The sequence below is a fragment of the Rhyacophila brunnea genome, unplaced genomic scaffold (genome assembly GCF_057557595.1).
Source record: "Rhyacophila brunnea isolate RB1 unplaced genomic scaffold, BYU_Rbru_1.0 scaffold_23, whole genome shotgun sequence".
Lineage (NCBI taxonomy): Eukaryota > Metazoa > Arthropoda > Insecta > Trichoptera > Rhyacophilidae > Rhyacophila > Rhyacophila brunnea.
Window position 1 is genome coordinate 2,009,405 of NW_028232893.1, and position 55,290 is coordinate 2,064,694.

The following is a 55,290-nucleotide window of genomic DNA, read 5'->3' on the forward strand; positions in this document are numbered from 1 at the left end:
TATTTTTACCAGTGATTCGCAAGTTTTGAAAGTTGTCAGGTGTATTTTTAAAAATGTACTTATCTGAAACAGTGGACTATTGTTGTCTATTGACAGTAACGTCCCGTGGGGGTAGGCAGATTGAGCGTCGCTTGGGGGCGGCAGTTACCCGTAGGGCGGCAAATCGAGGAGAATCGTTATGTATATATATAAATAGCCACCTAAACTAAGTAATGACGGAAATATCTTTCCATTAAAAAGTTCATCTCACTGGTTGGAAACAAAAGGTACCTATTAATTACTATAAAAGTTGTAATAGGACTATAATGTTTTGTGGGGTTCGCGATGTCTAGTTTACTTCCGTTTTCGTTGGAGGTCACGTCCTTGGTGAACAACAATGCCACGTGCAGATTTGAATTATAGGTAGTTACATAATTACTCAATTTTGTGTAAAATGTTTGTTAGTCACTCGCGAGTTTTGGAAGTTGTCAGGCGTCTTTTTAAATGTATCTGAAACCGTGGACTCGGAATACCTATTGTATATTGAAGCAGGGATGGCATTTAGTTGTATACATCTTGTTAGTAATTTATTCATAAAACACATTTCTTAGATATTGGAGTCATGAAAGGATGATAAAAATATTGTACTTATAAAAAAATGTGGCGGCATTTTCGCGCTGCCTAGGGGCGGCATTGACGTGTTTATTGAAGTAGAGATGGCATTTAAATTAGATTTTTTGGTATATATTTTGTTAGTAATGTATCCATACAACACATTTCTTAAATATTGGAGTCATGAAAGTAATAGTATGATTAAAAATACTGTATAAAAATGGGGTGGCATTTTGGCGCTGCCTAGGGGCGGCATTTTGTCTAGGGACGTCGCTGTGCAACACACACTATCGCACGTCTATAATGTGTGTTTCTTTTTTGTAGGAAACCCACACATTCAAAACCCTGCTTCAAAATCGAATGTATTTAGGTACCTATAACCTATCTGAATTCTATTTTGTTAATCTGTTATGTGGTCTGTTCATACACGTTTAGTTACTAAATTACTCGCCACTCGATTAAAAATACTAGCATAATGAGAACCAGGCATAAACGCTTCCAAAAACTTTCTTTGTCGCACGCACACAGTGACGTCCCGTGGGGGTAGGCAGATTGAGCGTCGCTTGGGGGCGGCAGTTACTCGAAAGGCGGCAAATCGAGGAAAATCATTTGGAATATAATATAGAAATAGCTTTCTAAGCTTAGTAATAACGAAAATATCTTTCCATTAAAAAATTTAGCTCACTGGTTTTGTGGGGTTCGCGATATCTAGTTTACTTCCGTTGCTCTTCGACGTCCTTTGTGACCAGAAACGACACGTGCAGATTTGCGAATAATTAGTCTGATATTTTGTTAGTAATGTATCCATACAACACATTTCTGAGATATTGGACTCATGATAGGATGATAAAAATAATGTAAGTATAAAAAATAAGGCGGCATTTTGGCGCTGCCTAGGGGCGGCAGTTTATCTAGGGACGTCACTGCACGCACATGCCGGTTTGGTTCAGGCCTTTGTACTAGGTATAGTTTATTTAATTGTTTCTAAGAGCCCTGATATATTGATAACATGTAAATTATATGTAAAACATTTCACCGTGGCACAGTTCGCCGTGAGCTTTCAATCGGAAAGAGATTAACGTATGGCGTATACAATACGGTGTCCAATTTTATTAGATTCAATATGAAAATTAATTCAATATTCATGGCTGATTTTGGCAAAATTAATAAATTCGAAAATTAAAACTTAATGTAACCTAATCTAACCTAACAAATAATCCAGTATATTGACTGTTTTCAAAACTTATTTGCCGCTGGCTTCCTGTACATAAAGGGAAACCGACAAGAACCGTGTTTTATTTAGACATGAATTTTATCTCAGTACTATACGACCCAAAGAGGTTGGACTATCTTTAATATACAACCATATATTTCCGATACAAAATTTCACGGTGAAGTGTGATACGGCGAACTGCATACGTACAAGTTTCCGGACACGATTACATTATCTTCTAATGAACCGGCCCTGTTGGACAGTTTTCTATATCTTTTTCCTGTATGTTTGTAAAAATGTCATTCTGTGAACGTCTTGATTTAATAGTGCATATAATATTTTATAATCTTCTTAATACCTAATTAATAATATGAGGTGATGATTATTTGTATAAAATCCATCTTGAAAACCCACATTGCATTCGTGTTAACAATTAATTTATTAATTTATGTGTTAATTACAGTATGAATAATCAATAATTATTACTTGTGGCAACAATACTTAATATGACAAAAACATACATAGGTAATATCACAAAGCAATGCAATGAATGTTATTTTATCTGACGTACTTACTATAGATCATGGTTTCCCAAACTATGGGTCGCGACCCACCAGTGGGTCGCGAGCGAATATTGAGTGGGCCCTCGCCACTGTATACAAGTGTGGTAAAACCAAGTGCAGCTTAAGATAAACGTGTACTGTCTGAAATGTCCAGTCATTTATCACTGTTAATAAATAACTTTGACGACTATTTTGGGGAAGAGATGAAAAAGTTTGATACGTTGCGTTGGATTTGTAACCCATTTCAAGACGACTTACCAACTAGTATGTCAACAAAAGCAAGTGAAGAACTCATTGATTTATCAGAAGATACGTCACTGAAAAATAGTTTCAATCGCAAACAGTTAACGAAATTCTGGCTCTCAGTTGCTGATAATTATCCTTGCCTGTTCGATGAAGCTATGAAAGTCCTCCTCCTCTTTACTACCTCATATCTATGTGAGGTCGGATTTTCGGCTATGGTTAACATTAAAACTAAATACCGAAATAAATTGGATATATCAAACTCACTGCGATTAAAAGTAACTAAAGTTGAAGTTGATGCTAAAACTGTAATGAAGAAAAATAAGAAACAAATACCTACATCCTTCTCATTGAAATAAATTGAAATAAAACCTTGCAGGTGTAGGTATTTAAGTAATATTTTTTTTATTTAAGTTGTGTTTCTTATTTCAAGAGTCTTTCATTCATATTGGTAACACTTATAAAAAATATTTTTTTTATTTCAATTAGAACAAATAAGACAGCATTAAGTAGTTCCACGACTCGCCACTAGGGAATCTGAGCATTACCAATATTTTATGCCCTCTTTTCTCTAAGACAGCTAAGAGGTGGGTCCCAAGATTGGAAATTTTTGTTAGATGGGTCGGAGCCCAGTCAACTTTGGGAACCACTGCTATAGATAGATTATAACATTATGTGTTTATTAATTATTTAGTTTTTTAGACTAGAATTCAACTCAATGCGTAACGTTTGGGACTCTATATTCAATGAGATTAGATTAATTTTGAATATTTTGGACATGTGATGCGTATTGAAAAATATCACCGTCTGCTGACAGCGGCTCCGTCCGGGAACTCCAGATTCGATCCGGTGAGGACACTATATTTATGTGATCTTCTCAAAGCCTGGGTGTTTGTTTTTGTTCCATTTCTATTACTAAATTTAATATACTACTGTTTCACTACTACACTACTTTTACTACTACTTTTCATTCAAATTCATGAATTCTAGAATGAAAACCTACCTAACCTAACAAATAATCCGGTATATCGGCTATTTTCAAAAATTGTTTGCTGCTGGCTTCATGTAAAGTGTAAACCGACAAAACTATGTTTTATTTAGACATTAATTTTATCTCAGTACCTACTATAAGACGCAAAGTTGGATCAGAGAGATTGGGTTGGACGGTTTTTAATATACGGCCATATTTCCGATTCCCATTTCACGGTGAAGTGTGATACGGCGAACTGCATACGTGAAAGATTCCGGATACGATTTTAAATTGAATAATATGGTTCATCCATCGATATAACATCATTGATTCACACAAACAAAAACAAAAAGAATTTTTGGCCGCCCTATAAATTCGGCCGACATTGTACAATGTAAAATTTGCACGTATGGCCGAGGCGGGCCTGCCTTATTTATAGGTTTATCTTCGATTACAAATAGGAATAGGATTCATCTACATACAATCATACAATTACAATAATAAATAAATACAATCGATTTAATTAATACGTGCCTTTTGAATTATGATTAGTTATTAACTTTACTGACATCGATTTAAATTTTAAATTTACAATATCGCCTATATCATTTTTTATATGCCTATGGAAATAATATTGATAATCATGGCTTCCACAAGGAGGGGCTGACAGGGCTGTAGCCCGAGGGCCCGGAATCAAGGCTATAACGAGTATAACGGAATCAAGAATCGGCCTATAACGTCGAGAGTCCCAGGTTCGAATCCTGGGCCTGGCAAGTACACATATTGTTTTTAAATCTGTGTATAGGTCAGAGTATGGACCTAATAGGTTGAGCAAATGGCTGATATCATTGCCGACTCAAGTAGAAAGCCGATACATTCACAACGGCTGGTCCTACTTTTTCCGCCCCTCCCGTTGTTGTATATTATTATGACGTATGAACTGTCATTGCCTGTCATTGTTCTATAGAGTGCTCATGATGACGTGTCTGTCGTGTTCACACAGAGAATGGTTTGATTTGAATAGATAAGTTACATGACAAATAATACACTAGCATTAGCACACCTTCTAAAAATGTAATGCATAGATCAATGCTACATATTTTTTGGAAATCGATGTTACCACCCTCTGACTTTGACAGTGCTGATGAATAACAAGAACCAATGTGTATTATTTATTAATAATACTGATAGTTAATATATTTGATTTGAGATTTTTTTATAATTCAATTTGAAACGAGAAAGGGCGAATCAATATGTCAAGCAATCTGGGATCAGATTTTGACAGCTGAAAAGTGGACCACTCGTTGCTTGTGCAAAAACTTGCTCAGGCTTTATTAATCTAAAGATGACGGTGCTGATATCCATTTCTCGTAAAAACAACATCTGTGAATACAAACCTCTACTCTATGGAGGCCCATATGATCTTATTAGGATCGGACATGGTCGGGGGAACCTCTTTGGGTTGTATAGTACTGAGATAAAATTCATGTTATCATTCATCACAATATAAAAGATGGTTCTTGTCAGTTTACACTGTTTACAGGAAGCCAGCGGCAAACAAATTTTGAAAATAGCCGATATACTGGATTATTTGTTAGGTTAGGTTAGGTTTTCATTCTTGAATTCGTGAATTTTGCCAAAATCGGCAATGAAAATGCTCCACGAATAACGCGTATTTTTTTCATCTCGGTGCTATAAAAATGACCGTACCTTATGGTATACGGTCATTTATTTCCGATAAGAAAGCTCACAGCGAACTGTGTTACGGTGAAATGTAATACGTACAATTTACATGTAACCATATACGTATGCTCCGTATCAGCCGGAAAACAAAGTTACAATAGTGAAATGTCGAGAATGAAAAATATGTAAGTACTTATTTATTTAAGAATACAAAACATTGTGGACATAACAAATCTAAATTCAAGACGTACCTACACAATATGATATTTACATTATAAGTCAAACATTACCCTCACAAGAGAGAAGAGAATATAGAAAAAAAATCAAAACTTACTTAAGTAGGTACAATTTAATACAGAAAAATATAATTTTTGAGAAAGGAAAAAAATACAATTGTGTATAGAAAAATACAGTTTCAAAAACAAAATGCAAAGTACATCATTGAAAATGTCTGCCTTTAGGGAGCGCATTTACTAATCTTGCACCTCTCGCTAGTGGTGCCTGATAGGCTTGACACGAGGAAACGGTCACCAATCCAGAATAAATCATGGCTGCGACCACGTAGGTAACTGACAGGCGGATGTAAATTCAAATTCATTAGGACACCAAGATTGGAAACCATCCCTTGCGATAACAGGCAAAAATGTTTCAAGAGAAGAAGAGACCTACGAGATTCAAGAGAGTGAAAAGTAAGCACGCCTTGTAGAAAGGCAGTCGGAAAATAATCATTTGACGAATTATCGAAAGGGAAATAGTTAAATGTCTTAAAAATAAAGACATCGAAGAAATTTCTTCTGGACGCGTTCTAAAATAACCTATAATATTAAAAGAAGCTCTCGCGGAATATGAGTTCAAAACACTGCAATAAATTCTCGATGATTTGGCGCCAATAGAAAACATAATAATATAATAAAGACCCTTTTCTAAACTTACCATTTCTACAGCGTAACCACTTTATAAAACCCACAAAACTATTATATTATTTCTTCACAAATAATATAATACACATTCAAATTTATGTTGAGCCAATGTGCACTGCTTTTCTCAACGAAAATGCACTAATTATCTACACAATATCACAACAACTGGAATAGGACAGGTCAATTAATGTGATAACACGATCATTAGTAGGGGAAACGTTTCACAACAAATCATATATACATTCTAGGTACCTAGTTAGTTGTCATTTAAATATTATGATTCTAGTATTAATTTTGGCTGTAACCTGTAACTATTATCAGCTAAAGTAACTAGATGATATTTTACTTGACCAAAAGAATATGAATGGTATAATATAACGATATGTGTTAGACAAGAATGGTAACATGAAAAGTATTTCCAAGATCGGACTGCATAATATGAATAAATAATATAGAGTGCTTCAGAAATAGTGTTATGATTATATTTGTTTATGATAAACGAATGCCCTTCGAGCCCTTTGATAGATTTAATTATTTACGAGCGGCTTAAGCGCCGGTTTATAAAGTCGTGGGTCCCAGGTTCGAATCCTGGGTCTAGCAAATACACATATTGTTTTTCAATTCGTGTTTGGAGTCAGAGTATGGACCTAATAGTTTAGCAAGTGGCCAACATCAATTTCTCGTAAAAACAAAAATCTGTTGACTCATTTAGTGCTAACACCGCGACTGGCGCGTTTGGAGCAGTTGGCCATTAGATATAATTAACGTGTTATTTAAATGTGGTGATTAAAAGGTCAGCAGTGATTGTGTTTAACACAACAAACCTCCATAAACCCTGTGGCGGCCCATATCATTTTATTAGAATCGGACATGGTCAAAAAATTTATTATAGAAAGTATGTGTTTTATCTCCTCAGTTATTCTATAGTTAGGTATATATGTTATGGAGAACATATGCAGACAGACCTAGACATGGCCCCACAAGGGGGGGGGGGCTAACAGGGCTCTAGCCTAGAGGCCCGGGCATAGAAGGGGCCCGGCGTGGCGGGTCGACTAACTAAGTGAGATTAACACACCTCACAAATTTACTCTAATAGTTACAAAAAAAAAAGTCGCTTATTAAATATTTTAAATATGTGGTTGTGCGTTGAATTTGAAAATATTATGATATGATGATTTCATTAAATGACAATTCCCGTGTAGAATTTGTGAAATGCGACTGTAGAGCATCACGCTACCCTTAACATTAATGATAGGAAGGTGGGCACGCCAAAGACCCTGGCCTAGAGGCCCGTTTCAGGATGTGGGGGCCATATACCTAGATCATTGACAAGGTGGAATAACAAGAAAATAAACCCTGTTACCCCTGTGCGGCATTATACATACTTTATTCATCTTATTAATTCCGTAGCGGTACCCTTGCTTTATCTATGTTCATGTCCAAACAGTACACAATCTTGTACTGCATGTGGGTTCACCATCGTGTTGCAACGGTTGACTGCTCTGTCTCTTATTCGCAAGAGAAAATGTAAAATAGTTAAATCCAATCCATAGACTCGAATCCGGGTCCGACGTTTAGTGACGTACCTAGATAAAATGCCGCCCCTAGACAGCGCCAAAATGCCGCTCCATTTTTTTATACAGCATTTTTTACCATCCTTTCATGACTCCAATACCTAAGAAAATATGTGTTGTATACAATAATATATAAAATACCACTTTAAATGCCATCTACACTTCAATAGACAGTATTGCGAGTCCACGGTTTCAGATACATTTAAAAATAAACCTGACAACTATCAAAACTCGCGAGTGACCGGCAAAAATATTTGGATAATTTAATTAGGTAAGTATGTACCTACTTATAATTAAAATATAATTCGCAAATCTGCACGTGTCATTGCAGATCATCAAGGACGTGACGTCCAAGGACAACGGAAGTAAACTAGACATCGCGAACCCGACAAAAAATTACAGTCCTGTTAAACCTTCTATGTCAATTAATACATTTTATTTCCAAGCAGTGAGCTGAATTTTTGAGTGGAAAGATATTTCCATTATTACCTATTTCTATATACCGAATGATTCTCCTCGATTTGCCGCCCCCAAGCAACGCTCAATCTGCCTACCCCCATGGGACGTCACTGCCGACGTTGAGTAACGCATAGCTGCTCTGCGCTACAGCAGACAACTTATTTTAATCATAATATAAAGTGTAGTTCTTTCTAAGCCACCTTGCACAACAACGTCATTAGACGGGTCACTACGGCATTCTGACTCTGGGTAGGTACCTACATACCTAGTCTTGATCGTAGTCTATCATCTTGAAGAAAATAGTGGATTTTCCAGTAGGTATCTAGCATACGTGTGTAGCATTTGCGTACATTTTTTTCAATGCAACTTCTCTTGGAGGTCAACTCAAATCAAATTAAATAAACTGTCGTAACTGCTTGTTACTAATAATTAATATTTTCTCACTTTATGTTGCCAGTAACTTCTTCTTTCTATATTATTTCCGTTATCGGACATCGGCGATGATTTTGGCTTTTTTCGATGTCTTTATTTTAAGATATTGTTGTCTAATAATAAAACGCAATATTTTTGTGGTACTTATTCCACTTTTAATCAATAAATTAGGACCGGCTTGGACTCAGCGCTCGAAATGAAAAAGTTTACGAACCGGAGCGCTCGAAAATTTTCTGAGAATATTAACATGGTTATCAAATTTTATGGGTATTTTATAAACATAAATGTGCTAGATTTTTTGTTATATGGCATATCTAGCTCATACTGTCAAAATATTTTAACCACGAGACGGAGCGATAACTTTACAGATTCCACGAACCGGAACGGCGCTCCGGTGCGCTCCGAGCCCTGGGTTTGGTCCGCCTCAGAGGGACATTTTCAACTGAATACATTTTTTTTTATTTAAAAACAATATTTATCAAACAAAATCCAAAGCGACAGAAATAATATAACAATAGGTACATAAGGTTATATTATTTCTGTCGCTTTGGATTTTGTTTGATAAATATTGTTTTTAAATAAAAAAAAATGTATTCAGTTGAAAATGTCCCTCTAAGGCGGATGAAACCGGTCCTAATTTATTGATTAAAAGTGGAATAAGTACTACGAAAAATGCGTCTTATTAAATTAAACAACAATACAATGTAGTTCCACCATGAATTGACAGTTAACAAAATAAAAGAAATTTATTTAAGACATAATATAACTATTTTCCTTTCGATAATATTCGTCAAATGATTATTTTCCGACTGCCTTTCAGCAAGGCATGCTTACTTTTCACTCTCTTGAATCTCGCCAGTCTCTTCTGCTCTTGAAACACTTTTGCATGTTATCGTGAGGGATGGTTTCCAATCCTGGTGTCCTAATAAATTTGAATTTACGTGCACCTGTCAATTACCTACGTGGTCGCAGCCATGATTTATTCTGGATCGGAACCGTTTCCTCGTGTCAGGCCTATCAGGCACCATTAGCGAGGGGTGCAAGACTAGTCAATGCGCTACCCAAAAACGTAGATATTTTCGGTAACGTGCTATGTATTTTGTATTCGAAATTTTATTTTTCTGTACTTATAAAATTGTACTTAAGCATGTTCTTTATTATTATTATTTTATATATTCTCTTCTTCTCTCTTGTAAGGGTAATATTTGTTATAATGTAAATATCATGTTGTGCACGTCTTGAATTTAATTTAGTCCACAATGTTTTGTTTTCGAAAATAAATAAATAAATCTTTTCCTCGTCTGTCGCTGCTCTAAACAGGGACAGTGCTGAGCTCAAACCAGTTTAAAATCTTTAAACCAGGACGCTTTTCTTCTTCCAGGATCTCGTCTACCGGAAATCTTCCATTACATGATAAGATGCAGCAGTAAATTTAAATCTCTCGTGTCCAAAGAAGTAATATGCGATTTCCGGGTCCACACCCAAACCCTCCCCCCGCGCGTGCGCGCCTGATGGTGCACATGACTTAGTCACCAACTCCGAATCTTAGTTGATTGAGCTGTAGGTAGGTACCGGTAGCGAAGGGTGGAAGTAGGCTACGTAGGGATACATAGTACACACTAAACTTTGTCAGTCAAAAATATCTGTTTTCATTCAACTAATACTATAATGCATCGATTTCCAAGCTGGGAGGCGCGAAAAAATTCACACAATTAATTAATTTAGCCACAGGTTTGCAAATGCATAGTTTATAAAACGGCCGCTACTTATAAACTACATACAAAAACAATCCTATAAATTTATAGTATAATGTGTAGATAGTGTTTGTTAGTTTTTAAAATTCAATTAAACCCTGCGTAATTGAAGCCATAGTAGATAATAGTTAAAAAATATCTAAATATTGTCCATTAAACCATACATAATTTTAGATATTTTATAGATAGAAGAATACTTTCTTTTATTTTGTTAACTGTCAATTCATGGTGGAACTGCATTGTATTGTTGTTTTTATTTAATAAAAACAACAGTAAGAAGAATACTTCTTATCGATTATGGTTTGATTTAGGGAGGGCTTAACGAATTAAAAAAAAACTAACCAATACCACCTGTAATATGTATTCTTAATTTAACGAAAATAGATAAGTATGACTGAAAAGGTGTGCATTATTTTTGTCGGATCGCCCATAGCAAACCAAAACGATTATGGTTTGATTTTGGCAGAATTTAATCGAATTTTAAAAACTCACCAGTACCTACCATCTGTAAATTGTATTCTTAGTTCAATGAATACAAATAAGTACAGCGACGTCCTGTGGGGGTAGGCAGATTGAGCGTCGCTTGGGGGCGGCAAATCGAGGAGAATCATTTGGTATATATGGAAATAACTACTAACTTAATAACAAAAATATCTTTCCTTTAAAAAATTCAGCTCACTGGTTAGAAACAAAACGTATTAATTAACATAAAAGGTTTAACATGACTGTATTTTTTGTCGGGTTCGCGATGTCTAGTTTACTTCCGTTGCCCTTCGACGTCCTTGGTGACCAAAAATGACATGAGCACGGATGATAAAAAATATTGTATAAAAAATGGGGCAGTATAATGCCCCTGCCCAGGGGCGGCATTTTCGCTTGGGACGTCACTGAATAAGTATGACTAACAATGTTTAGTGTGCACCAATAGCTCACTGAAAAATAATTAATATTGTTTGGGATAGTCTACCTCTGTTGGATTGAATCAATTTACTGAGAACATTACTTATTAATTTATAAACCGTCGTAAATGCATTATAATATAGTTAAGTTTAACATTGCGGTTTAGGCAGGTATGTAAATTATCGAGAAATCAATAATAATGATTCCCTTCCCATAAACTATGAGGGTATTCTTCTGGTTATTTTGATGACTCCTTTTGTTAATAATATAAGTAGGTGGGTACCTATTAATTGTCAGGGCCTTTCAGAGAAAACTGAGGCCCCCGAGCGACTGGTATTTTTGAGGCCCCCAACCTTTTAAAAATGAAAACTATAATATCGTCACTGCTCTGGCAGAAGACACTAATTCGAAAAAATGACATATTGAGCTAGTTATACAAAAATGTTCCCTATTTCAAACTTTACCGTCTGGAAACCTTCTTAATAAATAAACAGTCTTTATTTTAAAGTCATCCTTTTTACGATTACTTAATAAACTCACATGATAGACCATTTCAAACATTTAAAAAACTTTAAAGTCAAATTACTCAAAACTAGTATTCTCCAGTTAGTGTGTTCTGCCAGAACAGAGACGATATTATGCAAGGTAACCGGACAAAACAGAACAGCCAGGGGAAAAATGAAACATTAATTTTTGTGTAATCTAATTAGGTTAGGTTAGGTTAGGTCATTATTTCGTCGTACCTAGTCACCCAATCATTTTGAACATATATTGATTATCCGGCTATATCAAAGCTTGCCGGCAAAGTCCCGTTTATTTGAGGCTTTCTAGCGATTAGGAATGCAGAAATTAGATATATAATTTGATTTATTATGGCTATATATATATTATATCTATCAACATAATAGAGATAGGACAATTTCAATATTAAATTTATATTTTTCCTGAAAGGTCATAGTTATATTTATCGTTCTGTTTTGTCATGTTCTGTTTTGTCGTGTTCTGTTTTGCTATGGAACCATTATGCAATGCTAGTATTTGTTTAGATACAAAAGCTTTTCATGATTTCTCAATAGCAAATTTAGTGGTCAATTCAAAATAACCTAAAGTAGAGTACTTTTTATAACTTTGCACTTTTTTGCACTTTTTACTACACAGATTCGCCTCTTTGCCTGATTACCTCGCATAAAATTAGATCAAATGACATTCACTTGTATTAATATCATCATCATCAACCTGAATCTATCCACTGCTTAATGAAGGCATCTACAAGCTGATTCCACTTCCCTCCGTCCTGTGCGTTGCGTTGCCACGTACTTCCGCAAAATTTTACAGTTTTGTTGTGTTTACAGCTGCCTCTAGGTCTACCTTGAGGACGTTTTGTACCACTGGATGACTAAATTTGTCCAACGATTGTCCCTTCTTCGAGCTATGTGTCCAGCTCATTTCCATTTGAGGTTTTTAGCGAACTATATTACATCGCAAACCCTTGTACCTATGTCTCCTTATCCACTCATTCCTCCTTGTCCTTTCGCGTTATGCCCAGCATGTACCTCTCCATACCACGTTGTGCTACTCTAAGTTTCTGAATCTCTCTTTTACTTAGGGTTCATGTTTCACACGCATATAAATGATTACGGAAAGCACACACTGGTCGAACACTTTGCGCTTTAGGCACAGTGGGAGGTCAATTTTGAAGACATTATTCAGGCGGCCAAAAGCACTCCGGTCTAGTTTTGATCTGCGAACAATTTTATCAAATATACATCATGTGCAGCCACCAAAGGATTTTGCTGCGGCCACCAGCGCTTTACAGAATAATATTTCAAAAATTATGAAATTGGTTGAATATCTACATATGACTTTTGGAGTAACGAGGATATATGAGAGCGGACCAAGCAGTCTCTCATCACGCTGAGTGAAGAGATGACATTGGACTTAGTTTGGCCACGTCCCTCAAGAGAATTTAAGCCTAGCTTGCCTGTTCTTCAAGCCAACTGCATTCCAGCATCCAGGAAGGTATACCATACTATCAATAATACCATCCACAGAGTGTATATGGCAGAGCTAAGGGATACCGGCATGACCTGGGAAGATGTATGCACTATTAATATCGGATTTTACCAGCCTACCTCCACCCTTCGCCACTGCCAGATACTAACTGAATATTGAATTATCACCTTGTTCTTTTGTATACCTTTCGTATTGATGGCGTATCCTGTCGTGAGTAGAACACAGTAAAACACCGAATTTTACACTGCAATTGAGTTGAGAATTCGTGTAGTTATGCCGTGTAGGTAAAGGTTCAATACATTATGATGCACGTTGGGTACTTTCACATGCTGTCACAGCAATAAATTTAGTCTATGGTTTCGTCATTCCGCAGAATGTTTTGAACCATCACTATCTCTATAAATTGAATGATGGAGAGTGCCAAATCTTAGTATTTTGAATTATTATTCATTATTCATGTTAATTTCAATTGATTTTAACAATTTCTACGTGTGCGTACGTTAAAATTACTTGCGATTTTCAATCCATAGATAATATTTTAAACAGAACCCAACCTGCTTACCATAGATAATAGACAACATTCTTATAGAAAATACATAGTGCCAACCACTAAAAACAAAGTGAAAGAAAATGTGTAGGCATGTAGAGAATGATAAAAAACGTTCATTGAGTCATGTAAGTGTTGATGCAGTGCGGTACAACATGAGGTGACCTCATTGTTGTTCTGGTGATTCAGGCAGATTTTGCTAACTGACAGTGTTTGTTTGAAGGTTCAAAACGTGCTACGGGCTGGGAGCATCAGTCTGATAACATTTTAAATACCAACCAATAAAAACGATATCACACACATTTTTCCGTAGCGGTAGCTTACTGTGACAGCACATAATGTGATCATAATATATTTGAACCTTAAGAAGTAAAGTTGTAAATAGAGATTTGGCGTAAACACAGTCGATAGCATTAAATAAAACACAAAACTGTCATATATTGTTATATTTTATTATCGCTTTATAAATATCACACACATTGATTTGTACATCACCATTTCTACTTAATACATTTTGCACGTAGAGCTCTCACTTATAAAAGTTATAAAACATTAGTAGCACCTTAATAGTTTATATTAACAAGATAATATTTTTTATCTATCACGTAATATTATTTGGTTAACACTACGTTAAAATTACGATTACTTAATTTATTAGGAATTATAATAACGCAATTTAAAAATCTTCGGTACATACACATACGTAATAAAATACGCAATGTCACAGCTAAGAAATAATACATAAATACGGCGCATTATATTAAATACAACACGCCAATGAGATTTTGCAAAGATGCATTCAAATCAGTATTTCTCCGGTATAATTGATGAAGTGTCGACAATGACGGATAAAAGAAGAAGAAATCTAGCGTTGCCCAAATGTAGCGTAATAAAATGGTTTATTATATTTTATAATTAACGTACTGACGTCTAAAATAACGTTGATTATGAAGTATTTAAAATAAACAAATTGTTGTGATAAGAGTATATAAATAATTTACAACAAAATAGTGTTAAGTGAAAATGTCTTATATAAAATTAATTGAGATACGACAGCAAGGTATAGAATTTAAAAAATGGGAGAGAACATTTTATATTAGGATGACCAATTCGACATACAACCAATTCTATATGCGGTCAATTCGACAGTGCATCAATTCATCATTTTTTTATTTTTCCTTGTTGGATACTTCGGCAGTAACAAGGAAAAGGAGATAAGTAGAAAACAGTACAATTCAAAAATATCTACGACTTTAAAAAAGAGATAAGTCAGTCTAGTGGAATAACTTAATCTTGAAATTGCGCAGATTGCGATTCCTTCTACTGCTCACAAACTACATAGGGTAAATTTAATTATTATTACTGTTTTATTTCTGACTGTTATGAAGCCTATTGCATCGTTTTCTCTCGCTCGCCGTCGCTCTAACTACGTCATATTTTCTGGCAAGACTATCGAACTTCAAGCATATGAGGTATGTTTATAGTACAATATTGCACTTCTTGAAATATACATATTAAGAGATCTACAACTGACTCCGGCCTTACTCTCTGTTAAAAATTATACACATCTCAATTTCACATTGTTTTGACATCTTTTTCCATAACACTACAGATTTAAACAGGAACATTGTAATAACCGATTTCCTCTCATTTGTTAGGCTATTCGTGTCTACACGGTTGACTGGCACAGAAATTAGAAATCTTCAGAGATGACGGAATGATGGAAATACAGGCAAGGTTTAGGCCAGGTATGCCCAACCTGCGGCCCAAGGCTCAATTGAAGTTTTCAGCTTTCTATATTTAGCATTTTGGTATTCATACAATAAAAAAAAATTCATGTAAATTTACCAGATTTATATTATATTTTGTGAAATTAGAACTTTCTTGTTGTGCTGCATGCTAGTACCTGTTTTTATGCTTATGCCGGCTCAGCACACTTCGTACTTAATAGTGACTAAAGATTTTTTTAAATATTGATTTATATTAATATGAGCATAGAGTTGTAGTGCATGTTCGAAGGGAATAAGCTTGAGTTTTATCAGAAATATATCCTCAAAGATAAATTTCCAAAATTAAAACGACTGGCAATGTGCATTACAGCAGCATTTGGGACTATTATTTATTATGGTTCAGCCATTGGTTATGCCAATTAAAGTAATAAAATATTTAGAATACGTTCTTTGTTTTGTTTTTTTATGTGTGGCCACGTAAGCTCAGTATTTTTTTTTGGCCCACCAAATGATGTCCCAAATCCGTGTCAAAGCCATGTCTGACATAAGTGATTTTTCAGATGGTAAAAAATATTATCATTATTTTTTTAAGCTTCTTCGAGTTGAAAACTTGCCATTATGTCTTCAGTCAATATATATAACAAAATTTCTGTAAAAACTGTATCTTTTTTTTTATAACAGATAGTATATTATTTGATAATCTAATAATACATAAAAATATTACAAATGAAGTTGTTAGAAGCAAAGGAAACAAAGTCCCTCTTAAATGTTTTTTTGGAAACGTTCATAGTGTATTATTTTTAGCGATCTCTACATGAAATTATCAAACTTGAGTATTTACTGTCTTCATTTTTAGTGAACCGAACATAAACCCTTTCGATGCACATTAATTATTTTATTATATTATATCGATTTACGACATATTTAAATGGTCATCGCAACATATTTACACGATTTGTTTGTTGTAAACAGGTTAAAACATCATTAATTTAATAATTCAGATTGCTGGCTTTGGATCCAAATTGTCGTATTTGAAATTAATAAAACCAAATTTCATGACATTCACAACAAAGCTTATTTTTAAATTAAATTTAAGTCTAGTCGAAGTTATAGGTCTTTGCCGAATTTGATTCTAATAACTTCAAATGATATTAAGCTCGATATATTCAACATCTAGGTATTTATTCCACTATAAGGAATTATTTAAGCGTTTGTTAGAGATATACATATTATGCAATATATTTCAATATGGTACAGACATTTTATAGCAACAGTGACTACATATAATATAGAATCTATGATATTAATATGTCACAATAATCACAGCAATTAATTATCATTTCAAAACTTTTTTAAGTTCAAAATAATAAAACATTTATTTTTCAATCAATATAAATTTTTTATTAAAGTATTTATTTATATTGTACCTCTCGGGGGAGTCTGTAACCCCTAGAGAGCGCGTCTCCAGGTGGCGGATAGGAGAATGCCCTAATCAAGGGTAGGAGAAAAATAAAATATCTCCCGCGGACCAACAGACCTGGCCCTCCAGGTTGGGGGTTGGGCAGAGGGTTAACCACTCTCTCCCGTGAAATCACCAAAGGTTACTAATACTACACAATGCCTCGGACATATGGCAACCGCTTCTAGACGACCCGGACCGAAAAATGGACTACGAATAGGATTTTGGAACGTACTCAGCCTATACCGAGCTGGCGCAGCTCAAAACCTAGTGGAAGAACTGTCAAAATATAAGGTCCAAATTACCGCCATCCAGGAAACCCGTTGGCCGGATAGCGGAGAACTTATAGTCGGACAGCATGTTATCTACTATAGCGGAAACACAGAGGGGAAACATGTTTTCGGAACAGGTTTTGTGGTCGCTAGAGAAGTAGCAGATGCTATACTTTCTTTTGAACCCGTAAACGAGCGCATATGTGTGCTCAGAATCAAAGGAAGATGGTTTAATATATCACTTGTGAATGTACATGCCCCGACAGAGACTTCAGAAGAGGCCGAAAAGGATAATTTCTATGATCTCCTTGAAGCGACTTTTGACAGGCTACCGGGACATGATATCAAAAGTGTGCTAGGAGACTTCAATGCGAAAATAGGGAAGGAAGCTGTATTCAGACCCTTTATTGGAAAAGAGAGCCTACATGATCATTCTAACGAAAATGGTAAAAAAGTGGCTCTCTTCTGCAGCGCCAAAAACTTAATCGCCCGAAGTACCACTTTCCCTCGTAAAAATATACATAAAGTGACTTGGAATTCAAGGGACAGGAAGACCTTTAACCAGATTGACCATTTTCTAATTGATAGACGACACCATAAAGCTATTGAAAACATTCGAAGCTACAGAGGCGCTGACTGTGATACGGACCACAACTTATCGATAGCAACCTTTAGGGAAAAACTTAAAAAGACAGCCCACGCAAATGCGAAGACGAGAGTGAAGTACCATATAGAAAAGCTGACAACTCCAAACGGAAGAGATAGCTACAGAAAAGAGTTAAAAAACCAAATCGGAAAACTCACCGAAGGAGAAGCCTGGAGTATCGATGAGAGGTGGAAGAGACTAAAAGAAGGAATGGTAAAAGCTGCGGAAGTCTCGATAGGACTGGCACCCAAGAAAGTAAAGTGCCCTTGGTACGACGACACTTGCCGACAAATGGTGGAGGAGAGAAGAGCAGAAAGAGCGCTCTATCTGCAAAATACGCAGAGCGAAGAAGCACAGAAACGATATAGCGAGACGTGCAAAAATGTCCGAAAGCATCTGAGAAAGTGCAAACGAAGCTTCATCAAAAGTAATTTTGAGCAGATGGAAGAAGAAGCAAAACGAAATAAAACTCGATCATTCTTCTCGAAAGTGAGCTTTGAAAAAAGAGGCTTTCAACCTAGCACGCTACAAATCAAAGATCAACAGGGTCAGATAGTGGCAAACAAAGAGCAAGTGCTAAACATATGGAAGTCCCATTTTGAAAACTTACTTCAACGCTCTGTACCAGATGAACCTTTGGAATCGCCAGAAATCGCGACAGCAGAACCTCTTATACCGCCACCAAATAAGGCAGAGTTGATGGGAGCACTGAGTTATTTAAAGAATAACAAATCGGCAGGAAACGATAATATTCCATCGGAGCTTCTCAAGCATGGAGGAGAAACCTTTCTTAGTGCCATGCTTGAGCTACTGCAACAAATATGGGAGGAAGAAAAGATCCCTGAAGCATGGAAAGAATCACTGGTCTGTCCTATCTTCAAGAAAGGGGACAAACTCAACTGTGCAAACTACCGTGGCATCTCTCTTCTTCCTACTGCATACAAAGTTCTGTCGAACATTATTCTCGAAAGAATTCTACCATATGCCGAAAACATTCTTGGTGACTACCAATGCGGCTTTAGACGAAACCGCAGTACTACCGATCAAATCTTTACACTGCGCCAAATCTTTGAAAAGAAATGGGAATACGCCCAAGATGTACACTGTCTCTTTGTAGATTTTAAAACCGCATATGACTCTATTGATAGAGAAGCTCTCTGGAATATATTGAAAGAATTTGAAATACCGTCAAAACTTATAAATATAATAAAAGTATGCATGGACGGATCCAGAAGTAGAATTCATATGCAAGGTAGTATATCAGAATCTTTTAAGGTGACAGCAGGACTAAAACAAGGCGACTCCTTATCACCAATGCTGTTCAACTTAGCTTTAGAGAAAGCCGTTAGAGAAGCTCTGAAAGCAGAAGGTGGAGTTACCCTGAATGGGTCCCATAAAATATTGGGCTACGCAGATGATTTGGTGGTGCTCGGAGAATCTGAAGAAGAAGTCAGAGATATTTTCACTCCTCTGGAGGACACAGCGAAAAGGTTGAATCTACGAGTAAATGTGGGAAAGACCAAGTATTTGAAAATGACAAGAGGCATTGAACCCTCTGGAAACATTGGAATAAGAAACTCCTCGTTCGAGAGAACCTCTCTCTTCAAGTACTTGGGCTCCAACATTACCTCTAAAAATGAAATGTCCCTAGAGCTCTCTGACCGACTGAGAAGTGGAAATGCAGCGTACTTCGCGCTGAGTCGTCTGTTCAGGTCCAAAATGCTGTCCATCAAAACGAAATTCCGGGTGTATAACGTGGTCATCAAGCCAATCGTCATGTATGGATGTGAAACGTGGGGTTTAACAGAAAAACAAGAAAAGGCGCTCCAAGTGTTTGAAAACAGAATCCTCCGGAGAATACTTGGACCCGTCAATGAGAACCACCGGTGGCGCATCCGCACAAACGCTGAGCTCTTCGACCGATACCAACCTAGAATCACTAATATTCTGAGGTCAAGAAGGCTCAGATGGGCGGGCCACGTTGTACGATCTGAACGATCTAGAACTCTCTATAGGATTTACAAAGGCACACCAGCTGGCACTCGACCTCTTGGCCGCCCTCGACGGAGATGGGCGGACAACATTCAAAGGGATGCGGAAAGGCTGGGGATAGTCAACTGGGAAGAGAGAGCGCTGGACAGAGATGCCTGGAAAAACGTTGTGCAGTCGGCCATGGACCTGAACGGCCCCTAGCGCCAGTTTAATAATAATAATAATAATTTATATTGTACATATATTATTACTGCGGTTGAGCTTGCCAATTACTATAATGGGCAATATCTTATTATATAAGTACCAATATTCTGTATTTATTTTTCTGAATTAAGATGTCTTCGTATGGAACTTGACATACTGTGATCGATTTAAGGTATCTCCAATTTATGTTTAATCATAATTCGGCATACGTACGACTTTATCAATTTTATTTGACATCTTGTCAATTCAACAAGATATCAATTCGACATTTATGCCCATTCTATGAAACACAATCCTGAAAGAATGTTTAAAATATAATTATTGTAACCTGCTAAGGCATATGACTGTCTCAACTAAAATTATATAACACTTCAAGACCATTTTTGAATTGCATTACATTTAAAAAATTTAGTAGGTATAAAATTATGGAATGGCGAGGTATATTTTACCATATTAATATTGTAACAGGATAAAAAAAGCATCTCAAAAACGACTCAAAAAAGAATATTTATGTTTGACAGATGTAAATTGTCATTGAGATGTAAAATGATGTGCGCAAGTGAGTACTTTTGTGTAAAAACAAATTATATTATGTTGGTAACTTAAAATATTAACGTTAACATTAATATATATGTAATTATAATAATGTGCAGAGGAACAGTTAAAACTACAGTAACGTTAATAAATTACTTAAGAATCAGTAGACACTTTGTAGTGTCTGACTAAAATGTTAACACAGATCATTGACCTAACATAATTTGACTATTAAACTGAAAGGAGACATCATTGCGTGTGTTTTCCTTCCGCCCATGTTTCTTTTGACTTTCGGAACGCCTCCGCAATGCAGGACCTGAAAAATAAATAAGAAACAAAAACTTTAAAGAAAATATACAGTGAGTACAAAATGGATTCGACAATTGGGACTGGGAAGATAAAATAAACAGAATGACAAATTTTGTAAAATTAATTCTTCAGAAACTTCATCAATGTATTTTAAAAAGTTGATCAACTGCCGAATTTACCGCAACTTTTTTTGGTATTTACAGTGTGAAACCTGCAGAATATAGACGATGTGACCGTTTCATTACTGCTACCGACGATGATCTGATTTCGTCAAGTTGTCAAATCTATTAAATGTATGAAGTTTTTTTTTATTCGGTATATACGTGCTGATTTTTATTTGTTACAGTTAAATACCTGAACATGCTCTGGTGAAGGACGTATGCGGAGACGTGGCCAGCGTCAATGTAGCGAACTTCCGCACCCGGCCACAACTCTTCGAGAGCGCCGCTGTCTCCCCGAGGGACGTAGGCGTCGTTCTTTGCGCACACAGCTGTGAAAAAATAAATTACATTACCAATATAATATACGCTTACTATAACATATCTTTATGGAGAATGTGTCGTAAATGGATAAAAAAAATTAAGAATCTGGGGCGAAAATTACATAAGTGGAGCACGCCAACCTCTATAGGGTGGAGATTATATTGAGACTTTTATAACGAATGGTTGTTAGCCATTCGCCAAACCCATTGAGTCTTGTACTGGATCAAACTCATTGAAAACATTCATTTTTTGAATGGGCGTGTGGTGGGTATCGAACAACCACTTATCCAGATAGCGAAAGTGAGCTTGAATCCCATCTTTTCCATCAAATCCATGATTATTTTGTAATATATTTGTTTCAAAACTATTTATTTTCATTATTATCTTTGGCTAGATTTGACATTTTAGTCATTTTATTAGGGGTTCGCTAAAAGAAAGTATAAAGCGTGGGGGCTTCGAATACTTTCTTTTTCACTCATCGGATGTCGCATACAGTCCCATCCGGGTGCCCCCATTATCAGGCTCTCCCATCATAGCGCGCAGACATTATCACATAAATGGCAGAGAAGGGGTCGTCTATTTTAATGTTTCTTAACCTTTTTACATCCGCGGACCACAAAAAAATCAAAAAATGTTTTGCGTACCATCAACATTATATTTACACTATTTTTGAAACAGTTGTCGAAATATAATACAACCCCACTTCAAATGTTGGGTTTCTAGGTAAACCACGCCCCCCGTCCTATGAAACGATTTATAACTAGATACAATAGTATAATTCATTCCGGAAATGACTTGTCAGTTCATTGTGAACCCTTGTAGGTGCACGAGTTCTGAAAGATATTTATTATTTAACTATTTTTAAAGTGCAGAAAATTTTCGCAGCCCGCCCAAAAATCTTCACGGACCACCGGTTAAGAAACTATGGTCTATTTGACTATATAAGGCGACGTTTGGCCTTCAGTAATCAATTAGATTTAAGTCGAGCTTGGCTTCGTCAAGAGACCTAATTCACCTAATTTACCTAGTTCACTAAACAGTAGTCTTGCTTGCACTCGGATAGCCGTAAGCTCCATCAGAGTCAAGTGAGCTATTCGATTGAGCCAGGTGCATGGTCTGACTACGCCGTAGTTCCAGCCTAAATTACCTCAAACTTATTATACCCATTATGGTTAATGCATTCATTATTCAGGATTTTTTTAGTATACACTTCAATCTATATTATAAAATGTAATTTGTCATAAAACAAAATTGCCAATATACAATAATAAAATTATTGTTTTGAGTGGCTATAACTTAGAGATTATGAATTTCGTTCAATATCGCAGTTAGTAGATTGTGTGCAATTATCCTGGTATGATGCCGAATGGTCGTTTACCAATCACCATTACGTTAAGCTTTATCCTAACACACATCAATTGAGCAAATTTGATACATTTGTCGGACGAAATAATACATTAGAATTTAGAAATAATGGCCTCACCAATAATAAGAGACGTGTCAAAGGGCACCGTGAAGTTTCCAAGATGAGTACACTCATCCATAACACCCCGCATGAACTGCAACGCTTCACGATTCCTCACATTCACCTTCGTTTCTTCCTTGCCTTTCCCCAAGAAGGGGATACTCGAGAGGATATTCTTCGCGGCGCCGACGCTCTTCTTTTTCTTATCGCCGTCAGACACGCCTTCGCCGTCGCTATCAATCATTATATTTGTGATGATCTTGGACTCCATTGAAACCGCCTGCGCACTATTATTTGCGTCATTTTTGGTATTTTCATTATTTTTGACGTCGTCATTTTTTACGCATTCGATTTTTACATCAGTTTTAACACTATCAACATATTTTCCATCTTTATCTAAGCCTGTATCACTTGTAATAACATTCTTTGATGATTCACAGCTATTATCATTCAATACACTAGATTCTACGGCGTCATTCTGAACACATTGAACATTTTCCGTATTAGCTACTGAATTACTGTCTTTTTGGGGAATTTTAGCACTCAACACCTTATCGACATTCTTAAAAGCTATCCTATTCAGCTCGTCAATCTCGCTCGGTTCTAAATAAAATCTTTTCTCTGACGTAATTTTATTATATAAATCGTCACTGATTTTATTGTCTGTTTTTAAACATTCCAACGACGTAACTTTATTATTAACAACTCCCGTAGCGTTATTATCAGTATTTCCCGTAACCGAATATCTCTGGCTCACTTCCGGAAACAGACCCTGACAGCTCGACAAGTTATTTGGGTTCGTAATATCAAAAGTCTTTATACTGGGGTCCGTGGTGTTTACTATATTCGGTAAAGTGAACGCGTTCACGTCGGGCTGGATCTTGGATTCGTGCCTAGAGAATCTCTGCGCGAATTTTCTGCCTGCCAAGAACGCCTCGTCGACAATGGTGACCATCTTCGCTAGCTTGTCTCTATACTGGCCGTCTGAGAAAAACTGCGACTCTAGAAGTTCCCAATTGATTGAATGTGACATGACACCCTGAAAGATAAAAAAATATATGTACAGTTGAACTTGATAATTACGATCACGGAAATAGCGAGACCTCGGATGTAATAAGGAAACATTCGTTGACATTTTAGTTTATGATTTTCTCCATACGTTTATTCACTTTTATAACGAGCTACTTTTCGGGTATACCGAGCAAAACTGTTAATGTGTCAAACGTTTAAAAATAACATTTTCGACCCTAAGCAATAAAATCAGATCAATCGGATTACGTTTATGACACTAGTTAAGTGAAGTACCTAATTGGAGTTTTCGCCGACAACATTGAAAAAGTACCCACTCATATGTTTGAAATTGCATGTAAAAAATCCAAGCTTTGTGAAGTCAGTACACCTACCAGAGCCGGCGGCTCAGCACTTCATTACAATAAACAACTTCTTTTGTAGTTTATGAATGCCATGCTCGTTTCGGGGATTTTTACAATGGTTTTCAGATTTTTTATGTTCTATGCTTAAATAGAACGTGGCATGAAAAATGTTATAGGTATAACGATATAACGAGTAATGCTTATAATGAGCAAATTCAGTCTGTCCCATCTTCCTCGTAATAACCAAGTTCGACTGTATTACAAAACAAAGAATTTTAGGGTTAAACTTAAACAATCTCCGAATTTTAGAAAACAAATGAGTCGCTTAGTCGCGGTTTGAATATAAATATATTGTGCTATTTCGATAGGTCTACCAGCCTATTGAGGTGTGAGTTTTAAATTCCGCCCTGTTTTATCAAAAAATCAAAATGAATATTGACTTCAGTCGCTAAATCCGCTCTACACAGCTGACCAATCAGACGTTGCAATTCAAACCATGATTTTTAGCATTAAAATAATATTTAACAATATAAACGTCACAACTACTAGCATCAACATCATCGTAAAACTCAAAAAAAACCTCCAGAGCGGTTTAGTAACTAAGCGACTCATATTCGAGCCAATTATTTTACCTGTGTAAAAACGGCAGATGCTGTCGACCATGATAGGCAAGGCACCAGCACCAATGGTTTAGGCCAATTCGTAGCAGCTAAAGACGCCATCTGTAAATCACAACAGTACATTTATAAATTACATAATATCGTCACTGTTCTGGCAGAAGACACTAATTCGAAAAAATGACATATTGAGTTAGTTATACCAAAATGTTCCTTATTTCAAACTTTACCGTCTGGTAACCTTCTTAATAAATAAACAGTCTTCATTTTAAAGTCATCCTTTTTACGATTACTTAATAAACTCACATGATAGACCATTTCAAACATTTTAACAACTTCAAAGTCAAATTACTCAAAACTAGTATTCTCCAGTTAGTGTGTTCTGCCAGAACAGAGACGATATATAGACTGTATTAATCGTTTCGCCAATTATTTCGTCATTTAATAGTTAACTGCGCAAAATGAATGCCCATTACAACACACACTTGTTTTGGTTGAATTCATCTCCAATACAGTGCAAGTATTAATTTACTTTTTACCGATATGTCTCCTCCGAGTGACCTGTTTATTTTCACATATTACATACTTACCTATTAAAAGTTATATCAAATTATCATTTTAATCAGTTTATCACAAAATATTCCGTTGTACCCACACTGTGATACATGCCCGAATGACAAAACTGAGAAATTCAAAACTGTAGCAAAGGGCTCCGAGTCCCCCGAGAGACAAGGAAAAGTCATTATGATAAAGGGAGAAAGTACGTCGCCAGGTAGTCGTCTTTTCGTACACAACAAGTTACTTATTACTGTTAAGACTGGCTGATACTAAAATCGTACTGCTGACATATATCGATGCGTTAGTGCACAGATACATTATGTCCAGTTTTTCCTAAAATTGTTTAATTGATTTTAGTGAATTAAGTAGACACTGGACACATAACTCGAAGAAGGGACAAGAGGTACGAAACGTCCGCAAGGTAGACCTAGAGGCCGCTGGATCAATGAAATGATAAAGTTCTGCGGAAGTACGTGGCAACATAACGCACAGGACCGAGAGAAGTGGAATCAGCTTAGAGAGGCCTTCATCCACCAGTGGATAGATTTAGGCTGATGATGATGAAGTAGTATTTTACAGAGCCAATTTAAAATTTTATAAAACAATTAATCCATCGAAACTCTACTCACTCGAGTGGAATATATATCGATATCTGACGCAATTTGACTCAACACAGCCAATTAGAATTTGAAAAAACAATGACACCAAAATTTCAGTTTTCATTGGTGAATGAAATAATCAATGTCACATAGCATTTTATGGTTTCCGTAACCAAGGAGACAAATAAACACGCAAACACTGATTTTATCACAACTCGACAACCTCTTAAAATAATGTGAATTGTTTGTTTAATTAAAATGACATATTATCTCTTTCTTTTTCTGATACAAGATAAAACTGTAAATTCTCAGATATCGATCGATGAATCATTCAACATACATAATTTTGAAAACACTTCTGAGAAAACATTTATAACCAATAGAAAAAATCTTTTTTGAAAAAAGTAAGGAATCGAACCTGCATCTCTCACATAGACCATTATGCCAAAGGTGCCATACTTAATTGCGACAAATTTTTCGCTAATGGCTCTTAATACTCTCTGAAGCGTTTTCCAAATTGAGCTACTATTGGCGATCGGCTTTTGTATTTTAAATCAAAGTAGGTACTACTTTAATTACTAACCGACGTCACGGATCACTCCAAGATTTTTTTTTTGTAACTTACTTAAACTTGCTAATAATTTTTAATTTAAGGTTATTAATATTCCTTGATTTAAGACACAAAAACCGAGAGTCAATAATAACGCAATTTGATAAGCATTTCATGTAGGACCAATTAGTTTAAATTATCGCTATTAAGTAGGAGGCTCGTAGCTTAATTCGTTAAAGCATATTGTCGCGATACCAAGAATATTTTATTTTTCGAAATATACAAATAAAATGTCGTTAAATGTCTAAAATTAATAAAAAAATCATGTTTAAAGTTAGTCTTAAATATTAAAAAATGTTGGCTGATGAATATAAACAACTTTACAATCAACCTCCGGTTTAATTTGATTATAACCAACAAATGAAGATAGATTTGATAGTTTATAAATATATATAATATACGATGGAAAAGTATTTCATCCGGATCAAGTAAAAGTAAAAATGGAGGTTACCGACATGAAACTAATAGTCTCATACGATGATTAAAATGTACTAACATGTCCGCCCATGGATAAACCGGTGACCCCCAAAGGACCCAACCCGTTCCTCTCGCACCAGTGGAGCAGGACTAGTGTTTCCAGGATCAGACACCCGCCCATCACGAAGATATCCGACACATTGTGAAGAGACGATCGCCTGGTGAAAAACATTCAAAATTAACCCCAGCGGTTGTGTGGCCAATACAATCCATCCATAACGAACTCAAGTTTCAAGATTTATCTTGGCAATACCTGCATATTTCGTATATTACGGAATTTTGAATGAATCTAAAATTGTCATGAAATCGTCGCGGGAAATAATAGAGTGGAGTTTCATACAAAATTATTTGTATCTAATTTTGTCATTTGTTAAGCTAGATTTTCATATATTTAGGCTATATTTCCTAGAGAGATCTTACACATTACTACAATATGACGCGGTTTAACAAGAATACTTACACTTGATCCTGTGGTTTCCGAAGACCATAGAATGGATTTTCTAAAATGACAGCACCGATTCCGGCTTCTTTCATCAACGGCTTAGCCATAAGGTTCCTCCTCCTCCAAAAATACTAGAAAAAAAAATTGACATTTTCTAACATCGTTTACAATGTCCTACTAACTCAGTGATCGCCAAACGGTCGCTTGCGGTGGCATTTTCGGTAGCTCGCGTAGGATATTTTATCACATTTATAAATTTGCCTCTCAAATTTTATTATTGTGCTTCGAAATGAAATAAAGGCATTGTTTTGTTCTACCCACTTATTTGAACCAATGTTTTCCACTATGAATGTGGTTAAAAGAAGAAACAGACTCGATAATTGCATCCAGATAGGAGTGACAAGGGAAAATTGTGGAGGAAAGTGAATGTCATTCTTTTCATTGATTTTTTTAACTTTTACTCACTTATTTAAAGATATTTTTAATTATTATTTTGTTTATAAAAAATAAATAATTAAAGTATGCATTTTATGTTTTATTGGAAGTCCGATGTTCTAATTTATTTTACGTTATATAATATTATGTATGGTACGATAAAGGGCGATGATAAAAAATTATAAAGAAGGAATATGTATAAGTAGCTCACCAGAAAATTTCAATTTCTTAAGGTAGCTCACATCCTTATTGAGTTTGGAGACCACTGTACCAACTGAACAAAGCCAGTTCTGAATGTTATAGATTACTGACAAACAAGAACTTTTTGTCCACATGTTAAAACTGTGAACTAACAATCCCCTCCAGTAAAGCTAATCGCACTTCCGTTTTCAAATGAGAAATGCCCCCAAATTAATCATTTTATTTTACGCTCCCGTGGTACGAGGGTGGGTCAATAATTCCTTAGAAAAAAGCATTAAAACAGGTTTTATTTTTGTATTTTTTTTTTATTTCTCAACATAATTTCCTTGGAGCTCAATACACTTGGTTAGACGTTTCTCAATTTTTTTTAAACCGTCAGAAAAATAAGTTTTCGGAAGGTCCTCAAAATAAGCATTTGTCCGATCGATGACTTCTTCATTTGAAAAAAAACGTTGTCCACTTAGCCATTTTTTTAAGTTTGGGAAAAGGAAAAAGTCACTGGGGGCTAAATCTGGCGAATACGGTGGGTGGTCGACCAATTCGAACTTCAATTCTTCAATTTTAGCCATTGATCGTAAACATGTGTGAACACGGGCATTGTCCTGATGAAAGAGGATTTTTTTCCTGTTTAAATGAGGCCGTTTTTCTTCAATTTTGTTTTTTAGCTGGTCCAATAAAGATGCATAATAATCCCCTGTTATTGTTTTTCCTTTTTCCAAATAGTCAACGAAAATAATTTCACGTGCATCCCAAAATACAGTAGCCATAACCTTACCAGCTGATTTTACGGTTTTCGCCTTCTTTGGACATGGTTTGCCTTCGCAATCCACTGCTTTGACTGTTTTTTCGTCTCGGAAGTATAGTGGTGTATCCATGTTTCATCTACAGTCACAAAGCGACGAAAAAATTCATCCGGATTGCGTTGCATGGGCGACAACAGGGCTTTAGAGGCCACCACCCTATTGCGTTTATTGTCGACTGTGAGCAAACGCGGCACCCATCTTGCAGAAATATTTTTCATGCCCAATTTGTCATGTAAAATAGAAATGACGCTACCTTTTGAGATCCCTGTAACCTCAATTATCTCACTCAACTTTAATCTTCGGTCACTTAACACCATATCGTGGATTTTATTGATCATTTCTGGTGTAGTCACCTCTACAGGACGTCCTGAGCGTGGTTCATCCTTTGTTGATGTACGACCACGTTTAAATTCATTTAACCAGTTATAAATAGTTGCAAGTGAAGGAGCAGATATGCCGTGAACTAAATCCAACTCATTTTTTATTTCCTTTGCTGTTAACCCTTTTATATTAAAATGTTTAATAACAACTCTAAACTCAATTTTCTCCATTTTCCATTTTTCCATTTTCCACAAGCAAATTTTTTTTTTAAATGTACGAGAAACACACAACAACCCGACCAATCTGATTGAAACTTCGCAGCATACTGAATCGGTAGTGCCGCTGCATGAAAACAAACCGCTTGCAGTACTAGTCGCGCCACCTGTCGGCTTTTCTAAGGACTTATTGACCCACCCTCGTATACGGATCCATCAATTTACGTAATATGAAGGTTTTTATAATAAAAATATCTCTAAAACGATCAGGAGTGATGTTAGAATTATTATTAGTAAATTATTGATTTATTGCGAAGAATAAAAGGAGTCACATCTAAAAAGAGAGCCGATACATTATTTTAACACGTTTCTAGCATGCGTTGCCGCCTTGACAGATATGTCACCGAGAAGTTTTCTATACACGACTACAGCGACTACCTGTTATCGTAGATTTCTTGATGTCGGACAGTATATCAATTGACTTCTTATATAATATGTATGTATATCTGTGATGTTCTTATAAAACTACGCAAGCCTCATTATTACATTCATTATTAAACCATGCGTTACTGACGCAGACGCATGAAAAGAAGCAATAAATTTAATAACAACATGATATTACAATACATAAATTCTAATTGATTTAAGTTTTGTATTATTCCATTTCAGTAATTTTTTTGCGAGACCAGGATTTCGTCTTTCAGCATCTTCAGGCACTATGCACACTCACCAATGGCGAATGCACATTGATACATCATCGAGTACCCTAATTCAATATTAATAACTAATATAATATTTACATGATCTCCAGTTCCGGCGAGGTGGACACACATTGGTTTGGCATCGCTGTCCGCCCATTTCGCCGGCATTATCACCTGAGCACAAAGATAAAAGGTTATCAAGGAAATCAGTGTACGAAGGCATTATCAATGTTATCTATTTATTACATCACAGATAAAGTGATTAATAATAATTTTAATCGCAATTTTTAATTTGACATGGCAACAATTTTAATAATAGACACCTATTATCAGGTAGTGATATGCAATTAATAACATAATCAACGTCATCTTTGGTTTCAAAACCCTGGGCGGGTCTTGAGCTCTTCAAAAAGCAGATTCCAAGCTCAACAGCTATCTAAATTCATTATTTATATTTTGTCAATTTCATTATTTAATAATAATGTTTCTCTATAATACATCCCCCAGTCTTTATCAACGGGTGAAGAGGATTATTGTAGGAACCCAAGACGATTCTCTCCATGCTGTCGCACTGCTTATGACAATAATGGTAAATTTGCGATACCACATTACAAAAAAAATACACATTTTAATACCTGAAAGTGAGCTCTGTGTGCACATGGTGGAACCACTCCAGGCAGGAATGTCTCCATGGGAGTCAAAAAGTGTCCTTCCAAAATATGACAATCGGACCCCTTCTCCTCCTGCATCAATAAATACATCATAATGTCATTTATGAATAAAAACAGTTTAATATCATGCGATTCCGGAGTTATGAACTCATCAGTTGGCAATAGGACACGGCGGTTTTGCCGAACTACATGTCAAAAGAGCTGTAGCCCATTTTTTAAGGAAAACACATTTTCACATTAATATTGTAATAATAATTGTCATCTTCTTTTAAAATTAACTATATATGTTAGGTATACCCAATCACAGTTTGTCAAAACAAGCACTGAAGGTATTGTTCGAGATAATGCAATTATGTCTCTTTCTATTGCGGCATAATAATTTGACGAGTTTATTTATCTATGCATAAAAAATTGGATTATTTGAGACCACGGCTTCAGTGGATGGATGGAGTAAAAAAGGACCTTCAGACTCTCATCAATGGATTCAATTGGCTTTCTAGGGCAAGGAGAGATGGTGGAAAGCAATGTTAGAGATGGCCAGGGCGCACACCGGGCTGTAGCGCAGTTACTACTAATTGTCTATTGCATTTTTAACAAAGTATTTACCTTTGTGATTGTGACAGGATAATCGGCGGGAATTAATTTGTAACATTCTTCCCTATTCGAGACAACCTTTCGAAATTCAAATAACCTGAAAAGAAAATAATGCCATCTGTTAGTTATCAATTTAACTGTCGATTCTTGGGGGGAAGTTACATTACTTAAGGCAGTCCATTACTTACTCATGAAAAGATCCATAAGTAATTTACCACCAATGCAAATAATAATATACTAAATCATCTTCTTATCGTGCGATCCATTAAAGGCCACCATCAAGGCAATCTTTGCTTCATCATCTGCAATAATGGACGTTCTTATGCCAAGAAATGCAGCGTCGTCATGTTTACATTTACCATTGATCTTACCTCGGATAACAAGTTGGGGAATGCTGTACTTTTAACGTAACCGAAATACTGTAGTTTTCTAGTTTTGATACTAAGCAGAAATTCTCGGTTCTTTCCGATTCGATCGAGAATGTCAACATTTGTCACCCGGTCAATCAACGGAATTTTGAGAATGCGTCTATACAGCCACACCTCAACTTTACGTGTCACCCCCTGGTTTAGCGTCCATACATTTTCCATCCCATAGAAAAGGATTGAGAGAACATAACAGGGAACCGTATGCAGTCGCAGATCAAAGTTACGGTCTCGATTACTAAGGAGGTGTCTCATTTTGAGAAAGGCACTCCTTGTTTTTATTTCCTGAGACTGGTCCCATTTCTCATTGACCCATGTTCCCAAATATATAAATAGTATTTTTTAATGGATACAATTAATGGAAAAGTAATTTATGAAGTAAGTAATATATACTATGTTTCATTTCTGTTAATATCTATTTTAATACTAGAAATAATACTGAAGTGTGATGCAAATATTTTGGCAATGTTACAGGCAACATTGACATACACGTTTCAATACAAATTAGGTAAAAAGAGTGTTCAAGACATCATTGTCTATTTTGGCAATCTATATAGGACTCGTAAGACAGAGGGGGAGCGAGCAAGAGGAATAGTGTATGACATTGGTAAACAGTAGGTAAGTGGGAAGTGATTTTCTGAATATTGAGCACAACCAAAGATGATGAATTGAATTTTCTTATATATAGATGGGAGACTAAACGTATAAAAGCGAAGCAAAAAAATGATACTTAGTTTACTGATTAGCTTATCTACAAGTGACTTTATATTCAAGGTTCATTACCCTAAGATATATTCGCCGATTTTCCAGAATCTACTTTAAAAATTCCGTTTGCCCGCAATCCCTTAATCAATTATGGCTGTTAATAGTACTAATTTTTAGACATCACATATGTACACAAATATGACATCATTTCTATAGTGTAGAAAAGTGAAAACAACATCTTACAGAATACGCTACAGGAATAATTTTATAATTTTTAAATCTGTTCATACTTTGCACTAGCAGTTCTATTCCAACTACGTAATAGCATAACACCGTTTTGTTATATTATATTTGAATACGAGATAACCCCGTTGTGTTATTGTGTATTCTATTCGCAAGACCGTTATCCAAATTAACTGTTTGCGCAGTATTTTTTAGTTGGTACATATACGTGTTTCACCGTCCATGAGAAATCGTGCTCACTTCATGACACATTGTGTAAAGTCACGCCTGAGCTCATGTTGTTAGCCTAAAATTTATGCGAAACTTAACCTATAAAATAACATAAACGTCATGGGTGGACATTTTTATAGATTGCTGCGATGTCACCGTATAATAATCGTGTCCATAAATTTGTACATATGCAGTTCGCCGTATCACACTTCATCGTGAAATGTTAAATCGGAAATATATTAAAGACCGTCCAACCTCTTTGGGTCTTATAGTACTGAGATAAAATTCATGTCTAAATAAAACACGGTTCTTGTTGGTTTACAGGAAGTCAGCGGCAAACAAGTTTTGAAAATAGCCGATATACTGGATTATTTGTTAGATTAGGTAAAATTGGAACATTATTGTCTGCAATGCTTCACGAACGTGTAATTTTTTCATCTCGGTGCTATAGAGATGACCGTATAGTATACGGTCATCTCTTTCCGATAAGACAGCTCACAGCGAACTGTGCTACGGTGAAATGTAATACGTACAATTTACATGTAACCTACAACAATATAATATATACTTACTATCTTAATTGTTTGCATTGTCACAGTATTTTTTTAAGTATATATATTATATATGACTGCTGATGGGATTATAAGGTTACAATTATAATTTGAAGCGCGGGGTGGCCGTAACGCAATGTGGGTATTACAAGATATTAGTATTATACTAAACAGTGCACCTCAAGTTATATTTATTGGTTTTTATCTAATTAACGTTCACGGTAGGACAGGGCCACTGTTAACCAACATTATTTTTGTCATTTTATACTCTTAGATAATTTACTCTTGGATATCATCAAAATGTTTTTCATCAATATTTTAAAAGATTTCTCGGTTCTTGTCGGTTTAAGGGAAGCCAGCGGCAAACAAATTTTGAAAATAGCCGATATAATGGATCATTTGTTAGGTTAGGTTTTCATTCTTGAATTTTGCCAAAATCGGCCATGAAAATTGGCGCGGTTCCCGCCTGGCTTCCCGTAATCCGACTTGTACCGATTTTTCTTCTGTTACAATGTATTATAATGCAGAAGAAAAAAAAACACCATTGACGCCAAGTATGCTACATTTTTTTTTAATTATTGGTGATATGTTGACAACTTATATTAATGCAAAGTTGACCACTTTGTATAAATTGAATAATATGCAGGTGCAAAGTTGGTCACATTACTAAAATAGCACGTTGCTGCAAAATATACGTTTCTACTGCTAACTTGATGTAAGGTATAAAATTGACTCACTAAACGTCCTTTACGAAATGTTATTGAGTGACAGATGAGCAATGTTGTTTTTATATTTACATTGTAGTTTGCTGTAAAAGTATTAATCATTTCCTGTCAGGCATATGTAAAATGATACGCTGTGTTTAGCTATTGCGATTGAACTGTTTTAAAGTCAATATTAAATATATTTTAACAAATAACATCACTTTTGTTTATATAATATCGAACACAAAATTAGCACTTTCAACTTTTTCTTCGCGTAGCGTGGTATCACAAGATAAAAATAGACACGATTGTTGTACGGAAAATTCACTGCAATTATTAGGTTATGAATTATGAAGGTACGGCAGTATCGTGATGTCATAACTGGAACGGAATCTGGCGAATTTGTACGGAAATGCCGATTTACACACCTTCTTAAATTGTCCGGCTTGCCCCATCCCTTGGTGAAAAACTTGGTGATCAGTATACTCCGGTATACCGCGTCTAGTTTGCTTGCGCTCATCTTCAATATTAAAAGATGAATGAGGCAAAATCACAATATAAACTAGTGTAAATACGCCGTCCGCGCGCTTGGTAAACAATGAATTAATGAAAATATGCGCCATAGACACGAGAATTCTTGTGACGTTTCACATCGTATGATTTTTGAAGCTGCCATAAATAAATTCGTAAACAGAGAGCTCTGTCATTAACCCCCTTAGAACGAATATTTTTTTATATTATATTCCCCGCTAAATAATATAATCATCTCATCTGCGTGGGTATGTACCTACTACTATATTCTGTGATATATTAGTATTTTATAGTTCATGGCCCCCACGAAGGGGGGGCTGACAGGCCTCTAGCGTGGGGGCCCGGGCTCAGGAAGGGCCCGGCGTGGCGAATAGACCAGATAAGTGATATAAATACCTACACATCACAAATTCTCTCTAATAGTAAAAAAAAGGCGCCTGTGGCGCTATTTTCCTTCAATAATATTATTATTTAAAATTATGTGTTTGTACGATACAATTTTTATTTGCGTATCTCGACAATTTCATATTTCAAAATGGATGTATTAAAATATAAAAAAACACTAAAAATATACACATTAATTAAGTTAGTGCACCATGTGGAAAACGCTACTGTGGAGCGTCACACTGCCTTTATCCTTAGCAATAGGTAGGGGGGGGGCAAAGATCCTAGCCTGGGGGACCGCTTCAGGATTTTGGGGCCATGACATAATTATACAAGTATTTTTCATAATAGTATACGCATACATGCAAAAACAAACCAAAACTCATCAAAGGATATAAAATGTTATTTTTAAGTAGATTAACCACAATTTTCGCTCTAATATGGAATACATAAATGCCCTTCATTATGATGGATTGATTTAAATCACAACACCAAGGGTTCAAATGAAGATACCTACAATAGTTTTGGTTCAAACCATTGAAGACGCCGAGTGATACCTATTTTGAGTTAACTGATTGTAGTGGTGATTTTTGCTTATACCTACCTACTTCTAATGCAGGTACTGTAGTTAACGATGTGAATATTTTCGATAAAATATTTCATTGGTATTAAAGATTACGGTTTACTTTTGTTTTTAATATGAAATTACACGTAGGTACATCATGTATCACAAACACTGCACTTGCATTTATTTAAATAAAATTAGATTAACTGGTAATTGAATCATCGAGTTTCAAAAACCACTCTGGAAGGTTTTTCAAGTTTCGAGTAAATCACGAAAAACGGTTGTGCATACACATGAAGCATTAAATGTATTATTTTTTGGTAACTGTCTTTAAATGTGTTACCTACTAAATGTGATATAGCTTTTTAATTTGTATGCAGATAACTTGTAACATAAAATATATTCGTTTAAATACTGTGCAGAATGGTTTTTGAAACTCATTGTCGAATAGAGTGGATTTTGCACCTCACCTTTAAGAACAGAGTGGTTTTTGTTACTCACTTTGCTAAAATAACACAGTGCTAAAATTCTAGTGGCGCGTCATGTGATTTTAAAGAATATAAATTCATTTCGACTACTTTTATGCATTTTATGAAATTAAACACCAATAATATTTGAAATTTAATTTAATTATACGTTTCATATAAGTTTCAAATTTTTATAACATATTGTATAGAATTATTTATTTAAAAAGAACTAAATCGATGATTTTTTGGCAAAAAACGTTTGGGAGTTTTCACATATTATGCTAGGCTAAATCAGGCGGGAGTAAAAGGGTTTCTTTTTGTAGATCAGAAAATAACACGAAAAATTGAAGTATCTAAACGTAATGAAAAAGGTCAAGGACGCCTGTGGATTATTTACCAAAAATGCCGCGAAAACACGGATTGAAGTGTCAAATTGTGTTTACCTTTCTTTGCATTGCATGCTGCGTTTACATGCATCTGGGTTCCTTGAACGCTTCCTTGAGGTTCCAGGAAGAGAATTCATAACAACATAACAATAATAATCATCCATTATATACGATTGAAAACGACAAAATATCAACAGCAAAATACAATACACCGAGTGTAGATTCAGTTCTGCGGCCATATTGCATTTTTGTATGAATCGCGACTCCTGATTGGCCGATATCACTTTAAATGCTTTTTGATACTCAGTTTGCATACGGAGTGGTTTTTTTAAGTGACCCAAATATTTAAAATGATTTCCTGACGAAATTTAATGCAATTTGAAACTCTAACCCGGATAACTAGATAGATTTTAAGGTAAGTAATGAATAAAATGGCATCCAAAGGTCATTTTTGTAAAAAATCGTCTAGAATGGTTTTTGAAACTCGATGATTCAATTATATGTTGTTAGTAATGTATCCATACAACAAATTTCTGGATATTGGAGTCAGAAAGGATGATAAAAAATACAGTAGGTACTTATAAAAAATGGGGCAGCATTTTCTCTAGGGACGTCACTGGATCTGGTACGCCTGAAATACGCCAAATCCCACTCTCCTGCGCCATTATTCCATTGCACCCACCGCAAGTGGAATGTATCATGCCGATATGATTGAGTTGTTATTACCTTGGCTTATCTAAGCCATAGAGTTACCAAGGTAAATAAGTTTAGTACTCAATAAAGTTGCGATACATTCCAATTGCCGTGGGTCATTGCTGACTGAAGTATAAAGCCGATACATTCACAACGACTGGTCCTACTTTTTCCGCCCTTCCCGTTGTTGTCTATAGATGACCTGTCATTGTTCTATAGAGTGCTCATACGGACGCGTCTGTCGTGTTCACACAGGGAATGGTTTAGTTTGAATAGATGAGTTACATGATAAATAATACACTAGCATTAACACACCTTCTAGAAATGTAATACCTACATATATAAATTTTACATATTTTTTGGAAATCGATATTACCACCGGTTTTTGTGTGAAGTACTAGTCTGACTTTAACAGTTCATGAATAACAGGAATGTATATTATTTATAAATAACACTGATAGTTAATATATTTGATTTGAGAATTTTATATAATTCAATTTGAAACGAGAAAGGGCGAATCAATATGTCAAGCAATCTGGGATCTGATTTTGACAGCTGAACAGTGGACCACTCGTTGCTTGTGCAAAAAGATATGCTCAGGCTTTATTAAACTAAAGATGGCGCTGCGTGGGTGCATTCGAATAAAGGCGCTGGGATGCACGATGTAGGTACCCAGTGCCGTGGAAAAATAATCAATTTAACAGTAAGGTAAATATTGAAATTAAAATTTCTAATAATAAGATTAGGATGGAACAGTAAGTTCTTTCGATCCACACTAGTTCCGGAAGTGTTAAAAAGATACAAAAATAATATGCATGCTGGGACCATTTCATAATATTGTGAAGATATCTATGACTGTTATTTTACGCGTGAGAAAATGAAACAAACATAAGTGTTTTGCTTCACACCAATAATTGGCGGTTTTCCAAAATACTTGCAAAATCAAATAGGACACTGCCGGCCAGACGAGCCAATATACTTAACTTTGACTCCCGAATAAAATATTCTTATTGAGTGCAGAAATCATTGGACGAGAAATTTCTACGAAATTATTATGCACGAAGAAAATGTAACTTATTTTTTTTTTTTTTAAATTGTTCTACGCCAGGAATGGCGAACCTTTTTACGTACGCGTACCAAAAATTCCCAAATATTATTTTTTGACTGTCTGACGTGCCGAGCAGTTTTTCGAGTTGTTCGAGCAGGAAAAAAATGAAAAAACAGTTATACGAGTTCTATTAAAAATGAATTAAGTTATTTTAAGCAATTACATGCAATAAATACAATTTTAAGCAATTAAATGAAAAAAATCATAAGCAATTATTGAATTCTTGAATATTACTATAATACCTACGCCAAAATTTATCGGATCAGATGAGGTATCCTCTCGCTACAGTGGTCTTAAGCACTGTTAATCGACCAAAATCAGAGGTTCACGACACGGCTTACCCCGCCGCCTGATGAGGTTAGTGCTATAATATTATTATGTGTGACGTATAAAACCTAAGGACCCATCTATGCAATTTAAATTAATTATAATGCTTATTGATAAATACTATTTGTAACAATATTGTTAAAAACCGACAATAATACGCATTTTTTAAATATATATTTTGGTATTTATAAACTTTTTGTAAAAAAAAAATATCTTTTAAATTATATATCTATTTTTTTTTCTTTTCAACAGAAAACATTCGCGTGCCATAGGCTCGCCATCCCTGTTCTACGCCCTACGGTTAATGTTGCAAAACTCTCTAGGTAAAGCAGTACTAGGTACCCACCACAATTAACTTGTAGTCTCTGAATCAATCCAATAATATATATTGTATTATAAATGAAATCAGTGACCCCCGTGGGGGTAGGCAGATTGAGCGTCGCTTGGGGGCGGCAGTTATATAGAAATAGCTACCTAAACTTAGTAATAAAGGAAATATCTTTCCATTATTTCCTTCCTTCCTTCCTTCATCCTTTCGATAATTCGTCAGTTGATTATTTTCCGACTGCCTTTCTACAAGGCATGCTTACTTTTCACTCTCTTGAATCTCGTCGGTCTCTTCTGCTGTTGAAACACTTTTGCCTGTTATCGCGAGGGATGGTCTTCAATCCTGGTGTCCTAATGAATTTGAATTTCCATGCGCCTGTCAATTACCTACGTGGTCGCAGCCATGATTTATTCTGGATTGGAACCGTTTCCTCGTGTCAAGCCTATCAAGCACCATTAGCGAGGGGTGCAAGACTAGTAAATGCGCTCCCTAAAGACATAGACATTTTCAATGATGTACTTTGCATTTTGTTTTTGAAACTGTATTTTTCTGTATAAAATTGTATGTTTTTCGTTCTCAAAAATTATATTTTTCTGTATTAAATTGTACTTAAGTATGTTTTGATAATTTTTTTTTTGTTATTATTATTATATATATATTTCTTTTTCTATATTTTCTTCTCTCTTGTGAGGGTAATGTTTGACTTATAATGTAAATCTCATGTTGTGTACGTCTTGAATTTAGATTTGTTATGTCCACAATGTTTTGTATTCTTAAATAAATAAATAAATAAATTACAAAATTCAGGTCACTGATCGGAAACAACATGTTTTACAAGCTTTAATAGGACTGTATTTTTTGTTGGGTTCGCGATGTCTAGTTTACTGCCGTTGCCATTCGACGTCCTTGGTGACCAGCAATAACACGTGCAGATTTGCGAATGATACGTAGTTACATAATTACCTAATTTACAATGTATCCAAAAATATTTTTTAGGAGAGGTAAAAATTCGTCGCGGTGTACGACAGGGGTGTATATTGTCACCAGAAGCTATTTTCAAGAAAGCTTTACAAGGTGAATCGGTGGGTATTTTGGTTAATGGGAAAGATATGCCGATGATACTGTGCTGATTGCTGATAGTGTAAAGAGTTAACATCAACCGGTAGAAAGGGTTAATAAGGTCAGTAATTCTTATGGTTTAAAAATGAACCTCAAGAAACTTTACTAGTATCAAAAATAGCGACACCAGACACCAACACAAATTTTGCCATTAACAGCGAACCAATCGAACGTGTGACCCATTATAAATATTTAGGTACATGGGTCAATGAGAAATGGGACCAGTCTCAGGAAATAAAAACTAGAATTGAGATCGCAAGGAGCGCCTTTCTCCAAATGAGACGCCTCCTCAGCAATGGAGACCTTAACCTAGGTCTGAGACTGCGTATGGTACGTTGTTATGTTCTCTCAATTCTTTTCTATGGTATGGAAGTATGGACGCTAAACCAAGAGATGTCACGGAGACCGCTTTCGAGATGTGGCTGTATAGACGCATCCTCAAAATTCCTTGGACTGACCGGGTGACAAATTATTGTTGAAGTTCTCATTCGAATGGGGAAGGACCGAGAAGTTTTACGTAGTATCAAAATCAGGAAACTACAGTACCTCGGCCACATTATAAGAGGACAGAGGTACAGCATTCCCCAACTTGTCATTCAAGGAGAAATCAATGGTAAACTGACGATCATCACAATTAACTTGTAGTCTCCGCACTTAACCCAACGAAGAGCCGCATGCCCACCTTTGTTATATAAATACCTATAAACGAGTGTATTATTATTAGGTAAATATATATTTTTATGAAATACAACTTATGATCAATCAATCAAGAATCTGTTTTTATCCTAGGTATAAATTGTCCGCTCCGTCTCTGTGGCAAATTCTGCTAGGATATGGTGTCCCACGGAAACTGGTCGCCGTGATAAGTGCTCTCTACACCAATACAGAGTGTCGCGTGAGAGCAGCCGGAACATCCTCTGACCTCTTTGAAATCACGTCAGGAGTCAAGCAGGGATGTGTGCTTGCGCCCTTTCTTTTTATCATCATGATGGATTTCATAATGCGTAAGACGGTTTGCCCCGACAGTGGGATACGCCTACATCATGATGACACAAGCGATCTATGCGAAGAAAGACTGTGCGACTTGGAGTATGCAGACGACGCAGTCGTGTTTGACTCGACGATCGAGAGGTTGGAGGTGACCGTGAACAGGCTAGCCGCGAACTCGATGCGTGTGGGTCTTCATCTGAATCCCGCTAAGACCAAATCCATGTGCAGTGCTGCTTGCATCGACGCCGACACTCCTCTGCGGGTTTCTGGTCTGCCCGTCGAGCTGGTGTCCAGATTCAAGTACTTGGGTGCCACGGTTGCCGATGATGGTGGTATTTCTAGTGAGCTTGGAATCCGCATGGGTGTGGCGGGCTCTGCGTTCAACCAACTTGGAGTCGCATGGAGGTCAAGGCTGTATTCTGTGAAGACCAAATGTCGTTTGTTTAACGCGTGCGTGCTACCTGTGCTCCTGTATGGCTGTGAGACATGGCATCTTACTAAGCTTCAAGAGTCTCGGCTTTTGAGCTTTGAGAATCGATGTCTCCGCAGAATCTTAGGGGTACATTGGTACGACCGCGTTACAAATATCCGAGTTCGTGAGCAGACACAACAGCCTTCGGTGATTGAAGTTATCACGAAGAGACGATTCACGTGGCTGGGACATGTATTCCGGATGCCGCCAAAGAGTGCGGCACTTCGTACCCTTGTGGCACAGCCTCAAGGGTTCCGTCGCCGTGGCCGGCCCTCCCTCACCCTGCAGCGATGCTACAAAAGCGACCTACGTGCTGCAGGTCTGACATGGCGGGAGGCACAGGAGTTGGCGATGGACCGAGGGAAGTGGCGCCAACTTGTGCTTGCCCTATGCCCCAATGTTGGGACGTGACAGGGTGAAAGAAGAAGAAGAATAAATTGTCCGCAGCGGTCAATTTACCGTGAACCAATTCCCAATAGGAATCCGCTGCCGTATCGGCAAACGCTGTAGACGAGGTTCCGGACTTGACTACCAGCTGGGTTGGTAAATTATGTTGTCCGTCAAAAAAATCTGACACCTTACCGTCAAAAAAATTAACATACTTAATATTTAAAAAATTTACATTGTTAAAAAATAAAGATTTTGTTGTATCATACATACATACACTTCCTCTTGTTTACCAATTTGATATTACGATGTTGTTTATCTGTATAAGTTGAAGGTCAGAGTGGGGGCGCGGCTCGCACAATGTAAATAAAAAAACCACATGTAGGTAGGTATAATAGGTATCACACCTACCTACCTATCTACCTAAAAACAAAATAACGACGATATGTTTGCGCGCTAAATTCTATTTCGACGCAGACACTAAGGTCGCCATTTTTAATGTTTTTGCACCGCGCTGTTCTAAATAAAGTGTCAAACTGGGTCATGCCGGATTAATAACCCCTAGAATACGAAACACGTGTTTTAAACTAATGTCAATCATTGTCATCTAAGTATCTAGATAACCTCTTCTTCTTAGATAGTATTGTTCGCTATATTTGTAGCGTGGGGATTGCTGCTGTATTTTGTAAGGATCAGGTGCGGGCTATTCAACGCGTGTGTGTTACCTGTGCTCCTATTAGCAGTTTCTTACTAGATTTAGCGTTTTAAATATCTATCTTGCATTGTTAAATCCAGGAATTAAAAAAAGACAAAGGTGCCGGAACTAATTCTTGCCAAACTTCTTACCTACCTACTAAAGAAAATTATATTCAAATATCATTTAAACCAACTTTTCCTATGCCAAGAAGTGCATAAAAATTAAACAAACGATTACACAACTACATAATTGAATACTTCTTCTACGAAATTTTAATACTTCTTCTTCGATGGCGCGACAGCTCAAGTCGAGCCCTGGCCTCCTCCACCGCCGTCCTCCAGCCGGAACGGTCCTCCGCACGTCTTTTCCAGTTCCTGATTTTTAGCAACTTCTTGGCATCTTTTGTAATGTTATCACCCCATTGTCTGCGTGGCTTTCCCACTGGCCTTTTCCCCCTGGGTTTCCTTTGAGGATCTTCTTCGGTATCCGTGACTCAGGCATTCGCTGGACATGGCCTGCCCAGTTAAGCCTCTGGAGTTTTATGAAGGTGGAGAGTTTTGAATCTTGGTATAAGCGGTATAGTTCCGTGTTGTACTAATTCTCCACTCCCCTTCATCATTCATGGGTCCGTATATCCGCCTCAGGATCTTTCTCTCAAAGCAGTCCACCAATTCAGCTGCATATTTAGCGTCCATGACTCGTACCCGTATGCAACGACTGTGCGTATGATGGTTTTATAGAGCCGGGTCTAGTGTCTATTCTGTGGACATTTCTGGATTTGAATATGGGCAGCAATGAGAAGTACGATTTATTTGCAGCGGTTATTCGGGCTTTTATTTCTTCCAGTTCCTCGTTCTCTTTTGTAATATTGGAACCCAGGTGTGTGAACCGGAAATGATAATACGTCTGAAGGAAATTAGCGCCGCAGGCGATTTATTTTACGATTAGAGCAAATTTGTGATGTGCGTTTATCTCACTTATCTAGTCGATCCCCCAGGCTAGAGTCCTGTCAGCTCCCCCCTTCGTAGGAGCCATGGTGATTTCCAAAGTTCAATCCAATTCTCGTCTGGCAAATCGTCTCGATTCCTTTTCTTAGTGAGAGTCTATGGCCGAATGTCTTCCACTGAGTAATCACCGACAGTGACGTTCCTAGACAAAATGCCGCCCCATTTTTATACAGTATTTTTTATCATCCTTACATGACCCCAATATTTAAGAAATGTGTTGTATGGATACATTACTAACAAAATATATATCACTAAATCCAATTTAAATGCCACCTCTACTTCAATAAACAATATTGCGAGTTCACGGTTTCAGATACATTTAAAAATACACCTGACAACTTTCAAAACACGCGAGCGCAGTACCTATGTAGGTGCCTACATATAATTCAAAATATAATTCGCAAATCTGCACGTGCCATTACTGGTCATCAAGGACGTGACGTCCAAGGGCAACAGAAGTAAACTAGACATCGCGAAACCGACGAAAACAATACAGTCCTGTTAAACCTTTTATGTTAATTCTTAATTTCCAACCAGTGAGCTAATTTTTTTTAATCGAAGGGTATTTTCGTTATTAGGTATTAAGTTAAGGTACCTATTTCTATAAAATATACCTAATGATTCTCCTCGATTCGCCGCCCTTCAAGTGACTGCCGCCCCCAAGCGACGCTCATTCTGCCTACCCCCACGGGACGTCACTGATCACAGATCGACGTATTTTGAAGGATCGAAAAGTATCAAAGGTGGTCCGACGAGTTTGATGAACAAAAGTGCCGAAACTGTTTGTGTCTTCAACGAAACTCATATTGGGGTAATAATTAGATTCATTTGCGAAAATTCGCGTTGACATTCACTTGAAGAAATGGTAATAGAATTCAATGCATATAATATCAAACACGATAGTTTTTCAGGATATGTCTTTTCATATGAGATGATTCAGAAAAAATAACTTGTACCTACAATGTAAGCGCGAATATTGTTTTGTCTAATTGCTTTTGAAACATTGAAAATACCGTGAAAAAGGGTGCCGGAATGCCATTCCACCGCGTTACATGACGAAAAAGCCCTGGTTAATTCTATCTTTTTTGACATCGCAAACGGCTTCATTTTTTTTTGTATAAAAATGCTAAAATATTGCATAAGTATACCAAATTTGCTAGAAAATCAACACCTTTTATACCTTATGTCATAAAATAAATTAAGAGCGTACATAAGTGAAACGGAAAATAATTTTCAACACTAGGTATGTGGAACAAAATTTCGGCCGCGTTGAGGCGCGTTGCCATTCGGAGAGAGATAGTGGACCTGTTCGCATGTCAATTTCGTTTGTGATGGAGTCGGATGAATAATATTCTATTTATAAGTTGACTTAAAAACGTTCCGCATGTACTTGAAAAAGAAAACATGTCAATGAATATACTATTATTATTACGAATATAATAATAAACATAACATAAAAAGGACGCCTGTTGAATTTTTATGACAAATTATATTTCGTTCGGTTCGCGTCATTTGCACCCGCGACCCGCAATCCGCGCATCGCCTAGTCACGATCTTTTTAGACCATGCCTCAGCTGAGGTGTGGCCTTAAATGTGATTCAAGATATTTTTATTATTTAGCTCCCTCCAGATGGACATACCAAATCAAGAGTGTCTCCAAAATAATAATGTTACATACTATAAATTAATAAAAGATAGAGCCTCATATGGGTTCCTTAAAAGATAGCTGAAGCAAAATAGTTGATTTGCCATAGTTCCCAGTTGCTATGCAACAAATAAACAATGATATGTTGACATTTAAAACATTCAATGAAAGTTTTTGGCAGGGGCGAACTTATATTTTAATAATTAAAGCTATCTGTACTTTTAAAAATACGTATAATACTCAGTGACGTCCCTAGACAAAATGCCGCCCCTAGGCAGCGCCAAAATGCTGCCCCATTTTTATACAGTATTTTTTATCATCCTTTCATGACTCCGATATATGTATAAGAAATGTGTTGTATGGAAACATTACTAACAAAATATATACCACTAAATCTAATTTAAATGTCATCTCTACTTCAATACACAATATTGCGAGTCCACGAGTTTAGACACATTTAAAAATACACATGACAACTTTCAAAACTCGCGAGTGACTGGCAAAAATATTTGGATACATTAATTAGGCAAGTATTACCTATCTATAATTCAAATATAATTCGGATTACGGAAGTAAACTAGACATCGCAAACCCGATAAAAAAACAAGTCCTGTTAAACCGTTTATGTTAATTAATACATTTTGTTTTCAACCAGTGAGCTGAATTATTGAATGGAAGATATTTTCGTTATTACTAAGTTATGTAGATACCTATTTATATATACTAGCTGAGCCAGCTGGCTCTCGCCAGTCTGTCTCGATAGGTCTTGCAGACGGCTTGGCGGTGTTGGATTTTAATATAATTGTGAACTATGTGTAGACGGCCCCATAGTTTTCCCTTCGTGATGGATTTTCATTCACCTCAGACAGTTTGACATTTCGCTGATTTGTCAGTTTTACGATTTGCAAGTCGTCACTGCCAACATAAATTTGGGGTCATATGCGTAGTCTATTCTGGAGTCTGGCCTTTACAATATCGCCTGACATCACCTCTGGTTGATAGGCCTAACAGAACAGCTGGCAATCGCCGATTGCTACCACTGACATTTTAATAGAATATGTTTATATATTGTACTTTTTCATTCATTCTTATTTGTTTTCGTTGAACTAAGAACATACATTGCACGTCAAGTTGTTGATTAGTTTTTTATAATTCATTAAATCCTGCCTGAACCAAACAATTGTAGTTAAAATATTATTCTATCTATTAAATATCCAAAATTATGTATGATTTAATAGCATAATTTTAAATATTTTATGGACAGATACGTATTATGGCTTGGTTTCCCAGGGTTAATTTGAATTTTAAAAACTAACCAACACCATCTGTAAATTGTAGTCTCAGTTCTATGTAAACAAATACGTATAGCTGACAAAGTTTCGTCTGTACTATCTATGGTGGATCCACCCTACCTCCACCCATCGCCACTGCAGGATAGTCTTATTTTTCATACATTTAGATTATTGCGATATAATACGTTTTATTTATTCAATGGGGGAAGATCCCATTAGATTGAAAAAATGTAAAAACTATTTCTCATAATGTCTTTTAAGATACTCGTAATTACCACCCTGAAGCGGTGTGTCCATATGCTTTGCTTAGGAACAAAAATGGTATTTTATTTTAAAATTCTTTAAAGTACTTATTATGCTAATGAATAAATTCCAACATGCTAAATTTATTATTTAACATTTTACCTGGGTTAACAAATTCAATCAACAATTATCTGGGTGGGGACATAAAAAAGGTATTATTTTTATCATGTATAAAAGTGGAAAAAGTAGCAGGTATCTACTTACATATTGTACCTAATTGTGTAACAAAAATGTCATAATTGACTATATTTCACTATAATACGTATATTATATTTAACTTATAAGTGATGAATGATAAAATAGCAAACAGCATGCATAATAAAAAGCATTATTGGAATTTTGTTTTTATTGAGTAGGCATTAATAGTTACTAATGATATAAAAGAAGAAGAAAGGTTACTGTAATTTTATATACAATAATTATTATTATAAAATATATAAACATCATTAATTTTTAATTACCTACTTGTATTAAATTACCTACCTAAATGTAAAAATAATACAATTATTACTGAATCACGATATCTACCTATCTATTTTATAATATGGCAGTATGTATTATTTCGACGTTCATCTGACAATAGTATATATCTGACATTTATAGTCAATTTTTCAGGGGGTTCAAAAAACAGTTTTTGTCGGTATCAGTATTATTTTTATTTTTCAAGTGAAATGATTTAATATTAGTACTAAAACAGTCATTTAAAGATGTATGGAAATTGGAATGTCATAATAAATTAAATCAAGCAGATAGATAATATTTCTTTTTAGTTTCTAGACACTTCGATGCATATAGACACCATTTTCCACGTCAAATTTGAGCATTTTAGGATTTTATTCGTTGAACAATAATATTTCCATTCGATCCGTCACCATTTTGTACAAAATACACCAATAACCTAAAATTCGCCCAAACTGCAGATAGATAGGTACTATTGTCAGATCACCGTCGACTTACTATAATATTGAGAAGAGCGTAATATGTACCTATATAATGTAGTTTCTTATTTATTAAGTCTGAAATTATTCAATTTTATGATAGAAGTATTAAAATTATCTTCATCTTACAATAAATGTCTTGATTGAAATTGATTATTTGTGGGTGCTAATACAAATGTCAAATTTTTACGATTATTTCTGCAAATTCTAAATTTGAATTCTGACACGTCAAATGAACTTGTTTGTTTATATCACAAAATAAAACAATTGAAAATCAATCATCTATTATTTCAGTTTGACAGATAAGTGGCAGTGAAGTGGTTTTGGATTATATTTTCGTAATAATTAGAAATATCCATTTATTTTTTGTTAAATTTCTTCGTACGCCAATGTGCCGCTTACAGATTTGAATAGTTTTGTGGAATATTAATTTAGATTTTATGAAATTTCGATTAAACAGAAAGTATTAAGCGACATTATAATCAATTTGAGGTAGATCGACAGCAAGACGCAAAAATGTATGGTGACGGATGTAAAACGCGATTTAAAAACGATAGTATCTGTGATTGTGTCGAGTTTTATCAGATTGTGCCCGGACTCCAAAAATTGAAGTGAATTCCTTTAATAATCAACAAAGTGGTATTTAAATAAAAAAGTTGACGTATTTTCCAAAATCTCTTCATCTTCTCTATATAGGAGATACCTAATGATTATTCTCGATTTGCGGCCCTTCGAGTAACTGCCGCCCCTAAGCGACGCTCAATCTACCTACCCCTACGGGACGCCACTGATAATACTTACCATATTGGATAATGTTTAATGATACGTAAGATGAAATCTAGTCCGATAAAACTAATTCAATTTCCATCACATAGCTATTTATCAAAATTTTTCAATTTAACCCTTACAAGATTGTAATATTGTAATATTATGATTGTGCTACTTTTGAGATATAAAGTTTAATTAGGTATATTTATTTTGTGTTTTAATTTTTAATCTTATTTATAGTACCTACCTACTTATATAATATATATCAGATTATAATTTCGATTAAAACAGAACTAGTAATGTGTGTTTTTTACATACCTACCGATACAGAAATACTATTTATTTTATTTAATTAGCATGTCATCGGTTTTTTTATTCATAATGCACTAATTCCCTGCGAAAACTTTTCAAACTAGGTGTGGGTATTTACAATTTTGGTTTTCCCATAGGTATTAGATTTTTTAAGCTTTATGATTTTCAAATCATTGGCGTTTTAGGTCTGAATGTACCCCTGTTGGAAAATTTACGAACTTACATTGTAGCTAACTTTTCAGTAAACCACATGTCCCGTTTTTGTTCCAATTTCAGATGTTTAAGCTCCATTTGCTCCAGCTGCGAAGAAGGATGTCAGACCGCTAAATCAAGCCATGAAGTCCCGACGAAAAAGAAGACTAAGTAAATATTATTATGTTACTAAGATGACCTGCGTTTATTTTTAGTTGTATAACTTTATATTAAGTATATAGGAGTCGATACACTATTCTTCAATCATTGTTTTCGTGAAATATAGAAATAAACAAACTGTTAAAAAAATACTGTTTTCTAGACATTTTTTTAATTACTAGAAATGGTAGGTACCTATACATAGATACAGTGGCGCACCCGGGGGGGGGGGGGGCAAGGGGCCCTGGCACCACCCAAAAATGAAAATTATCAGAATGATTTTAAACATTGAAATTGAAAGCCAATAAACTATACCTTTGGGCTTAGACAAATAAAGACACGGCAAAAAAATGATTTGAAATAATTCTCCAGCACCCTTTTTAGAAAAATTTCTTAGATTTTAATTTCTAACACAAAATTTTCGAAACACTAATGTCAGGTTTTTTTAGAAACACAATCCCTAATGGAACTGTCAAAAAATTCTCGGTGTCCACCTGAATTCCGGAGTGGTGTAGGTCATGGCTGGGGAGGGCTGACAGAGCTTTAGCCTGGGGGCCCGGGCTGTGGGGGGCCCGGCGTGTCGGGTTGACCAGATAAGTGAGATAAACACACATCATAAATTAGCTTTAATAGTAAAAAAAAACTATTATACCCCATGGCCATGAACATTTTCTATTACTTATATAATTGTGTAATATATTTTTTGATTATTATGTGTCGATACTCGACAGCTCCATTATTAAAGTAGATGTATTAAAAATCACCAATAATTCACTGTATAAGTACCCTTAATTTGAACTGAAACACAATTTGAAGAACGTTAATGTAGTGTTTCACACTGCCTTTAATCTTAGCGGTAGGTAGGGGGGCCGCAAAATCGTAAATATCGTAGCCTGAGGGACCGTTTCAGGATGTGGGGACCATGGTGTAGGTACACCGAGTGCAATAGACAAAATAAAACGATAAACGAGAAATTAGGCTGTGAAGAAGAAAAAGATCCTATGGGACTAATTTACATTCTCCTCTTTGCCCCCCCCCCAATATTAAATCCTGGGTGCGCCACTGCATAGATACACAATGCAAATGAATAATGACATACAATGTTGTTCTGTTGACGCAATTTTCTACACGCGGGCAAACCCAACATGACATCTACCTAAATCTAGCTAGTCGTAAATTGCATAATAGGTATGAGACAGATGCCAATGAAACCAAAAATAATGTTAACTACTAATATAATACGAGTTTGTTTATTAGAACATAAGCAACTTACTGTAAACAAAAATAACCGCGTAGATATGACGTGAATAAACAGTGGTGCAAACCCCTGTAGTTTGGTTACATGTAAATTGTACGCAAAACATTTCACCGTAGCAAAGTTCGCCGTGAGCTTTCTATCGGAAAGAGATGATCGTATACTATACGGTCTCCAATTTTATTAGATTCAATAATATGAACATTGATTTTTAATTAAGTATTCAATTATTAATTTCAACATTTAATTATTTTCATTAAAGCTTCAATTACATTGAGCTTCTTTACGAGCTGTTTGTTGGCGAATTTATAATCTGCCTGTAAAGTCGCCCAGTGTAATCATCGAACAAGCTAACAAGCAGGTTGTAAACACTCTACCGAGAAAAGTTGAAAGCCGGTCAACTTTACACGCTACACGCCGGCGTGTGGGCCTACTGCGTCTGCGCAGTAGAGCGCAGTAGAAACCTCCCGGTAAAAAAACGAACTACGTTCTGTCAAAATAGTCGCTGGCTTGTGGCTTTTCACCGAATGGAAAGTTTTGTGTGTAATCATCAAATCACATTAGCTGAATCGCCCGCTTTTAAATTCGCCAACAAACAGCTCGCAAAGAAGCTCAATGTAATTGACGCATAAAGGACCCCATCTTATTATTACATATTTTATGGTCATACTTATTATTAAAATTTAGTTTATTAAGTTTTCTATGTTTTCTCTTTTTTATATTTATTTTAAAAAACATCGATTCTTATCAAAATATAAATGAGTATACAGTGAAACCCGATTTTACAGTTTTCAAGGGACCCTAAAAAAACGATAAATGCAGGAAACATTAGGATTATTTAACATTGTTCGTATGGGCGGGACTTTCAAACATGAACGATCCGTGCGAGAAAACGATTTATGCGTGAATAGTAGATCGTAGTTCCACTGTAACTTGAAATCTTTTTTATTTATATGAAATCTTTTCTAGGTATTGTCCCAATATTAAAGCTCGACTGCTGTACTCTGCATATTATATACTATTCTAAATAATTCAGTAATTAGGTATTATGTTTCACTAAGTTGCCCATTACCTATCATTAGATTTAAAAAAAATCAATTTCAGAATACCTATACGTTTTTTATATTAGTCAATATAAAAAAATAAAGCCACTACAGAAAACGCCAAGTTTAGTAACAAAAAATAATGGATACACAAATCACGACTGTCAAAATATATTATAGATATTAGATAATAATTATATAATAACATTTTGCTATACAAATTTAAATTGTCCAAATTTGCCTCCTTCTTCCAATTCCCTAGATGTAAATTTTCAATGATGACATCATGAAATATTTTTTTTTGTCTATTAATAAGCACCTTGTTTTTATAACAGCCTTTGCATTTTGAGTGAATCCATTTTTTTCAAAACTAATTCTTTTATTTTTATTAAAATATTTTTGATCGTAGTTTTGTAGGTATATGTATATTATTTCTTTTCTAATCGAATTTAACAGTGGCACCTGTGAATAAAAACTATAACTATTTTGACAGCATATTTTTTTCACTGCAGATAACTGCAATTTTTTAAATAAAATCTCATTCACACAAAGTCATATAAAGACTAATAAAGTTTGTTGATGAAAGGTGACACCATGGCCCCCACAGGGAGGGGCTAAGAGGGTTCTAGCCTTGGGGCCCGGCGTGGCAGGTCGACCAGTTAAGTGAGATGAACACACAAAATTGCTTTAATAGTAAAAAAAGGCGAGTAGGAATTTGTTTCATAATTACTTTTAATGTGTTTCCTAATTAATAAAGAAAACTATTTTTTATCCAATATGGCAAAGGGTCGCATGTTACTTGGCTATCACAAAAGGGGTCGCGATCAGTGCTTCGTAATATGATGCTGAGTGCTTACAAATACACGGATTAGGTACCCTTTGTTTTACACGGAATTCTAGAGTTACGCGGAATACCATTTGAGAAACACTAGTGTAGAGCATTATATTGCCCTTAACCTTAGCGATATGTTAGGGGGGCCGCCAAACATCGTGGCCGTGGCTCGCTTCAGGGTGTGGGACCATACAATAAATAAGGGTGAAATATTTAATATATCTACCAAAGATATGTTTTTCGACCACTTATTGTTGCGAATCTTAATACTCTTATAATACTATATACAATATTATATAGATAAGTACTATTTGTTTCCTACAAAAATCAGTCACATCAAAGTTTTTACAAGGTTAGTAGACCGGGTGCTGGGATCTTTTTCGTCTGCATAATATGACATACCAGCGACGTCCCTAGGAAAGGTTTTTTTTACACTTGCGCTCTCGAAATTGTTGGTACACATTGTATTATCATAAACTTTACTGACAAAATGCAACAAAAATCTTGAAAAAAAAGACGTTCTATGAATTAGAGCAGTGATCCCTAACCCCCGGTCCGTGGATCAAATGGTACCGGGCCGCCCGAGGAACATTAAATTATTTCCATTTTGGATATCAGTGGAAGATGAATATCTATCTTTACGCTGTAAAGCTATAAATTTATTAATGTCATTTTCAACAAACTATGCGAAAAAGTATTTTCGTCCATGTTGTTAATAAAATCGAAACAAATTAATAATAGTCTGGACGTGAATGCAGCACTTCGTCTGTCAGAGACAGCACTGCAGCCAAGAATATCCAATATATTAGCAAAGATGCAACAGCAGGTTTTGCATTAGTTTGTTGAAAAAAAAACACATTGTTTTTGTTAAATTTTAATTGTATCAGACTGTTATATGTATATTTGTTAGTTATATTTATGTCCATCTGTCACAATATAAGATTTTTAAAAATATTACGTAAAAAACCATTTTTATTTCAGTAATAGTCCGCAGGTGTAAAAAGGTTGGGGAACACTGGATTAGAGCATTTCTACGAAACCTACTCTCAAACAGCCATGGTTTTAGGTACGTTGAGACACTGACAAGTATGGAGGCCCAAATTCAAAATGATTTTTAGTGTGTAGGAAAACCAAATGCCGCCTATTCAACGCTTGCATTCTGTCGGTGCTGCTTTACGGTAGCGAATCATGGCACCTTACGAAGGCTCAGAGCAACCGTATACTGAGCTTCGAAAACAGATGTTTGCGACGAATACTGGGTGTGCGGTGGTATGACTTTAGGAGCAACGAGGAGATAAGAGAACGCACCAAGCAGCCTCTCATCACGCTGAAAGTGAAGAGGGGACGTTGGACCTGGGCTCGGCCACGTGCTGCGGATGCCAGAAGAGAATTTCAACCTAACTTGCCTGTTCTTCAAGCCCACCGGATTCCGGAGTCCTGGAAGGCCGCTAAATACTATCTATAGAGAGTATACGGCGGAGCTACGGGATGCTGGTTTGACATGGAACGATGCAAGAAGACTGGCGAGCTACTATATTAAAATATGTCCATTTTCATCCATGAATCAAATTTGATTTTGTTATAATTACAATTTAATTATTCATTGCGACATATGAGTACCTTGGTATCAAAGTGGGACAAACGCCACCTCCCACTAAATTCATGTTTTAATTGATTATGGTAGTGCAAGTGATGCTCTTTTCAAAAAATCCACCAAAAGTATCAAAAACGGTAGTTTTCATAGAGATTTTTGAGTTTAAAGTTGGTATGTTATATGAAAAACGGTCACTTTTCACACATGTTTGTGAGTCTCCTGTAAAATTTTGTAAATGGCTTATGCCCTACTTTGATACCAAGGTACTCATATTATTTTGTTGATGTATGAAAAATATTTTTGCATTTTACTTTCTGTCAATATTTTCAACAGAACGGTCAGGCCGAAATGTCTGGCAAATGAATGGGCCACGTGGATTAAAAAAACACTTAGGTATTTACAACTTAGAACTATCGCGTCATCATTAGATCGTGCCAAGACTGTGTCTATGGTCCAATTTGTAGTTGAACCATATTATCATATGCAATTAGTTAAGCAGTGGCGAAGGGCGGAGGTAGGTTATTAAGATCTGACATAAATAGTGCACACTAAACTTCAGCCAAACTTATTTATTTTCATTGAAGCAGGACTACGGTGTGAATATAGTGTTTGTTAGTTTTTAAAATTCAATTCTTCTTCTTATTGTGCCATCCCCCGGCGGAGGTCGTCCACCATCAAGGCGATCTTATCTTTGTCGTCTGCTACCCGGAACAGTTCAACGGAGCTGCACTCGTACCAATCACGAAGGTTCTTAAGTCACGAAATGCGGCGCCGTCCTCTGCTATGCTCCCCATTGATCTTTCCTTGGATGACAAGTTGGGGAATGCTGTATTTTTGTCCTCTCACAATGTGGCCGAGGTACTGTAGTTTCCTGGTTTTGATACTACGTAGAACTCCTCGGCCCTTCCCCATTCGATTGAGAACTTCAACATTTGTCATACGGTCAGTGCAAGGAATTTTGAGAATACGTCTATATAGCCACATCTCGAAAGCTTCAAGTCTCCGTGACATCTCTTGGCTTAGCGTCCATACTTCCATACCATAAAAATTCAATTAAACCCTGGCTAATCTAAGCAATAATAGATA

The 55,290-nt window shown here is 35.9% G+C and overlaps 2 protein-coding genes across 2 annotated transcripts; one reads left to right on the plus strand and one right to left on the minus strand.

Moving 5' to 3' along the window:
* Positions 1-17,222: 17,222 nt before the first annotated feature.
* LOC147069342 (uncharacterized) lies at positions 17,223-20,692 on the plus strand. Its single transcript, XM_085950739.1, has 2 exons — positions 17,223-18,833; positions 20,687-20,692. The coding sequence occupies exons 1-2, from the start codon at positions 17,223-17,225 to the stop codon at positions 20,690-20,692; spliced, it is 1,617 nt and encodes a 538-aa protein (XP_085806865.1).
* On the minus strand, positions 20,289-35,068 carry LOC147069343 (cardiolipin-specific deacylase, mitochondrial). Its single transcript, XM_085950228.1, has 10 exons — positions 34,839-35,068; positions 31,585-31,669; positions 30,943-31,050; positions 30,407-30,481; positions 27,650-27,762; positions 27,209-27,347; positions 24,961-25,050; positions 22,974-23,994; positions 21,363-21,498; positions 20,289-21,015 (listed from the first exon to the last, which is right to left on the minus strand). The coding sequence occupies exons 1-10, from the start codon at positions 34,928-34,930 to the stop codon at positions 20,949-20,951; spliced, it is 1,926 nt and encodes a 641-aa protein (XP_085806354.1). The 5' UTR covers positions 34,931-35,068; the 3' UTR covers positions 20,289-20,948.
* Between the last annotated feature and the right edge of the window lie 20,222 nt (positions 35,069-55,290).

Bases quoted from the DNA above. Each gene is read 5' to 3' on its own strand.
- LOC147069342 (XM_085950739.1), top strand. From the start codon at position 17,223: ATGGCAACCGCTTCTAGACGACCCGGACCGAAAAATGGACTACGAATA.
- LOC147069343 (XM_085950228.1), bottom strand. From the start codon at position 34,930: ATGAGCGCAAGCAAACTAGACGCGGTATACCGGAGTATACTGATCACC. The intron at 25,051-27,208 runs GTTAGTACATTT...TGTGATTTACAG, and splicing joins GTTTATCCATGGGCGGACAT to ATGGCGTCTTTAGCTGCTAC. The intron at 21,016-21,362 runs GTATTTAACTGT...TTTATTTTTCAG, and splicing joins CTTCACCAGAGCATGTTCAG to GTCCTGCATTGCGGAGGCGT.